At 40.6% G+C, this 69174-nt stretch overlaps 3 protein-coding genes across 3 annotated transcripts; 2 read left to right on the top strand and 1 right to left on the bottom strand.

The window, feature by feature from the left end:
* Nucleotides 1–24894: 24894 nt before the first annotated feature.
* On the top strand, nt 24895–42135 carry shtn2 (shootin 2; the record flags this gene model as incomplete). The annotated part of the gene is made up of 20 exons (XM_083905586.1): nt 24895–24919; nt 26212–26279; nt 26595–26655; nt 26784–26878; nt 26988–27171; nt 27259–27356; nt 27449–27530; nt 28565–28659; nt 31136–31299; nt 31601–31734; nt 32050–32735; nt 35826–35957; nt 36041–36194; nt 40244–40367; nt 40581–40639; nt 40860–40957; nt 41061–41084; nt 41185–41238; nt 41321–41471; nt 41978–42135. 20 exons carry the CDS (start codon nt 24895–24897, stop codon nt 42133–42135), a joined length of 2646 nt encoding a protein of 881 aa, XP_083761712.1.
* Nucleotides 42136–44883: 2748 nt separating this feature from the next.
* Nucleotides 44884–53297, top strand: tex261 (testis expressed 261). The gene is made up of 6 exons (XM_083903692.1): nt 44884–45038; nt 48010–48089; nt 48196–48349; nt 50329–50396; nt 50912–51014; nt 51515–53297. Exons 1-6 carry the CDS (start codon nt 44969–44971, stop codon nt 51628–51630), a joined length of 591 nt encoding a protein of 196 aa, XP_083759818.1. The 5' UTR covers nt 44884–44968; the 3' UTR covers nt 51631–53297.
* Nucleotides 53298–55354: 2057 nt separating this feature from the next.
* On the bottom strand, nt 55355–57901 carry ankrd53 (ankyrin repeat domain 53; the record flags this gene model as incomplete). Its single annotated transcript, XM_083905575.1, has 6 exons — nt 55355–55906; nt 56000–56120; nt 56359–56523; nt 56636–56847; nt 57462–57546; nt 57849–57901. 6 exons carry the CDS (start codon nt 57899–57901, stop codon nt 55355–55357), a joined length of 1188 nt encoding a protein of 395 aa, XP_083761701.1.
* Nucleotides 57902–69174: the final 11273 nt, after the last annotated feature.

The following is a 69174-nucleotide window of genomic DNA, read 5'->3' as shown; positions in this document are numbered from 1 at the left end:
TGAACATTGGATTATTTTCTATAAGCACCATCCATAATTCACAAGTGGTGACATCAAATATTGAGCAGAGAGATGAAGCTGAGAGGTCAGGACGCTTGCTTCTCATGTAAAGCTGATGTACCCTTTCACAAACCCCCCCCCCCCCCTCTTTTACTCTTCTTTACAACAGGCTCCTTTCACTCCTCCCTAAACTGCTTTCCTGCTGTGCCCTCAGCAAAAACCACCTCTTCTCCTGATTTCTTTATACTTAATGAAATATTTAAATTGTTCTTAGTGTTGATCTCAAGTTCATGGGTATTTTAGCTTTGAATTAACAAAAAAAAGAAAGAAGAAGCAAATGTCCAAGTTATTTCTCAGTCAGTGTGACATAAAAGAACAGTTTTTGTGGTTCAGTGGTTGCAAAAAAAAAAAAAAGCAAAGAAGAAGAAAAAAATCCTACTTTTCTTGATTTTCCTCATGTTTCAGCACTCAGCGCTCCATATTCTGTCACTTTATGGTTTTTAATCTAATGTGCACCTGTAGTTACTACCTTTAAAGCAGCTGGATGGACACAAGTCAAAGCCTTGCATCAGTTAAACACAAGCCTTCTGGTTCTTTTTTATTTCATTTAGTTTCCTGCTTTTCTTTACGCTTCTTCTTCTTCTTGCCGCAGAGGCTCGGCTTTTTGTCGTCGTGTGCAATCTGTGACATCTTGCACTTGTTGAGGTGACCTCACCATCTCAGAAATATCTCACGACGGCGTCGCGATGGATGAAGTCCTTTGAGATTGTGTGAAATGTTCCTTTTATTAAAAAAAAAGAAAGAAGAAAAGAAGCAAAAACAGATTCTTATAGGTTTATTTTTTTCTCTTAATGCACAGCCAAGGTCCTTCATGGGCCATAACTACTTTTTTTTTTTCTTTCACCAGCTTCTACTTACGATGACCAAGCTCTACTGTATGTACATAGATATAACTTTATATATAAATATATATATAAATGGGTCTTTGCACAAGTTATCTCCATGTCCGCTCCGTGTGAATTTAACAGGTAAATCAAAACGCGAAAGAAAAAGAAAAAAAAGAAAACAACAACTTTATATGCTTTACAGTTCTTTGTCTCATTAACATTTTTGCACTTATTTAAAGAGGCTTAATTCTGTTTCTGGGCTGACGGAGCTGTTTTCACTCTCGGCCGAGATACTGTACAATTTGTATATGTATTTTTATTCATATGCATATAAATATATGTCTATGTAATTTGCCTCCTGTCTTCTGTTTCCTCCTCTCACCCATTAGGCCTCAAGGCCATTTAAAAAAAACTAAAAAAAAAAAACCCCACAACAATGACATAAAATTTAATCACCAGCTATTCAGTCAATATATGAGCTTCTCTTTGTGTCTCGCTGACATCTGCATATCCAGGCTCTGTCAGTTTTGGGGGGCCTTGCTCACAGCTTTATTAAAAACCTTGACTTCTTTGTCCTCTCCATCAGTGTGGCGTAAACATCAAGGCGGTGGCCGTGTCACCTCTGTCTTTTTGTGCCTTTAAAAAATAAATAAATAAATAAATAAATACTTTGCACTTTGAATTTTTCCGCCTCAGGTTCACACAGTGTTACATACACGTGCAGATAGATTGGATGAAAATGTGAGCGTACACTCCGCCAAATACTGAATGATTCATTTCTGTTTCTTTGAAATAAATCTTATACTTTAAATTATTTTTTTCCCCTCTCTTGAATTAGTGAAAAGAAACCCCACAGGTTGTAATGAAGGAAGCTGGAGTCTGTATTGACCTGAGCAGGCACAAATATAGTTTTAATTAGTACATGTACTGATTAAGTCAAGAGTAAACATTCACACCAAATAGTTCCAAAATGACAAATCTAAGCTTTAATCTGTGGTTTAAAAGTCCCTTTTCATTCAGTCTAAAGATCTGAAAGAGCCATTTCTGCACTGGACACAACATCATTTATCATTTCATGTAGAAATATGTTGGTTGACCTGAAGAGCAGGACTTTCAAACACAACCTTTAGCAAATTATTAAAGTATTATTTGTGTTGTTTGAGGGATTTTTGAAAGAAAGAGACAAGAATTTCACTGGTTAGTTATAATTCCTGGGGCTCAAATCACACTGGATGCTTCAGCTCTGAGGTTTTTACATAAAAAGTAATTGCTGCTGTTGAATAAAAAACTTCTAATTTTGATAAACTCCAAAAAAAACCTTGAATCCACTTTAATGATGTGACATTTCATTACAAATCCTGCACAATTAATTTTTTTTTGTATTTTTTGTTGCAAATACAAAGAAATAATAATAAAAAAGAACAACCCCACAAGCATAAAAGCAGGACACAGACAGGTATTGTGATGCAGCAGGAAGACGAGATAAAGCAAAACACACAACATAATAAAACAGAACAAAACCAGGTTTACTGAGCGAGCAAGGACATTAAACTGAGGAAAAGAAACACAGAAAAGGGGAAATAATGCTCATATTGGGATATGTGCAATTCATTTGTCATTTATTATGTGTTTGTATATACTGTATATATATACTGTATATAGTGTACTTATAGATACATGTCAAATAATGTGCTCTTTGTTGCAGGGGTGAGATAAACACAGCAAAAAAAAAAAAAAAAAATCAGTGTTGTGGAAATGCTACAAAGCCTTTACTAGAACAGCAAATGTATGGCAACATTCAAAATTAGAGACAAAAATGACAAACTCAGGCCTTCAAAGTACAAGTGACAACAATATGTATCATCCAAAGACAGGAAATGACCTACAAGTCCTACAAAAATGTATTTTTGACACATTATGAAGTAGAAAATAGAAATAAATAACGAGGAAAGGCTGTTTGGCATTGGGTTATTTTTTGGAAAGAGTTTTTTATTTATGTATGATTTTATTTCGTTTTTAGACTCATAAATACAAGAAAAAAATAATAAGAAAATCAACTACTAGTATGAGAAGTGAGGGTGTGGTTTAGAAACCTGTATTTAAACCACACTCAGCAAAAGTATAAATAAATAACACATTCAAAAATAATCCAATTCAGTGCATGTATGTCGTATAAATCCTTACTAACTAAACTCCAGTGACACATCACATTTACAATCATCTGCACAAAAGTAGCACACTTCTTGTTTCCTCCTCTGTGCAGACTGCAGCATGGGGCACTTCTCCTGACCGGGGACAATTGATCCACAGGGTGCCAATTACAGTGATTGGCACCTTTATTGGAGCAAAGGAAGAGGCGAGAGGGCGAGTAGAAAGGAGACCAGATGGGTGGCCTGTTTTAAAGATGGGGAGCAGAGCAGGGAGGCGACACACAGGAGCAGCAAACTGAGGTGCTAAACAGCTTCACAGAGGAGCAACAGCACTCAGATAATTGGGTTTTTATTGCTGTTTTTTAACCAATAATCTCCCATTAGCTGCCATATTATACATGCTCCATCAGTGTGATTGTGCTAATAATTATTACAAAGAAAACTTCCGTTTAATTGTCGCAGCAGCAGCACAGCAGCTCAACATAGTATAGGAAAAGTGTGGAACACAATTAATTAAATATAGGGACTAAACTAATTATTATGTAGTGAAAAAAAAATTGTTCAATTGACATATCTAACCCTAACCCAAAGGACACAAAAGGACAAACTTTAATTACTTCAGTGTAAAAAGTTAATTAGTATTTTTTTTTGCAGCAAACAAATGAAAAGATGTAAAATGGCACTGCATAGGCCAAACAAATATTATCATAATGCCATGCATATTGGAGCTATGTCATTGACCTGCATTTTGCGAATGAAAAATTACACAATTGCACAATACAAATACATCGTGCATATAATACAGATAAGGAACAAAGCACGAGGCAGAAATATTCAGGCATATGTTTATTCCATAATTAAAGGAACTGCCTTTTTCTACCTTGAAAAATCAAAACATGATTTGAATCTTTTGCTCTTTGCTTTGAGCGTGGACTCTTTGAGTTCATTAAAATCGCTCATTCACTTCATGTTGACTATACTGTATTACAGTAAATGTATAATTAAAATACATTCACGGCTTATTCTGCTCATAAATGACCTCCTTAAGGCTGTTGAATAACAGCGGGGCGATGATTGTTTGTGCAAAACAAACCCTTGACCTTCCACAAGCAACATTATACAGTATGCACTCCGTTAATTACAATGACTATCGTTAATCACTGCACGGTTTTAAGAATAACCTCATCATTAATCAGTGAACAATAACAACTACTTGACAAAAAAAACAGAAGAGTGAGCGAGGCAGTAAACAAACAAAATAAAAAAAAGAAAGCATGAAATCATCTATGTGATTTGCACCTGATGCTTCCTCACTGTCCTCCTTGTGATGCAAGTGTGTGAGCACAGGATCAATTCCACGTCAACACTCAAACTCTGTTTGTTGTGCATCAACAAATGAGCCCCGGGCTCCATGTTGGCTCTGTTTTCCTTTAACCGCCGCCGTATGTGTTTGTGTGTGTGTTTCTGGAGGCGCACCAGACCTTTAGGAATGCATCGCTGTCCCATCGCACACCCACTTCTCTCCTCCCACGCTCTCCTGCCTCCTCCTGCCTCCTCCTCCTCCTATAAAGCAGCTCAGCGGCCCATCAGGGGGGCCCCTCCACTAATTAGGGTCACTAATTGGGGGTCGGCTGGGGCAGAGACCCCTCCACACCTGCGCAGTCATGTGACATTCAAAGAGGTGCAGAGGGTCAAGGGTTGCGGGGGCGATAGAAGGGAGGGGATTAGTTTGACTGAGCAGATGAGGAGAGGAGGTGTAGCAGGAAAACGTGTGTGTGTAATTTTCACATATAATGACAAATCTGGTACATTTAAACCAGTTCACACAGCACGGCTGTGTTTAGATCTCGCGTCGTCACCTGGTGACATTACCGCACTGTGCACACAGGAAGTGATTCGTCTTATGTCTTCTTATCATGTCAATACAGACAAGAGGCGACAGCAACGTGTACTAAAAGGAACATAATTTAAGAGGTGAAAGATCCTTTTTTGTAAGAAGTAGTGACAAATAACTGTGTGACCGCAGGTTGCAACATAATGGAGTCAAAGAACTACGGTGGCCTTCACATGCCAGAAATGATGCCATTGGCTTTGTAAGCTTCCGCTTCAAAACACACATAAACACACACACACACACACTGGCTGGTTTTTGACCATTCGGGCTCTTGTAGAAATATGTTGGCGCAGAATCCTCCGCATAGCAACACTTTTACCTTAAGTACATATAAAAGGCTTATTCTAAGGCCACAGATACCAAAGTGTATTCAGACATTCGTACAAAGATACTTACAAAATACAAAAAGGAACAGATTCACAGACAGATGGAAAGGAAGTTGAAGACGACAGCGCAAAAGACACGCCAAGAAATCTGCTGCCTGGTCAGAGGTTAATTACCTGGTGACCTTAAGGACTGGACGGCTCAGTGGTGGCCCCAAGCCTGCCTGCCTTTCTCAGCATCTCCCTGCTCCGCTCAGCTCTCGTGGACTAAGTGATGTCTGCCTGTTTTGACACGATTCACACAAGAGTCGGCTTAAACTTGCTGAAAAGACACAGCTGCATTCCTGAGAACCAAACGGACCTAAAAACTGAGGAACAGGGAGAGAGTGGGGGGGAACAGCAGGTTTCAGGGATTGTGTTTTTCTTTAATAACCCTAAGGCAGGATATGAGATGATGAAAGAGCTGCTGGTGCATGTGTTTGGAAGAATTCACTAAATATGGAAAGTTAAAGCAGTGAGTGCACATATTAACAGGCCCCATTTTGACATGTGACAATAATGGAGAGCACAGGTGTGAACAGGAATATAGTAAATAGTAGTACAACGCTGTCCACAATTAATGTTATAATGATATAATTTAGGTCATGTCAATTCACATGGTAATTCAAGCTTTTTAATTGAAACATAGAGTAAAATAACCAGAATTTAAATGGCGTTTTTTTATTGTTGTATTGAAAAATAAATATATAAATATAGGTGATAATAAGTTGAAAGTGATGAGTAAATTAATGAAATGTCCCTGTTTAGACCCAGGTGTTACTATTTACGACAGGACAGTAAACGTAACACAGAAGCGACTGACGTCGCCCCACGATGGAAACCAGATGGTTTGATTACTGTACATTGTTAGCGGTGGTTACAGTTGCACCATAATTAATGAAGAAGCACCGGTGTTCCTAATGGTGAGTGTGAACGTTTATTAAACTCATAAGTGCTGGAGATAAGTCATTTGGTGTTTGTCTTCGTGCGTGTGTCTGTTGTTTTTTTCTACGTCAGAACTCGGAAGTCGGAACTCACCGCGACGGAAATGCAAACGTATCTCGGGCCAGCTAGCCATTGTTAGCCATTGTTAGCAATACCAGTTGATTTGATAGCACACTACATGATATTTTGCGCACACAAACAGCATAATAACATGTCTACGGTTAAAATTGAAAGAGTTCTATGAGTACGACTGATTTATTTTTAAAAATGACAAATTGTGTTAAAGTGCTATCTTGGAGTAAAAATGTATAGTATAATCAGCATGGAGTCTTCTCAACAACATGCTGTCTGTTGTTGAAAAAACAACAGACAGCATGTCTTTGTATTTGACTGCACATTTTGATTTGTTACTGCTGTAATATACATATATTATTCAGAGTACAAGTTTTTATCATCCTAACCAGACCTGACTGAACATGCTGCATCATGTGATGAAGATCATGTGAGATAATAACAAGCTGCAGAACAGCTACTACATAGACCTTGTGCTCTAAGTGTAATCCAATTTGATTGTCAAATATAAATGCTTACATTAATATATACATAAGAATGTATACGATATATATGATAAAGAAAAATTATCTTTATTTTTTGCGTAAAATAAAACGGTGTATAAAGTCTAAAATACGATCCAGTAGGTTATAATACAATCACTTTAGTAATGTTTTCATACTGCAGCTGTGTGTATGTTTTTTTCTAGGTTTATTTTGAAGGTTTGCTGATGAATTGTTGTACAAAGCAAATCATCGTGCTTTTATCGAGGATGAAAATATTTCAAAAGTGTGCGTTTAGTCCCATCTGCAAACTGGACTCAAGGCCTGTAACTCAGGCTGAACATTTGGACAAACAACCATTTAGACCAAAGAATTACAGATGCTCCATCACAGTTGTATTATTGTGGCATTGTGACACGCACACACACACACAAGTTCATGACAACACATTATTGAGCCGTGATTCTGTTTCCAATTTTCATTTTTTTCAGAGTGGTGGATGAATCTTCTCTCTGCGAACAAAGACAGGCAGCTGAACACATAAAAAGTTGAGATTACACAATTTAATCTACCTTTCTACACAATGATTTCTAGCATTGGTGGAGTAGAATGAAATGCCAAATCGTTTTTCTACCTTTTCTCACTCATGTCTATAGGTCTGCTACCTAAATCTTACCTTTCAAGACCCAGAGGCCGTCAATTTACAACTTTAATGCTGTTCCAGGATTCAAGGACACTTCCATCCTCTTTTTGTGAGTACATGCAGTTAAATGTGTCAAGAGGTCACACTTTTGCATCACCTCGTCACCTCATGTCCACTCTGACATGCATTTAGCTTGTATTCATGTAAGACAGACTGTGGTATTATGTGAAACAAATGCCCAGTGCATCAGGAACATTCCAGTGTTGTTTTGCATTGTGGCATGAATCAATGGACAGAGCGGCAGATTGACTTGCCAGATTTGTCCTTGGGTATAAAGCTGCTTTTGTGAGGCAGCCATTCCTGCACTTTTCTCTGCTGATTAGGTCAGTAGATTTTTAGAATTTGATCACACCTCAAGGACACGACACAGCACCTCAGTTTGTCTCCCCGGAACATAATGCACCCGGGCCTTTAAATAAATAATCTTTCTGCATTAACCACGCAAACAATCTTGAAAACCTTTAACTCCTCTTGTGTTAACAGGAAACTTGATAAACTCAGCTTCCATCATAAGGCTTCTTCCACTAATGAATGCAAGGTTTTGTGCAGAAAGCATCTTACATACTTTGTTATCATCACCGCATCCTTGAAGTCTTACTGAACCGGCAAAGCATTCAAGGCAAAAGCAACAATACATATTCAGTAACGCTGAGGAATATGTTATTTAGAGCTGAACAGCACAAGAGTGCACTTTTTGAAATAACAGGTTAGGTGAAGATGAGCCGGTGGTGGAAAATGCAGCATTTAGTCTAAAGAGATATGAAAGAAAAGTCAGTACTTAAGATTTTCTATGAATGAATCTTTACAGACCACTCTTACATGTATAAATGTCAGTCATGTGTTGCCACACTGGAGTCTTAAGTATCTCATTGAAGGCTTCATATGAATCAAGTTTGCTGAGGATATTTGTGTGTTTCTTTAGTTAAATATAGATTGTGGCTTTTCTTTCTTAAGCATTAGGAAATATTTGATTGGTTCCTTTAATTGCAGCCTAACCTATGCCTTTGACTAAGTGTTTACTGTATGAGTCGATGAAATAAAATATGAGGCAAATGCTTAATCATGCACACGTGCCACCGCCTTCATGTGCTCATATCAGCAGCCATGTGGATTCCTTATAAGATAAAAGAAGAAAAAGTAGCACAGGCTATGAAAAGGTTTCAGTCCTGTCATGTTGGTATCCGTTTTCTTCCGTTGTAGCAGTGTTGTGTTCTTGAAATGGCAGGTTATAGGTGGTAGAAATGCATTCAGCACAAATGTGACACACCATGGTATCCATGCATCACAAGTATTTTGATTCATTTTAATGAAATAATGATAATGATGGAAAAGAACAGCAAATTTGCATTATGTAAAGACTTATACATTTCCTAATATTAGTTTATACGCTTTACTGTGAAGCATAGACTGTCACCATAAAAGCTAATTGTATCTTAATGAGAAAACATTTATAATATTTTACTTTACTTTATATACTTTGATTTTTTTATGGTGCAAAATAAAGAAAAGGTTCCAAATTTAATCAAAGCTAGGTTTCGAGAACGTTTCCCTGAATCCATTTCCCATCCATGTAATAATTTTGTGATTCATTCAATATTATCATGAAGCATTTTTTTTTAATTTATAGTGATAGTTGAAACTTTCTACTTTCAAGTCCCCATTTTTTTTTTTAATCTTCATTTCAACCCTTCGCTTGGATCATTCCATCAGGATCAGCGTGACCCTCTGCACCCCTGGGGTCACAGCAGGTTGCCCTCATTAGCACTAGGAGGGCTCCACCTCAGCACAGTCCGTCACCCTAGTTGTGTCCTCCTCAGTGGAGCTAAAATGACCACACATGAACCAAGGTTCCTACCCCGGATCGTAACCTATAACCTCAGGAACTTCACCTCATCCTTTGCCTCCATTCACACACCTCCAGCAATCCGTTTAGTCAATAAAAGGGAAAAGACACACACTCACAAGAGATAATTTCCTTGTCCTTCCCTTTGCTCAAAGCAGGACACACACACACACACACACACACACACACACACACACACACACACACACACACACACACACACACACACACACACACACACACACATATGTCCTCCAGTGCTCACACAGCGCTCTTTTCCGGGCTGCACCAAAAACAGAGGGAGCACGAGAAAGAGGGGAGGGGGCGCTATTGGGGAAGAGAAGTGTGTGGGGGGGGGGGCTCTGCTTTTCAATGTGTGAACAAAAGCCTGGGCAAACTGTCGGACCCGCAGCCTAGGGTGTTTACTGCTTTTGTATCTATAACAAACACACACACACACACACACACACACACACACACACACACACACACACACACACACACACACACACACACACACACACACACACACACACACACACACACACGCACACACACACACGCGCACACACACACACATACACACACACACACACACTAGCACCTCCACCTCCACTGCTGACCAAAGTCTCCCCCTTCTGCCCCGTTTCCCCCTGAACTGCCTGACTTTATTGGGAACAGCAAATTAAGGAACCATCCATCTGGGTGTGATCACCAATTACGGAGGGAAGCTGTCAGCATGCATTAAGGCCTGCAAGGAAGGCGGCCGTGTTAGGGCGGCTTTTATGAAGTGGGAAGGGTGAAAGGGAGGGAGGGAGGCAAGGAGTGAGAAAGTGGCTGGATATGATTAAAAAAATATTTTACAAAATGATATAAAAAATTTAAAACTCATGCTGACCGAACCACAATATCCATTTGTCTCAAAAAATAAAGGCCCCTCATTATTTGCAACTCCAAACAAATGTACATTGTATTGTTAGCAGGGGCAAGTTGCATGTATTAGCGATTTTTTCCCCCAACACCACATAAAACGACCATGTAAGCGATATAAATATGGTAAAAACTCAATGCAGCTTCTGGCCGGCCCCCTTTTTTGTCGCTGCTCACTGGTACAGGCAGTGATTCCCTGCAACACTTCTCCTCCGGCCAGCTTTCTCACAACACAATAGAGCCATCATTAACTTTTTGCTCCGTTGGAATGCTGAAAGACCCGCTCGACCAAATGCCCCCTTCTCCTCCCCTCGCTCCATTACGCATCCCGCTTCTCTCTTCACTCGCTGGTTTTCCAGGGCCCTAATTTATGAAGGCCAGGTGTGAGCATGCCCACTGTAAGGGGAGGGGGTGAGGAAACGGGTGAGAGAGGGGAAGAAGGGGTGAGTGGCTCACAACGGGGTCATGCGAAATAGCAAACTATTTTGCCTCTTTTTCGAGAATATATTCGGTAATAAAAGGACTTTATGGTTGAATTGTTTGATGTTGGACATAAGTGGATACATTTATAGTTGGAAGAGCTGCAGTAAATCAACATACAATTATTGATGTTTGGCATTGTTAGAGAGGTAAATGCCAAGGAACATTGTCATTGGAATCAAACGCCTGAGTAGAATTCCAGTTTTTAATTTATTTAAGTTATGTTATGATTTCCTAGCATATTTTAAAGGCAATATCTGATCACTTACTAATCACCAAGTCAACTGTTTAGTGCCAGTTAGTGGTGAGTTACTGGCATACAACAACATTTTAGAGCTTGTTTGCTAAAAACTACCTCCTGTAGTCATATGATAATATAAGGATGAACTGGTCACAACCCTGTGTTCGTGTCTTAACATATTTTAAAGGGGAAACATTGATAAATTAGATAACTTTAACAATGAACCAGAATAGTAAAATAAAAGTACTTGTAGCATCCGGTGATACATTTTTGTGTGTTTTGTCTCCATTATAGTGAACTTATTCATTGCTAATTGTGTGTTTGCGTACACATTTAGGTGGTGGTTGTGTGCTGTGCTCCTGTATGTGCCAACGTGTTTCTCCTGAATTGGATCTGTGGGAGCTTATGTGCAGAAAGCTGTGCTTTCTGTGTGATGTGTCACTTTGAATATGTGCTCTGGTGGTGCATACGAGTATGAATGTGTGAATGGGTCATTGTGAGTGTGTGTGAGGGTAATTGGAGGACGAAGGGTGGTGGTGGTGGTGGTGGTGGTGGGGGGGTCGGGTCGGGGGGTGAGCTACAAGTTGCTCCAAAGTTGTTCACCAGCTCAGTCTGTCAGGTTGAGCGAGTTGCTCAAAGCTCAGCAGAGACACAGCGGGTGAGTCAGGACAGGGGTGGAGGAGGAGGAGGAGGAGTCAGGGGGAGGACCAGGACTAATTGCCACTAATTGAATTGGATGTGCTGATCAGTTGGGAGGCTGTGGAAGTAATCTGAGTTGTCACAGCAGATAACGCTGGGCCATCCCAGAGTGTCCGCCTCATGTGACAGCCTGTAACATAGCCTGCGAGAGGGCACCATCCCCCTTTGTCACGGCCACAATAGGGGAGAGGAGCAAAGTTGCCAGTTACAGTGAGCAGCAGTGGCCTTACAGGGGTGGCAGGAGGGAGTCATGACACAAAAAAAATCCAGTAAAAGGAGTAAACAGGAGAAAAGGGGGTTGTTTGAGGGGTGACATGAGTTGAAGACATGACACTGGGAGGAGGGACACGGTCAGTCTGTGGTGGGAAAATATGCTTTCAGTGCAGGATTTCATTCATAAACCACAGGAGTTTCTTGTGCCATGTAGATTTAAAGGTTTGAAGCGGAACATGAATTTACGTAGTTCAAATTCTCCAACTGGACAGAAAATCAGAATGTATCGAACAAATGAGTAATTATTACATATTCAAAAATGTATCTTTTTTGGCCCACTTATCACCAACTCAGTGTAGCACTCTCCCTATATACAACCCACAATATGCAGCAATTTGGAAATCATCAAATAATTTTAAGCTGCAGCATAGAGGAACCACTCAAACTGTAACATCTTGATAGGCATCACCCTTATAGCTGTGTGTCGCATTAGTGTCTGACACTGAAGCAAAAGCAATTGCAATATATGGGTTTCATTAAAGTTTGTGTCCTGCAGAAACACATGTTGAGATATAACACACACACAGCTTTCAATGCTGTGCCAGGGTGTCTGCAGAGTCTTAAAAAGTATTTGAAAAATGAAGGCCCTTAAAAAATATTAAAAAGTCTTCCCCGCATTTGTTAAAAACAAAGATGCCCAGGCACACTCGCCCTGCAAGATCGGCTTGGGGCCGTGCATGTACGAGGCGTTACGCATTGAAATAACCCTAAATTGTGCTCTATAGATTTAATTGAAAGCTAAAACTGTGTTACAGCTTGAAGTGGTGATACGGTCTTAAAATATTTTGAGAAGGTCCTAAAAAAGTCATATATTGATATTAACTCCACGATTCCTGCACATAGCCTGTGTGCCTCAGATTTGTAAAATGTTTCTCTGTTTAGTAAGTATTTATGGTTGTCTGTCTATAAAGAAGTTACTCAGTTAACTGACATTTATGGTGCTAAATGGTCAGTTGAATTAGTTTTTTATGATGTTAACTATTGTGGATACATCAGCCAGCCTCTTTACCCCTTCATCCCGCGCTTGTGAAAGCAGGCAACAACTACGACTCTCACTCTTTCAATCTTAACGTCTGCTCGCTGACGCTGTGAATGTTTAAAACGGTTCGCTATTTTGTCTCCGAGCGTAACGTTTGAGTGCACACCTGCACTCACAACTGCTCACTCAGCAGTGTGCTGTGTGACCACCGCTGTTGATTATGGAAGAAAAAAAAGAAAAAAAAGTAGAGAGTTACTGTGGGTCTTGCAGCTTGCAGCAGTCCAATTAAGCAGGATTTCTCCTACTAAATGTCACACGCGCACACACATGCACACATAGGTATGCACACACAGCTATTCTTTTTAATACACTGCACTGACTTCCATTCATTTAACCTTCAGTAACCTTAACCATAATTCACTTTTTAGCCCGAAAACTGAACCAGTTCCTCAGAAATGCAGTTCTGCCTCATTAAGACCAGTGCTTTGATCTCCATGACGACTCCTGGTCCAGGTTTATATCGGAAAAGGTCCTCAAGAGTTGACTGTGAGTTGGTATTTACAGAGGAGTTAAGTCAGCATGATGAAAGCAGGCCTGTGTGTGTGTTTTTTTATGTTGCTATCAGTGTTGGGCAAGTTACCCAGGAGGTATAATCATTTTTTTACTCGAGTAATATAATGAGTGCAATCACAAAGTGATCTGTACAACACAACAGGTTTCTTTTGGACCTGGAGCCTCTTAATTCCAAAAAATTAGCAGTGCAAACATGGCAGCCTCTCAAAGCAAAAAAGTATATGTTTTTGAATATTCCATGTTCCAATGTGACCTACCGTGCAACACAGAGTTAGACAGTTGCTCTGTGTTGGACTGCATGAGCGCTATCAGGCTTATTGTAACCTAATGTGATTTTATGATTTCAGCAAATTGGTTTTGAAATTAAAAAAAGCATTTCTCAGGAATTGTTATTCAAGTCCAGATATCGATGCATGTATAAGTTATAGCCATTAAATTACAAAAAAACTAAGTAACAGTAAATCAGTGTTACTTTGTTTAGTAAACGTTATACTATTATTGTTTCACAAATTGTAATCTCTTACACCAGTGTTTCCCAAACATTATGGGACCGATTGCGACCCAAATCACAATTTATAGTGACAAGCAAATGTGTGCAGAATGTAGCAAGTTATTTGCTAGCATTGTTGTTTATCATATTTTATTCTGTGTTTTTTTTTATTGCTTCTGCTCACTTTATTTGTCTCCAGTCTTTTGTGTATACTATCATTGTTGTTTGTATATCTGATATTTTATCTTGCCGTTTTTATTTTCCATCCAGGGACTGCTTTGTTTGAAGTGTTTCCAAGAGATTTTTAGTAAATTGATTAAAACGGCAAGTTATTTAAAACATATTTACCCAAATCTTGACTTAAATTTTTGGGGAAATTCAGCAAGTTTGATTGCGGATACCAAAAAACCTCTCGCGAGACGACCCACTCTGTCGTCATTACTGCGTAATGTCATGTATTACTGAGTAACGTGGTACTGACCAACACTGATTACTATGTTCACTGTGTCATTCTCTCTCTCTCTGTGTGTGTGTGTGTGTGTGTGTGTGTGTGTGTGTGTGTGTGTAGCAGGCAGATGTGTGAGTGTGTACAACTGAAGCTTTGGCAAAACCCGCTGCGAAGGGTCGCAACCTTTACAGAATCAGTGCCTCTGCATGTCAGGGCTAATGGAAGAGCCTCACCAGCTGCACAGAGAAGAAGAGGAGGAGGAGGAGGAGGAAGACGAGGTGTAGGGAGAAAGAGTGAATGAAGTGTGAGGTAGACAGAAAAAAAGGAAAAGATGGGGAATAGTTTGGAGTTGGAGGGAAACGGTGAAGGAGGTGAAAGGGTAAGGAAGGATCGAAGAAGACGTGAGTGGGAGGGAGGAGGAGGAGGATGAAGTTGTAAAAACTGTTGAAAAGATGCAAAAGGGAAAAGAGGAAAACACAGGGAAAAGGGAATGCCTAAGGTAAGGATGAAACGACTGACAGGTATTTATAGAGACATGGCAAAGAGGAAGGAGTGATGGACGGATAATGAGAGAACAAGAGGAGGAGGGATGGGTGTGGCCTTGATGATGGATACAGATTCATATTTTTTTCTTCTTCTCATCTGTCCTGTGTTGTTTCATCTTTGCTGTCTCACAGCTTCACCTGCGTTAAGTCCAGGAGCTTTAAACCAACCCATTAGGTCCTGATTAATACATCAGGTGATGTTTTAGAGAGCATTTTATGACGATGAACCAGAAAATATTTCAATACAAAAATGTATTTGTAGTTAGAGTTAATATGTCATTATATTACACACCTACAGGATATTCCTGTAGTGCCCGAGAAATGTGCGTTAATGAAATTGTTATAGGCTGCTGTAGTGAAGGATTTAATTATCACAAGAATATGTTTACGAATGAGTAGCTTTATCACGATAAATATCTGGAAATTAAAAACTGAGTTGTGCTACTTAGTGGAAGTTACTGTTAATTGTTATTCTAAAATCATAATAATGAGCAAAAAAAATTGCAATCCCATGTTAAAAAGAAAAACATGACTCAAATCTGATGAAAAACAAGTGTGTTGTTGTATATGAACATCTATTAAGCCTTTATCATAGTCCTATTGAGTGTGTCATGATTCTGTAGTTTAATCATTCATTTATAATTGAATAATTATAAATAATTAGTTGCAAAAGTGTATTTTTTATGCTAATTTATATATATATATACATATATATATATATATGTATATATATATATACATATTTATATAAAAGTCTTTTTAAACCTTTGTCATGTAACAGGTTATAGTCTCATGAAATGCACATTTGAATGAACTTTTAATACAAGGAGATATTTTCTTTATCACTTAATATTATTGTGGTACTTTTATTTTATTTTATTTATTAGCTTTATTTACGCAGCACAATAAGATGAACTATTAGACAAATGTGAATCTTGAATTCGGAGAGCTCTTTCAAAATGAGTAATTCGATTTTTACCATTTCAGAGTCTGCAGGAAGTTGTGTTTTGTATCTTATTTATTAATAATAATAATTTAAAAAAGAAGTAATACGTGGAACAAGTAACCTGATAGCCACTTTTCCTGTGAGAGTCTTAATAATTAATACTTTTTAATAAAGATTTTTAACTGAAATGGAATATTTCTATTTAAATCAAACTGAGAATACTTTTCACAGCAATGTTCTAAAGAAATGAGCGCAATTGGGAAAATGTCTGCCATAAATGCAAAAGTATAAATAATAATAATAATAATAACATATATAATATTATTAATTCATACATAAAATAATACATTTACAATATTTACGGTTAGTTACAAAGAGAGGTAATTCACTCCAAAACTGTTAATGCTATTAAAGGTTTTGCGTACATTACTTATTTGCAATTTTTCTGACAGAATTGTTTTTATATTTATAAGATTAAAAAGTCCAGTTTGTAAGAATTAATGACATCTAATGGTGAGGCTGCAGATTATCCACTCACTGAACTACGGTGGCCTGTGCGTACCTGAAAGGAAAGGTCATTTGAATTTGTTTTAGCTTGCTCTGGCTGGTTTGTCCGTTTGCTCTGCTGTAGAAACACGACCACACAAGATGGTGGCTCGCGTAAAAGCAAGACCCTTGCCTAAAGTCAGGTTTAGCCTCAAGCTACAAGAACAAAATGTTTTATTTAAAAGAAATTATATATGCTTAAATATGTATTTTATTACATTTCTGCCAATAACCACACACTATGACACCAGCAAAATATTTACCCCATCTGGACACAAACATCACCACAATAAAACATAAAATAGAATTATCATGATAAAATGTTAAAGAATGAGGTCTCAAATGGAGGAATGTGAAATTGTGGTTTTAAATGTCTTAAAAAACAGTTAAGGTTTCCCAAATCTAACATTTGTTGTATTATTATTGCGATACGTTTTTACTGAATTATCATTGCTCAGCAGAGATATGAAATGAAATCTATGAAGTCTTTATATGTATGTATTACAGTTTTAATTGTTATAGAACATAAACAAAAACATAAATTACAGCCTCTCCATCCACCCTCACAGGCAGCTGACTGTGTGTCCAGTGTGGACCACTGTGTGTCGTCCCCTGTCCTGACCTGCAGACGGTGATGGTCAGTGTGTGTCACTCAGTGCCGGCTTCAGCAGACGGCCGCGTCCTCGCTGACATCATCGTCACACTCTGCAGTCGAAACACGCAGGTACACTTCTGCTCTTATTTCTTTTTTTTTTTTTTTACTGTGCACCCTCTTTTTTTTGAGACAGCAAATTATGCAAACCTTGACTTTTTCAAATTTCATTTCGTTTATTTGCATATAATTTAGTTTTCCATTCAAAACTCCAAGTCCAAATTGATTCCCTCCTCCTGCAGCTGAGGTATTAGAGCTGAACACTGAGGGAGGTTGTTGAAGGAATGTGACCGAGCAACAGGTGGTGGGCTGCAGAGTTAGAGCGACACCTACAGAGCACTGACTGTAAAAACACTCACACCGGCCCATGAATACTCACACAAAATAATAATGTTTATTTTCATTTCAGCACAGTATTAATGGTGTATTTTTGTATTATAATCTCCCCCATAAAAGCTTTATGTAAGTCACAAGAGCAGTATTTTTATGCAGTTTAGCACCAAGTACTTTTAAGGTGCCACTAAGACAAATGAGGAAGATAAATAATTGTTTTCATGATCACTGTCATAAGGAATCTAGTTATCAATTTGATTTATTCTGTGTTAATTTAAATGTAAATGTTAAAATATTTATTTTATTTGTATGTCCACACATCCCTCTTCCTCAAAACACATTAGGTTGCAAGACTGGTTTGTTTCTGTTGAATGCCATAGCAACACATTTCATTTTTGAGCGATATTGACATTTTTTTTCTTGACCTTTTAATTTTTGACAAAATAAGAGGAAAAGTCTTCAGTGAAACAGGGTTTGCAGTCATGCTTTTGTCCCAACATTAAGCTGCCACTCAAGAATTTGTGATAAACTAAATTCCGTCCCAGATTTCTTTAATTCCTAAAACCAAAATACCAAATATGTTTGAAAAGAAAGTAAAAACTACAAGGGTTCATGGCAGTGACTGATTTCAACACAGTATATCAGGAAAGGCGCTTTTGACGTCCAAAACATTATGAAAAGAATATTTTATATAAATAAATATTATAAATAATATTAAACAAGGGTGAGAATGTCAACCAAGTATTACTAGTATAACAAGCATACTAGTTCTGATACAAAAACATAGCCACATACGAAAGAGATACACAACCCTTTGAGGATCATTTTCTTTGTAGAGAAAATGGCTTTAAATAGAAATAAAAGGTATAAAATAAAATAATAAATACATCCTGTGTAAATTAACTTGATTTCCAATCTTTGAATGCTTCGTTACCCTGTGAGAAGTGATTGATTTTGAAGTGTGTAAAGTTTGGAGCATTGTCAGTTCAGTGGGTCAGAGTGTGACTCCGCCTCTGTTTGTGTGTAATCTGCAGTGAAACTAATCACAGGAGAATATTGTCATTTATTCACTCTAATAGACTAAGGTCATCAACATCATTTGCTCCAAACCAAACGCAGAGATAAATCCCCCGCAGGGAACTAACTCACTGGCTCCTGCTCTGAGCAGCAACACAGTCACTTTCAACTGGATTTACTCATTTACACCTGCAGCCTCCTATAAGACGAGATAACGTAAGATGAGATGAGATGAGATGAGGTAAGGTGAAATAAGATGAGATAACATAAGGTAAGATAAGGTGAGATAACATAAAGTAAGTAAAAACTTATATAATAGAAATACAATATACATGACTATATGCAATGTACATTATCTTTAGACATAAATGTGACACTTAAGTGGACAAGGTGTTTTGCTCATAATTACTAATGGGGAAAAAAAAAACATTCCAGAGGTAAATCTTGTACTCGCTCACTGAATGAAATGTATTTAAAATTGTCACAACACACTCATGTGCAGCAGATGTTTGAAAGAGGCCTTCTCAGCAATTTTGCAGAGATTACAAGTCAAATTGTTGGGGTAGTATTACATATTTTTAACTGAGAATTGATACTAATGGCACAGGACACAAATATATATATGTATATACATGAAATGAAATGAATAAAAATGCCTGGCCAGAGGACAGAAGGACAGGTGCTTGAATGCCACCTGTTTGGGTTCAATCTGTGCACGTCCATGTGCGACCGTTTATGTGCAGGGTGTTTTTTTGTGTGCAAAAAGTAAGTACATTAACATAAAATATAGTAGCATGAATGCACTTTAAAGCTTTGGCCTCATGGTGACATGACAACAAGTGGTAAGCATGGCCCACATATTAAATATCCCATTAAGTGTTTTGAACAAATTCCTGCTGGCTCCTAGCAGATGGTTGAAAATGTAGTTTTGGGTCACGAGGGGGGAACAAATGACATCCTTCTCTTTTGAGGCAAACACACACACACACACACGAACATGCACACAAAATAACATGTTGGTGTCTGTGTGGACAAAATGTAATGGCTTGAGCATGTCTTTTATGATAGGGTGAGGAGAAAGTGTGAGAGAGAAAAAGGAGAATCTCACATTAAAGTGGATTGAGCTGCCAGCAGTAGTGATTGCAGCAGCAGCAGTGCTGTGGGTTTGTGTTTCCTGCGTGCAGTGGTGTCACCAGGAGGCCAGCAGTGTCTGCGAGGCTCTTCTGTCACAACGCATCCACGTCTCCCTCCTTCAAAACACACTCCATCATCCCTAACCCCTCCTATCTCACCGTTTCCCAGCATCCTTGGCTCTAACATTCCCCAGAAACTGAATCTGTCTGTCACCACTCTAGTTAAAAAAAACAACAACAAAAAACCCCAACAACAACACCCTCCTGTTATCACTCATCTCTCAATTCTTTTTTACCCTCTTCCTCCTCTCATGCTGGAGGCCTTGTCGTCTGCAGTTCACGGCCCCGCTGACCTCTTGTTGACCCCAGCTTGACCTCAGCATCTCCATCAGCTGTTGCTAAAAGCCTGGATAATCCAATCAGAGAGTCATTAGCGCTGAGTAGGCCAGAACCACAGCAGGTGAGTGTGTTTGTGTTGTAATCTTTCTCTTTTACTCACATTTGTTTTAACTCATTTCACACACAAACACTGTATCTGATAATCACAACCTTCCTCTCAGTGTCATGTGAACAGACATGTATCAGATCAGTGGCTGTAAAAAACAAAATCTGTCACCTTGGTGCAATTCTGCTCCCCAAGAATTAAACAGATGCCAGATGCTGGTGTTGTTTTCCTCAGATCAGTGTGTTCAGCTTCATTAAACCTCTGACCTGAACCACCAATATGTGTAGATGCTAGATGAGCGAGGTGTTGCCAGGATTAAGGTTTTCAGGGCGGATGGCATGCATGCTCTCTGAGCCTGTCATGGCAGACATGCAAATGAGGCAAGAGACGCCAAACGCTGATTATAAACTTGCCTTTGTGTTTCATGGCTTTTTATTTGTGTGTCTGTTAGCAGCATAACTTCGTGTTATTTGGATTACATCTTGTTGAGAAGTCGGAAACGTGTCTGGGGCGAAACAGTGGATAACAACACTTTACATGGTGTTTTGTGCACACAGACAGTATAGCAGCACGGCTCAAGCTCAACTCGACTCTATGAGCGACAGTACCTGGTGCTTTTTTTTAATACCTGCTCTGGTGAGGTTCCAAACGAGCTGAGCTGATACTTAAATGTGACGTCGACAGACTGCCGGCCCCTGATTGGTCAGAGACTGTTGTCACTGGAAGAGTCATGAGCGCAACGTATGACATAGGGATCAAACTAAACGATACAGAACTGTAGTCAGTTAAAAATCCGGAAAACATCGGTTAATCTCCAATATTTAGCAAGGAAATGTCTAAAATCTCAGAGTCATACATAAAAGTGTATGTAGAACCATATAAGGTTCTTTGGCTTGTCCTCATAGGAGAACCCTTGGTGTTACCAAGAATCCTTTTAAAATCCTTTATTCAGGAAAGGGGTTTTAAAGGGTTCTCTGGATCAAAATGGTTCTTACAGGAACCATTTGTGTTACCAAGAACCCTTGAAAAACCCTTTCTTGCAAATGGTTCCAGGTAGAACCTCAGTCCATGTAGAATTGGACCATTTTGGAACCCTTATTTCTAAGAGTGTAGTTATGTATCATCGTAATGGAAAACCATCACTTTAAATATTTTATCACCTCTTAAACAAAAAAATTATATTTCACTATTAACATATTGGTGGTTCATTTATTTTATCTTATGTAAATGACTAAAAGACTGTTAAAGGCCTACTCATTGCCTTATATATGTTCCCAATAAAAAATAGTTGAAGTGATAGAAGCTTATCTATTTGCCAAATACGTAATACATATTACAAAATACTTGTAAGCAAAAACAAAGATTGTGTTTCAAATTTCAAAAAGACATTTAAAATGGTCAGAGATAAATGTGGTATTTAAAATAAATTACATAAAGTGCCACGAAACATATGAAAATATCTTCCTTATCTGTGTGTGTGTGTGTGTGTGTGTGTGTGTGTGTGTAATTGTGTTTGTGGATTCTTGTTTTAATGAAACATTTTGTATATTTCACTGACTTAATTTGAGCGCTGCAAATCACAGTAATCATCGAGCACAGTAAACACTCTGTAAAGTGTGAAGAATTCAAAGCTCCATATTTACTACAGTTGTGTTTTGACCCCTTTGATATAAATGTCATCTGTTACGCGCGTAGAGTCGAGCTGTGCCAAGCCGTGCTACTACTTTATAGTGGAAAAGTGCCATACGGTGCCACAATCCACCCTTCAGAAGTTGTTTCAGTGACTGTTTTCAGTCAGTCTTTTTTGTTCGAGGCTTGGTGGAGGGTTTTATTTTGAAGACACAATGTTGCCTTCAGAGATAAGGCAACAGTTTCAGCTAAAAATAGGTTCCACATGCTGCATCACAGCGGAGCGAGAGAGAGAGATGTGATTGAGGTTTAGTTTTTCATGTCAAATATGGAACCTGAACTTTTCCAGGTTACTATAGAACCTGAAAACTGTAGAACTAAAGAATATATATGTTTTTCCATGTTTATTTTTGTTCAATAAGCAAGACAATAAATAAATAAATAAATAAAAAGGTACAAAAATCTGTAAACTTGCTGTTTAACTGTGATGCAAACTTATTATGTCTAGGTTAAAACTCATATTATCATTACATCAATTCAATCATTATGCAATTTATAAATGGATAGACGTAGTAGCCCCATGAGGTTTATTATATAGCATATATAATTGTATAATAAAATACTGGTAACACTTTAGATTATGGAACACATATTCACCATTAACTAGGTGCTTACTAACATGCATAAGTAGCGTACTAGCCCTTTATTAGTCAATATTAAGCACATATTAACATCTTATGTGGGAAAAATCTTAATTCATGTTGTAATAGAGGTAGAATAAAGTTATGCAAAATAAGGTGTTAATCTTCTTTAATCAAATCTTCTTAAAGCAGCCAGAGAGACATTTTAAAAACTCATCCTCCAAATGAAACAAAAGCAGTGTTATAAAGGCCAAGGACTCACTGAAACCCAAAAGCCCTGTTCAGCTTTTTCAAAAGTAAACACTGCTGCTTTTCTAATCTGTCTCTGTTCTGCCAGAATTTAAAGAGGACCGAGTTCCTCCAACCATGTCACCCACTGCTACAAACACTAGACAACAGCTAATGTTAAGTGACAATTTCACCTTTGTTAACGTGATGAAGAATCATTAGTAAAGGTCAGGGTGACGGGGCTGCAGCAGGGTCTGGTGCTCAGGTGGTGCCTGTGAAGAGAGCAACACACTGAGAGAGAAAAGACTCATTAAATCACAAGGACATCGCCGCCGTGACTCACAGTGGCGTTCCGTCATTCAGTGGTGCAGGGGCGAGGATGCTTTGAGGATGATTCAAAAGCAGATAAATTGTGTCAAAAACCTTTCCGTGATGTCTTTTGATGATCTATTTTCATCAGGACTCCACAGACATCGTTATTGCCCCGTGTTTGTGTTGCAAATAAAGATATCTTTTGAAATATACTGTAAAAAGCTGTTCCACAAGGCCACCATTATACATACAGACATATATATATATATATATATATAAATGCACTCAACTGCAGAGGTAATTTAGTCTCTTCTGTGACATATTTTGCATCCTCATGTAGCAGCTTTTCGTGCAAGATAAACATATTAAAATTATAGTTGTAGGACATTGCAAATAAAACTGATCTCTTATTCTATTGCATTCAAATGCAGTATATATATATAAATATATATATATATATATATATATATGGTTCATGTGGTCACAAACTCTCATTCCCATTGTTCAGAATATATAACAAAAGCCCATCCCAAACCTGTGTCCTTGACCTCTTTTACACCAGAGCAAACAGTTTTACAGTCACCTGCCACTTTATTAGGTACAGAGGACACATAAACACACATTTCCCCCCTGCATCAACAAGGCATTTTCTCCATGTAAGTCCATGTAAATTGGCTGCCATGCCACATTTAAAGTCACTTAAATTTGTATTTCTCCCTCATTCGGATGCTTGGTTGTATTATATTTGGGTCAACAAGGAGATGAACCGGTATACTGTATAATTAAATGGTCAGGGAATGTACATGGACTTTTTAAACACGAGGGAATCTACTACTAAATTATTTACTTCCAGTAGAGGAGTACCTAACTTTGCCTTACTTTTTTAGTTATTGTTCAAGCAGCACTATGCAGTATTTTTACCTTAATTAAACATCTTCTGAGTCATTGTTAATTGGCTTGTTGCAGGGATACAGGGGAATGTCTACATGTCCCATACCGTCTGTTAGCTGAAACCAGACCCAGAGTCCTCAGGAGGTCTCGTGATGTCTTGTGAAGTTGTCACTGGTGAGTTTTTATGCCAGTGAGGATGAAGTGGAAGACAATGGATGGATGGATGTTTACGTTGGTGTTGAGTACTTTGAAAACTGTAGATGGACAAATGTTCAAGACAAATTGTCTTGAAAGAGAAATTTACATGTGATTGTGCTTGAAGTCACAAATGCTCCATAAAACAAAATTGAAATCAGGTAGAAAAGTTGCAGACTCAGCATCCTGACTGGCAAAATAAAGTACGAAGGTGGAGCTAAACCATGATGGAAAAAGTGCAGAACCCTGTATGAGCTCTGAGTGAACTCCCAGAGATCAAGTCCTAGAAGGCGGGTGAATAAATAAATCAGCAGTGAGGGAGGAGAACGTTTTTACATTATTTTTAGTGAAGGACTGTGTGTGTCGTCAACATTGACGTCACTAAGGTCCATCTGCTAATTTATCTCACAGAATTCAGTGTTTGACATATCAGAGGTTGTGAACTCTGATGCTATTAGAGGAGTAACAGCAGCTTTACCTTTGCCTCAGCTACTTGAGTGACAATGATCTTGCAGTAGAGAGACGGCACAGTCTCATGAGAGAGACACACGAATAGACCGAGCCTACATTCTCTCAGTTTCTTTCACTGCATATAAGAGGTGAAAAGGTCACACACCTCCTCACTCCTAGAATACGCTTGTAACGTATATGATCAATAAAGTAATACAGATAAAAAACACTCTCATCGAGCTACAAATCCATGTTAGATGGCGAGTTCTGAAACTGTCTTTTGGCAAATGTAAAGAATAAGTTCCCTTTTTTTCTAAATCGTCTCAGTGGGGGAGGGTTTAAACACAAATTCCCACTTGCTTCCTTTATAATAAACCATGTGTGACTCGGGGAGAAAACATGTTTCTGTGTGTGCTGCTTAGATGTGGAGCTTAAAAAGTTAATTTATTAAGAAGAGAATAACTTAAAGCAGGTGACATGATGTGGGTCCAAGGTGAAGCAGAAGGTAAGACTTTCTCTATGTAGTTGACTCAAGGTTCAACCAAAGTCAGATAAGTTAAAATTGTTTTTGCTCATAGCTTAAGGTTTGCTGAATATTATGGAGTTGGTGTATGGATAGATTCAATGAGACCATGTTGAGATTTTATAATTTTATAAATGTCAAACAGTCTTCTGGCTTGACTTTATTATTTAAACGCTTTTAAATGTGTTGCATTCAAAGGGGAACGTGATCAAAATCAGTGTACAGAATGCATATGTGAAATTATTTAAAGCTACATAAGTTGCATGATGCAACTGCATATCCTTCACCCTTGTGTTTCAGATAGCATAAGCAACTGATGTTTTGTTTACCCATTGTGGGCTATTGTAAAAACAAGGAGGTCCAAAATGGTGAAAACCTAAATTTTACACACTTGACCTTTGAGTTTTGTCACTTGAGTCAGCACTGGTTTGTTTTATGATGTCAACTTTGTAAAACGTCAACACAGTGCTGGCCAAATTGCGATTCCGGAGGCTGGAGTTCAGATTCTTATGGGTGACGTCACGACCGGTTACCACCTGTTGCCATTGGTTGTTTGATCCAATCTGACCTCTCATCATTAGATATGACCAATTGTTCTACACTGGACCTTTTGATTTGAGTTTAAAGTGTATAAAACAGAATCTACAGCGCCTTAAAACACCATGATTATAGACTCCCAAGTGGCTTGAAGGCTGTTTTTGCTTGGATTGCTTTTTAATCAACAGGAGTGTCTTTTGAGGGTCTGAACATGCATGAAGACACATAAAACTTTGCCCAAAATTCAGAAGATATAAAAACATACATTTAATGGTGGTCAAGCAGGATGCCTTAAAGTCACCCCCTGGAACCTGTTAGTCCTAGAGGTGCCAAAGTTGGTATAGGCAAATGTATCAGGTGAATATGAGCAAAAAGATCTCCTGGAGCTATATTCTTAAGATGCTATTTTGAATTTTGTCAACATGTTTGACTAAAATGTCCTACTAGATTATCATGAGTGGTTTATTGTAAATAAATCACTTTAATTATATCAAGAAAGTGAAGTGTTGGAGCTGGAAACTTTAGTGCTTCTGAAGCCACTGAAAGTGGAACATGTTTATTCGTCATAATCCTGTGATTTCACTTCCTGCCTCTGGTCCTCCTTCAGAGGAGCCTCGTGAAGTTCCTCTTGCAGTCACGCTGACAATAATGTGACGATCTTGGGTTTTCTCTGTGCCATACTGCCTGTTCTCTGTTGTCAGTCTTGTGATGATAAAATGACTCTCTGTTTCTCACAGAGTCTGATGCAGAGAGTGATTTATTCTCCTCCTCCTCCTCCTCCTCCTCAGATGAAGGAGACTTTCAGGTATGAATGATGGTGACAAGCAGTAAATGATTTCTTAATTAATGTCACTATCTAAAGTGCATTAGAAACACCTGTATAAGAAGATGTGCTGTTACTGTGCCAACTGTCAGTGTTTAATCAGAGATGACCTTTGATATTCAATCATATTTAGTGAATAATAAGTGCACAAACTTTCTTATATGAACAAGGACAGATCGTGGTGTCTCAGCTGTCAGTTATAATTGAATAGAATGTGACCAAAATCAAATACATCAGTGTGTTTTATAATTGATCTTGTTTATCTGTTTTGTGTCTATTTTGATGGCTGATTGTTAGTATGAGCTCCTGGAAAAGCAGAGGGATGAAGCCAATCAAAGACTGTCTGAGTTGGAGGAAGGTGAGACGTTTTCTTCACCTTATTCAGCGAGGGAAAACCATGCAGATTGATGATTACACGCTAGAAAAGAAAGGTTGATTGAATCATAATTCAAATCTCTCTTCTCTTCTTATCCTTTTTTTTAACAGTCTCCAATCAGCTTCTGAAAGAGATGAGTGTACTGGAGCTCCAGTTCCAGATAGAGAGGTCATGCAGGGAAAGCGCTGAGGCTCTGGCTGTTAAGGTATCTCCTATAGTCACCTTTCCTTTCCTTATAACCTTTGCCATTTTCATACCAATAAAACAAATAATATCCACCAACAGCACTAATCTTCCCATCCCCTGTTTCCTAGGTGACCAAAGAGTACAAAGTCCTGAAGAGGCAGAGTCAGATGCCCGTCATCCCTGAAGAACTGCCCACTCTGACCTTTTTTGACCCGGGTCTTGACCCAACACTTAACGGTGACGTGGTCGATGCTGGTGAGGACAGTAGTGGTGAGGAGACGTTGCTGCTGGAGAGCCAAGCCAAGATTGCAGGTTTTTATCATTATTACCCCAGAAGAGTAATACAGTTGTGATTATTTGGCTGTAATGACATACTTATCTTCTCTATGTGTGTGTCAGAGCTGCAGGCATCAGTGGATGGACTGCTGGCTGAGAAGATGCAGTTGGAAGAAGAAAAAGAAGATCTGACCAAACAGCTGGATCAGCTTAGGGAGCAAGTATGTGTGTCTGTGCATATGTAAATGTGTTAGTGTGTGTGTGTGTACAGTATAAGTGTGTCTTATCACAGACCTTATTTGTTTTATCACAGCTCACACTGGAGGTAGAAGAGAAAGAGGCCGTACTGCGGAAAATTAACAAACAGAGCAAGACCATTAATAAAATCAAACGAGGTAAGTTTTCCTTACACCAGCTGTGTGACAAATTACATTTACTTAGAAATTCATCAGTAGTAAAAGATGGCCTTTACAAGTACATACCCGATTTTAGAACTAATTGGTTTTTCACACATGCAGAAATGTGAAGCATCAGTGAGTATGAACTGGCCCTAAAGAGAGGAGAAGAGCTTGACTCTTGTAACATGAAATGCCAGTGGGGTCAAATTATTTAAAGGTACAATATGTAGTATTTATGGGTTTATATAACCCAAAATCCACTTTTCTATACATATTATGTGCTCCTGCATTGTCTAGTCGCTGTATAATCGTTTTTGTTTCATTTTCGTAGTGTTTCAAAAAGTCATGTAAAATAACATGACCGCGGACCGCGGTTGCATAGCCACTGTTAGCAGCGAGACGCCATGTTTCTACCGGAGCCTGTAAGGACAAACGCGAGAGAACAAAACAAGCGTCTCTTTACTTGTAGCGGAAGTCCCGCCTCCACTCTCTCTGCGGCGTCTGCTACGGCCGCGGTAGTTCGCCCTCTCCCTCACCTCACGAACCTCATCTGCTGACACGGAGAAAGACGACGAGGACGACATTTGACCAGCTGCGGATACCGTAGCGCTCAGGGAAGGGAGGGGGTGAGCAGAGCAGCAGGTCTTTGTTGTAAATTTCAGCCTCTCCTCTAGATGGCACTATAAACTACTTATTTCCCCTTTAACATACCAATCAGATGAGAATCAGATGATGTCACACAAGAAAGCGGTCTTTAATGCATACTGTGGCCACACGTGTCCTCAAACCATCTGAATGTTGTTTCTGTGTTTGGATCTGAGTGTTGAGAGCCAAACTTAAGGTGATCTGCATGATATCGGATCACTCAGAATGGTTTGAACAGGGTCATACATATCATATAAAGACTCTTTCTGACAGACATAAGCATATAATAATTATCTCATGCATGAAAAATGTCACTCTCTGGCACTTTAGGGGCTGAAACATCTAATATTCCCCCCTCTTTTTTTTGTGTCTGTCTTTGTTTACAGTCTCTCAGCTTGTCACAGAAGAGTTTGCAGAAATGTCTCAGAGACTGGAGTTGGAGGAAGGCCTCCGGCAACATGCTGAAGACTTTGCCCACCAGGTCTGAGTGCATGCCAAATATGTGTGTGTGTGTGTGCGTGTGTGTGTGTGCGTGCGTGTGTTTTCAGTCATGGCATAAAACATTTTGTCGTACATTCACACCTATGTATACTGAGGGTGACAGGTCGTGCCACAGGAAGCGAGCAGGAGTGTTGGCGCTGACCTTAGAGCAGCTATGGTGAACAGACGGACACTTGGACAAGGGGGGGATCAGTGAGAGGTGTGTGTGTGTGTGTGTGTGTGTGTGTGTGTGTGTGTGTGTGTGTGTGTGTGTGTGTGTGTGTGTGGAGTGAGCACACACACACACACACACACACACACACTGCTTCTGTCAGGGAGCAGCTGATGTGGTGGGACAGGAGACGGGGGTCTCCATTCTCTGTTTTCACACTGATGACACTTTAGTCAAAATCCAGGCGTTCCCTCCCTGTGTGTGTGTGTGTGTGTGTGTGGATGCATTCACACTCCCAAGACAAAGGCTGAAACACACTTGTACACATGCAGATAAAACACCGATTCAAATGCATCCTCACATACAAAGTTTTGCTGCCCCCACCTGCTCCTATAATGAAGGCCTTTTCTTTCAAAAAAAACCTTCCATTTAGCCCCTCCCTCCCATAATTAGTGGTCATCACTGCGACGGAGGGAGAATAGTGGTCTTTAAGCACAAACATGTCTTTGCCTGACACCTTTATGTTTTGCGGAGCATATAGCAATTGTTGCCTTTGTGCGCAGTGTCCTCCATTTACTGGACAGACACACAATGGGCTGCCTCACAGGGGTCCTTACCTGTGAAAAGGACCCCCAACTGTTCACACAATTCAGCCCCTTTACTCCCAATTCATGGTAAAAGACCCCCCTCCCCGTGCTGAATGCCTCTTGTATGCACTACTATTTGTCTGTTTTCAGGGTGTTTTGAAAACAGCACCCTTTCACACCTCTTCGCTGTGATGCATGGTGGTATAATGATGCAGGGCCTCAAACAGGAAACAATTTAGAAGTTTTTTTTCCCCTCTGTGTGTATCTTTGTCTCTTTGTGTTGCTGAACTTGTGTGTGTGTTTGTATGTATGAAATAATTGCACTAATTGCTGTGTGAAAATTGGTGCCTTGGAGATTAGAGTGCTGTAATTTGCAGTGTGGAACCTTGCGCTGCATGTTGTGGTGTATCCCTTTTCGATTGGTCAAAAAAACCCAGGTTTAAACTGATTTTTCACCAGTGGGAATGTGCTTCATCGTTTTTTATCGTATTTATCTCCAATCAATGGGAACATAAAACTCTTCTTCATCTACTTCCATCGCCTCCAGTGCAATGCTACAACAAGCATTCATCGACTTTCATTTTAGCATTAATTACTTGGGACAGCACTTAATATAATTTATTTAATCCATACAAAGGTTTCATACAGAGCCACTTTTTAAAGATGGCAAACTATCATGACCCAAATCACAACATTAATTGTGATAAGAGCAAATGTGTGCAGAAAGTACCATTTTTAATTGGGAAATTAATAAGTTCTGAGCGATGTATGGATGTAATGTAAAACATATACACATATATAAAATTCGGCAAATTTGTTTGAGGATCCCGCCAAAATGTTATCCCCACAATCCATAAGTAGGTCTAGCACCAGTGTTTGGGAACCAGAGATGTAAACCATCAACTAAAGAGAGGCCAAAGTAAAAGATGCAAGAAAAATGATTCACCCTAACCTTATCACTAAGGGCTATGGAGTTGTTCTTTGTCTTCCTCCAACTTTTAATGTGTCGATAACATCATTATTGTCAAGATATTTATCTTCAATCAATGGGAACATAAAACTCTTCTTCATCTACTTCCATCGCCTCCAGTGCAATGCTACGACAAGCATTCATCGCGCACTCTCCATACTTTGATTTGCCCGTTCAGTCTGGCCGTTGGACTGGGGGTGATAACCGGAGGTGAGGCTGACGGAAGCGCCCAGAGCCGAGCAGAACGCCTTCCACACCTGTGACGTGAATTGAGGACCCCTGTCCGAAACAATGTCTTTGGGGAACCCATGGAGACGGAACACATGGTCGACCAGTAGATCTCCAGTTTCAGTGGCAGTGGGAAGCTTGGGTAGTGGAATGTAGTGCACAGCCTTAGAGAACCGGTCAACCACTGTCAGGACCGTGGTGTTGAGGCGAGACGGTGGAAGACCAGTGACGAAATCCACTGCGATGTGGGACCATGGGCGACGGGGAACGGAGAGAGGATTCAGGAGGCCGGCTGGAGGGCGATTGGACGTCTTCCCTCGGGTGCAGATGGGACAGGCTTGAATGAAGGTTGACGTGTCTTCCAGCATGGAGGGCCACCAGAACCGTTGTCGAAGGAAGTGAAGGGTGCGGTTGTTACCTGGATGGCAGGTAAGTATGGATCGGTGAGCCCATTGTAGAACCTCCGAACGTGCGGAGCTGGGCACGAAGAGCCGGTTAGGCGGACCGTTTCCCGGGTCAGGTTCCTCAAGCTGGGCCCGTCGAACCACCTCCTCCACCGGCCAGGATGCAGCCCCAACGATGCAGGAGGGAGCCACGATTGGATAGGGAGATGAGGAAGGTGGATCAGGTGAGAATTGTCTTGACAGTGCTTCAGGTTTCACATTACGAGAGCCTGGTCGGAAGGTGAGGGTGAAAGAGAAGTGACCCAGGAAGAGGGCCCAGCGTGCCTGTCTGGAATTAAGTCTCTTGGCATCTCGTAAATAAGACAGGTTTTTGTGATCAGTCCAGACTATAAAAGGAAGGGACGCTCCCTCCAGCCAGTGCCTCCACTCCTGTAGTGCCATGACGACAGCCAGCAGTTCTCGATTCCCCACGTCGTAGTTGACTTCAGCTGGGGATAGGCGGCAACTGAAGAAGGCGCAGGGATGTAGCTTCTGGTCTGAAGTCGAGCTTTGAGAAAGGACTGCACCAACCCCTGTGTCAGAAGCGTCCACCTCCACGATGAACTGGAGGGAGGGATCAGGGTGGGAGAGAATGGGAGCAGAAGTGAAGAGCTCCTTGAGGTGGTTGAAGGCGGTGTCAGCGTCGCTGGACCAGGAGAAAGCTCGTTGTGGCGAAGTCAGTCAAGTGAGGGGTTCCACCACCTTGCTGTAGTTTCTGATGAATCGCCTGTAGAAGTTGGCGAACCCCAGAAAACGCTGCAGCTGCTTTCGTGTGGAGGGAGTGGGCCAGTCTTTCACAGCGCTGATCTTTGCAGGATCTGGTGATAGCTTCCCCTGGTCCACGATAAACCCCAGGAAAGGAACAGACGAGGCGTGGAACGAACATTTCTCTGCTTTGGCGTATAGTTTGTTTTCCAACAGTCTTTGTAGTACGATTCGAACATGCTGGACGTCATGTACATGCTGGACGTGTTCCTCTTCTGTTTCTGAGAAAATCAGTATATCGTCGAGGTAAACGAACAGGAATTTGTCCAGCATATCTCGCAGCACGTCGTTCACCAGATGTTGGAAAACAGCTGGGGCGTTGGTCAGACCGAAGGGCATCACCAGATATTCGAAGTGACCAATCGGGGTGTTGAAGGCCGTCTTCCATTCATCGCCCTCCCGAATACGAACCAGATGGTAGGCGTTGCGGAGATCAAGCTTGGTAAAGATCCTAGCCTTGCAGAGTGGGCTAAATGCAGCGTCCATAAGGGGAAGAGCGTACTTGTTGTGAATGGTGATGTCATTAAGTCCGCGGTAGTCGATGCAGGGTCTCAGAGTTCCATCTTTCTTCCGGACGAAGAAAAACCCTGCACCGACTGGAGAAGAGGACGGACGTATGAGTCCCGCGGCCAACGACTGATTAATATAGTCCTCCATGCTGCTGCGTTCGGTCTGGGACAGATTGTACATTCGACTGGATGGCAGCATAGCACCAGGGAGGAGGACGATCCCACAGTCGTACGGGCGGTGAGGAGGAAGGGAGAGAGCCAGTTCTTTGGAGAAGACCTCACCGAGGTCGTGGTAGGCCTTGGGGATCGAAGACAGGTCTGGGACTCTTGGCGTCGTGGCAGGAACCATGGCGGAAGACGGCATGGCGGAGTGGAGACACTGGGAGTGACAGGGAACGCTCCAGTCGGAAAGTTGCCCCGTTGCCCAGTCGAATCGGGGGTTGTGAAGAGCCAACCAGGGAAGACCCAAAACGACCGGTGCCGACGAGGACGGAATCAGGAACAGCTGTAAAAGTTTGTGGTGGTTGCCGGAGAGGACGAGGGTGATGGGTTGCGTGCGATGAGTCACAGTTGCCAAGATTCTGCCGTCCAAGTCGAGGATCTTCTTGGGTTCCTGGAGAGGCACCGTGGGGATCCCAGCCTGGTTAGCGGTCTGCAGTTCGATGAAGCAATCGTCGGCCCCGGAATCGACCAAGCAGGACAGGGATTTTGACTGCTGTGCCCACCGAATCTTGCCAGGGAGAGATACACGTTTGTGGTTGGAACAGGAAACAGCTCCGCCCGCCAACACTCCTGCGTGTGTTGACAGGCTTAGTCTTTTGGCCGTATGGGGCAGGAGCTACGCCGATGTTCCAGCGCCCCACAGTACAAGCACGCTCCACTCTTAAGCCTCACCGTCCGCTCTGCGGAAGTGAGCCGAGTCCGACCCAGCTGCATGGGTTCGGGAGGATCAGAGAGAGGTAGAGGGAGAGAAAGAGGAGCGTGTGAGGAAGTAGGTGACCTATTCGGGGTTGACGGTGATGAGCTAGCTACTCGACGTGAACTAGTGATTCTTTCATGACGTCTCTCCCGGATGCGGTTATCTAGCTGGATCGATAAAGCGTTAAGTGAGTCAAAGTCAGAAGAATCGTTTCGAGTGGCTAATTCATCCCGTATCTCCCCATTAAGGTTTTCAATAAACATAGCACGAAGCGCTGAATCATTCCAGCCGCTTTCCGCGGCATGGATACGGAATTGGATCGAGAAGTCAGCGACGGAAGAGTTACCCTGGTTTGTATTGATTAATCGCGTAGCGATATCTGACTCTTGAAGTGAATGATCAAAAACTTTTCAGAGATCGGTTGTGAATGAACTATAGCTAACGGAAGCCGGAGCGGCGCTACAAAGTGTGGCTGTTGCCCACTGAGCAGCTCGTCCCGACAACAGGTTAACCACAAAAGCAATCTTCGTGCAATCATTAGGGTAAGTGAGGGGTTGTAGATTAAAGACCAGTGAACATTGAAATAAAAAACTGGAACATTTCCCAATTTCACCGGAGAAACGCTCGGGGATAGGCACGAATGGTTCCCGTGGTGCAGTAGCAGAAGCGGCTAACCCGAAGCTACCCGGAACAGCGTTCCTCTCTGAGTTAGCGGAGGAGGAAGTGTCTGCAACTGCAGGAGGACTAGCAGTTCTAGCGGAGCTAGCCATTAGCTCCCGAAGCGAGTTAGTTATCTCGCTGAGCATCTGACTGTGACGGCCGATCAACGTACCCTGTGCAGAAAGTGCCTGTCTCAGCGCGTCAACGTCCGCCAGGTCCATGTTTGGTCAGATCGTGATGTCATGATTAACTTAGGAGGTGGACCCGGAAGCAGACGGAGACGGTAAGTATGTTCAAAACAAAAGTAATATTTATTTACAAAAAAGGATAACAAAAAGCGACTTCCAAAACTAGTGGAAGTGAGTGAGTGAACGAGAGACAGACAGAGAGAAATGAGAGTGCAATTGCTACAGGATCGGCTCAGCAGAATGGCGGCGTTCCAGCACGGAACAAACTCACTGGTTTGGGAGTTTACTGAGGAGATTCCCAGGAGCGTAGGGAAACAGGAAACAACCAGTAGTTTCACGGAGGTGCAGGAGACGTGGCGACCTGGAGCGAGGAGAGGCGAGTGAGTATCCACAGCAGGTAAGTTTAAGCAACAGAAGAACAGCATGTCTTTACCAACTGAAGGTGAAAAACGATCTGACGCCGGTGAAGAGGAACAGCTCCGCTTATAAGTCCTCCTGATTGCTCATCAGGAGCAGGTGAGGCGGAGCCGCGCAGGTGTAGACAATCACCGGCGTCTGAGAGAATGTAGGTCAGCCACGCCCCCTGCAGAGTGAGAAGGAAGGAAAGGAAAGCAGCAGCAGTACACAAACACAAATAATAGACAATATAATGAAAATAAAGAGGAATGTGCAGGTGAGATCGTGACAATTATTCACACATTGGTGACACTTAAAATGCTTTAAAAATCTCAGGTATATCTCAGGTATATTCCTGTTGATTTTAGTCAATTCGTTTACAGAGAGCTGGCCAGATCTGCAGCTTTGGTTTGTTCTGAGAATGCAGAAATGAAAACCACTTTTTCCCTCACACTTTCTTGTCTCTGAGGAAGTACCCTGTTACACAAGATGGGTTTCCATTGGTTTAAACAGCGATTTTTGATTTGGGCTCAAAGAGGAAACACAGAAGATTAAAAAAAACTCTAGAAAATGCCAGATGGGAGGTGGAAAAGTTAAAAATATTGATAAAAGATGAATGCAAATAAGTGCAATGGAAACAGGTTTAGTGAATAAAGGATGGTGTTTAGAAATCACATGACTATCAACCAATATTTGCTTGGTATTGCTTGCCCTACATCAGCTGAGATTGGCACAGCAACTCCTGCGATCCTCATGTGGACGATAAAGCTGTTGAAGATGGATGGATATCTTTTATTGGCATTGCTTCTGATTTGCTTCACTCTTGTCTTTTTTTATTAACTATAGAAACACACAAAGCAAACTATAGTTCCTCCACTCTCCTCTTATTGTCCAACAATCATATTTTACCTCAGTATATACATCAGTGAAGCTCATGCCCGTCATTTAAGAGCACATTACAGCAAATATGATTTCTTTCACACCAGGGAAGAAAAAACACAACTATCAAGGCAAAACCTGACGTCTTTCATTTTCCGTCATAAAGCCACATACAATAATGCAGGCAAAACGCTTTGTCTCACAGCTTTATCATCCTGTTTGCATTGTTGTTTCCTTTCAGTGAGGATTCCAAGTCATTGATTAGCAAAACAGTGGTTTGAAAACACTTTCTCTGCATTGTGACAACCACATGTGGAGCAGAAAATTAACACACTGAGATCTTGCTTTATTTTTCTTCTAATTGTGTTTTATTGTTATTTTCTTGGTAAGCTGTTAAATATTGTAGCATGTAAGAAGGTAACGCTGGGTTTGGTTTGTGTGGTTTCTCCAGGTGATGGAACAGCAGATGGTGGAAAACACGCCCAGTGTGGTGCAGAGTTCAGACACCGGCCTGCAGCTGCAGCAGATGCTGGAGCAGATCGGCGCAGTCCTGAGTGACATACAACACCACTATCAGGACCAGGTGTGTGTAGTAGGAGGAAGAGGAGTGTTGAAATGTCCCTCAGTCTCAAGTGATTTTTCTTCATGATATCTTGTTCCACTCAGGTAAAACAGAGTCAGAGCTCAGTGGAAGACAGCAGTGTCCTCTCTGAGCTGCAGAGCCTGAAGGAGCAGGTGGAGATGAGTGAGAAGGAGAGAAATGCCCTGGAAACTCAGCTGTCCGAGGCTAACGGCACCGTCACACAGCTGCAGGAGGAAGGTACTTGTGAGCTTTCCCATTCACTGCGGTTCAGGAAGGACGCAGGATGGATTTCAGTGAGCACAGTCCGGTTTATTGTAAAAGAAATAATCAAGCAAACAAAGGAAGACAGCTGTGGTCTCTGCGCTCTCTCGCCGTGACTCTTTCTTCACCGTACTGTAGCTCACCTCCCGCTGAGCTAGCTTCCGGCTGATGTACAGTACGGGGAGGTCGACCCCCTCCACCTACTGGGACAAAACAGCCCCCAGCCGGCTGTTCGAGGCGTCGGTCTGCAGGATGAAAGGGAGAGAAAAGTTAGGTGTATATAAAAGTGGCTCCCCACAGAGGGCTTGCTTTACCCTCTCAAACGCCAGCTGACACGGCTCCGTCCACTGGACCGGATCTGAGGAACCTTTTCGGGTCATGTCGGTTAGGGGGCTGGTCAGCTCCGAGAAGGCCGGGATGAACCTCCTATAGTAACCCGCCAGCGCCAGAAACCTCCTAACCTCTTTTTTGGTCTTGGGTCTTGGGCAGGCTGCAACCGCTGCGGTCTTTTGTATCTGTGGCCGCACCTGCCCTCCCCCCAAGTGGTACCCCAAATACCGTACCTCCCTCCGTCCAACTGCCCACTTCCCTGGATTGGCCGTGAGCCCCGCCTTCCTCAGGGACTCCAGCACCGCTCCCACCTGCTGCATATGCTGCTCCCAGGTCTCACTATGAATGATGACATCATCCAAGTAGGCCACAGCATATGCAGAGTGAGGCCGCAGCACCCGGTCCATGAGGCGCTGGAACGTAGCTGGGGCTCCGAACAATCCAAACAGAAGCGTGACAAATTGGTACAAACCATACGGAGTGGAGAAGGCCGTTTTCTCCCTGGACTCTGACGACAACGGAATCTGCCAGTAGCCCTTAGTCAAATCCAGTGTCGTAAAAAAGCGAGCCGTGCCCAGCCGATCCAGGAGTTCGTCGACCCGGGGCATTGGATAGGCATCGAATTTGGACACCTCGTTGACTCTACGGTAGTCCACACAGAACCTTATTGACCCATCGGACTTGCGAACCAGTACAATGGGGCAACACCAGTCACTGTTGGACTCTTCTATTACCCCCATCTCTAACATGGCCTGAAGTTCTGCCTGAACAGTTTTCCTCTTGTGTTCTGGCAGCCGATAGGGTCGTGAACGTACTGTCACACCCGGGGAAGTTTCTATGTGGTGGTGTATGAGGTTTGTGCGCCCTGGCAGGGAAGAGAACACGTCGGCAAACTGCCGCTATAACGAGGCCACGTCTGCTCTCTGGCCCGGCGAGAGATGGTCGTCAACGGGGACCGGCGCCAACCTGTTCGATCTAGTCACCTCCGGTCCCAGCTCATCGCTCTCAATCACCGTGGTGGCCAGAGAAACAGACGCCACCTCCCTCCAGGCTTTGAGGAGGTTGAGGTGGTAAATCTGTGTTGCTCCACCCCTGTCAGAACGCACAACCTCATAGTCAACATCCATCTCGCCGTGTGACCACAAAGGGCCCTTGCCACTTGGCGAGTAATTTGGAGCTAGACGATGGTAGCAATAGAAGCACTTTATCTCCCGGTGAAAACTGTCTAAGTTTAGCCCCTCTGTTGTACAGCCGCTGTTGACGTTCCTGGGCCTGGAGCAAATTCTCCCGATAACTGACCCAGTGAATGGAGCTTTGCTCGCAGGTCCAGGACGTGCTGTACCTCATTTTTACTGGTGCTTGGACCCACCTCCCAGTTTTCCTTAACCAGGTCCAAGACACCCCGAGGTTTTCTGCCGAACAGAAGTTCAAAGGGCGAAAAACCCGTGGAGGCCTGGGGCACCTCCCGCACTGCAAACAACAGAGGGTCCAACCATTTATCCCAATTACGACTATCCTCGTTAACGAACTTACGAATCATGTTCTTTAGTGTTTTGTTAAACCCCTCCACCAGGCCGTCAGTCTGGGGATGGTACACACTAGTCCGAATTGAGCGGACGCCCAGTAATTCGTATAGCTCGCATAGTGTACGTGACATAAATGATGTGCCCTGGTCAGTCAGGATCTCTTTCGGGATCCCAACTCGGGAGATGACCTGAAACTGTGCCTGTGCAACACTCTTCGCCGAGATGCTGCGCAGGGGTACTGCCTCGGGATAGCGCGTTGCATAGTCCACTAGAACTAATACAAAGCGATATCCCCGTGCGCTCCGGTCTAATGGCCTGATGAGGTCCATGGCAAGTCTATCAAAAGGGACCTCCATTAATGGTAATGGGCGCGATGGCGCTTTTGGAGTGGCTGGAGGGTTGACTAATTGGCATTCGCGGCAGGATGCACACCACCGACTCACATCTGCCCGAATGCCCGGCCAGTAAAATCGGGCCATGATCCGGTTCAGTGTTTTATCATATCCTAGGTGACCCGCCATGGGGTTGTGGTGAGCCGCCTGGAAAATTGTTTCTCGGTGGCTTTTTGGGACTAACAACTGGGAGAGCTCTTCCCCTGTTTGAGCGTCACGACTCACTCTGTATAAACGGTCTTTAATGACCACAAAGTAGGGGTGAGTGAGTGCTGCGTTAGGGTGAACCGGACAACCATCAATTTCCATCACTTGGTCAAAGGCGTGGCAGAGGGTCTCATCCCGAGACTGCGCGAGTGGAAAATCTTCCATGGGGGCTATTTGTGGCCCCCCCCCAGCAGCGTCGGTATGCGGCACCTCCGCCTCACCACTAAGGACAGCACATAACTCACATTTCCCTGACTTACGTGACCGCACCCTCATGGTTTCCCCCGCTAAGCTCGTAAACCCCGGCCAATTTGTTCCCAAAATTAGAGGGTGCGTGAGGCGAGTACTAACTCCAGCCTTTACTCTATGTTTTTTCCCTTTAAAATAAATTTCCAGAGCCACCACAGGATAATCGTGAGTATCCCCATGCACACACCTCACCCTCACCCACGATGCCTCTAACAATGCCCCCGGTCGAACCAAGCGCTGATGGATCATGGTCTGTTCACAACCAGAATCCAGCAGAGCTTGGTGTGTACCCCCTTGTATACATACCGGTATATGGTACGTCCCTTCCGAACCGGGGGCCGGCGGCCCAGCAACCCGAACCACTTGCCCCACTTCCATGAGTGGGCACTCCGCCCTGATGTGGCCGGGCGGCCCACACCGCCAGCACACCTGCCCTGGCGTCTGAGGAGCCCCCCAGGGTGCCAGGTGATCAGACACGTAGGCTGGGCCCTGTGGAAAAGACGGCAGAGAGTAATTAGTGGACCGGAGCGATGCATGCTCCGGCTGTTGTGTGTGTGTGTGTGTGTGTGTGGGTGTGGTGCAGGAGCCAATGCCGCTGCCGCTGGAAACCTCCTCCTCGGGGCTGGGGTAGGACGGCCTGCAGGGGTCGTCACTGGCCTGGCCTCCTCCCTCATGCTCCGCCGGGGAAGAGAGAGATGGTCCTCCGCGAGGACGATCGCTGCCTCGATGTTGGCGGGGCGGTGGCACTGGACCCAATTGGCCGTAGATGATGGTAATCCCGCGATGAACTGCTCCAGTGCCACCTGTCCAACGACTTCCTTGGCGGAGTGGGTCCCCGGCTGGAGCCAGCGCACCGCTGCGTCCAGGAGCTGCTGCGCATATGCAAAGGGGCGCCCGGCTTCTTCAAACGAGAATCTTCAATCTTCAATCTTCGGGTTCGAGATCATAAGTCCCTCCCACTAATTTAGCACAGACAGACACATTAGCGTCATACAGGACAGACTACCCAAAAACCTTTATATTGTACTCCCTGAAGGAGTTCTCTCTTTATTTTTATAAAGCTCCAGTGTGTAACTTCTTTTGCCAAAACACTGCTACATCGCTCATGTTTCAGAGACCCAGGGTTAATTCCTTAACCTTAACGCTTTTTCCAGCGTAGCTGTTACAGTCTTCCACCTTAAAACACATCGCCCTGTGTCTCCAGAGACACAAAAACAAAACACGGCTATACTTACATCGTGTGCAGCGGATAGACTGAACATTTGTTAAAAAGTTACACACTACAGCTTTAATTGCAGTGTTTATTTGTCTTCCTTTGTAGTGAAACAGTTACAGGAAACACAGACGAGGGAGCAGACACCTGATGAAGTAGTGGAGAAATCCCCTCCTCCTCCTCCACCTCCTCCACCTCCACCACCTCCACTACCTTCCACTCCTGTCATCAAGTACATGCTTCCTCTACCATTGAACTGATGCAGAGTTTCAGTGACTGGTCTCAGTTCCACCTGGTTGTTAAATTTTGGTTTCAGAGGCTTTTTACTCCCTGACAGAAACATGAATGATTTAAAAATAATTATAATAAATTTATGCAAGCAGTAAAATAGGAATGTGATGAATAATGATTAATTGATACCTGTGACTTCTCTCACTCTGTTTAGTGCACTTGATTTCCTGAGGAGCAGGAGGAAAGATGGAGCCAGTAAAAATGTGTCAAACAGTGAGTCTGTGTTCAGTATTTAGAATTATATGTTTCCTGTTATTTCAAGAAACAATTTGCATTGTAGATATTTCCTTTGCTTTTCACTCAACTTTGGAAAAAGTTACATGAGAAAAATATGATTTTGATTTTAAAGAAATGACCAAAATGTGAACACAGAGCGGAAACACCAGTAATTGATTGATGATATGTTTATGTTTATTCCATAATAATCTTTAAGAACCAGCATCTGAGTTGGATCCGAGGGCAAAAGCAGTAGACGAGATGATGGACAGAATAAAAAAAGGAATAATCCTGAGGCCCGTCAAGAAAGTACAGGTATATAAACTGTATTGACAAACACTTGCTATGTTGTTTGAATGTATGTTTGCATTTTAAGCATGCATATGACTTACTTTTTCACCATCCATCCACCTTTCAGGAGGAAGATGACAGTTCATGGACGGTCAGTAAACTCTATCTATGCCTTTGTTCCTTTTTGTTTTCACTTTCAGGAAGTCGTTAATTTAATTGATTAATTTCATTAATTTCAAATCTTGTTCCAGGATCAGAGGAGTAAAAACAGAAAATCCGCCATAATGGAGTTAAAAGGAATGCTGGTAAAAAAAAATTAATAGACAATAAATAAATAAATAAATATAACACCAATTGGCTGCATTTTGAAACTGTCTCACGCACCAGGGCAACATGAAATGTCAGCACCTACGCAGAGCGTTGTCCAGGAGAGGGACCGGCCGAAAAGTTGGGGAGACTGAGCTCCTTCTGGTGCTGCAGAGGAGAAGGAGAGCGATTGGGGAGAACCAGGACACATCGTCCACGAACCAAAATAACGGTAACGGTCCCCCATCTCAAATCTATGTTACCCATGATGTTACGATGTCTTTAAGATCCTGTTCAGACCATGATTGACATTTCTACGGTTGTGATTATGCGTGCAGCTGCTGGTGATCAGTGAAGTCTTTCACTGTTTTGAATTCAACATTAAATCTCATTAAAATGTGGTTTATGATTATGTGTAATGAAACTCCATAGATAATAATGATGTGTTTCAAACCAGCTTTTTTTCTAAGACTTTTTATCTAATTACATTATTGATATTTTCCACAAGCATTTTCTTACTGAACTACAAAAATTTATTAAAAAGTTAAAAAAAGAAATAAGCATGAGATCACTTCCAGGGTTCACCTCCTTTGATCTGCATGCTAAGAGCTTGTAGCCTCTGTAATATTTATAGCACAGAACAGAGTGCTATATTATATCAGTGCAGTCAGCTGTTGTTACCCATGCTCTGCTTCTCATATTTTGGATGTGTGCCTAATGTGATAATCTCACTGTCAGACCTCCAGCCAGGAGCACTGTGCATCCCAGCAGCAGGAGATGCTCCCTGGGCAGGCGAGAGCAGCGGCGCTCCCGTGCTCCGCAGACTGAAGCAGAACAGGGAGAAGAGAGACTCGCGCATCAGAGCGTCGGCGCTGATCATCAACCAAGATAACTGAGGCGACAACACACACACCTTTAATGCAGTTTACAATGATGATTAAGTGCACATGCAGGTTTTTTGTCAAAACAGAATATCAGTCTCTTAACAAAAGCCTCACCAAATAAAATTATGCCTGCTTCAGATTATGAAAATTACTCCAATATAATGTGATTTCATGTATAATTGAACACCTATGAAAATAAATAAGTAACAGAAAAATGACTTATCATAGTTCGTAGTAATTACTTTTATCCTGCTGTAATTAAAAAGCAATTGAGTTACTTGAAATTAGTAGCTGTGATTAGTTACTTTTTGTTCGTATGTCTGTTGCTTTTTCTCACCATAGACTGCCTTTTCCAGCGGGAAACTGGTGTTTGAACCTCTCACTCTTCTGCACCAAAGTCCATAGAGAAAAAACAGTGTTTTTAGCTCACAGAGAAACAGAAGTTGCGGGTCTACTGCTGCCTCGTTTGGTAAGTCTGTGTCTCTGGTCAATTCAAATTAAGGATTTCAAGCACCGAAGTCACAAGATAACAAATAAGATATTTCTGATTAAGGCAGCAGTGGATCAAACACTCACACTGTATGATGGGATGTAAAATCTCAGATTTTTTTGTGGACTTTGGTGGAGTGTGAGGTTAACACTCACTGCGGTTCAGGAAGGACGCAGAGTTTCCAGCCTAAAAAGGTTGTCTAATGGAGAGAAAAAGCAAGGGATACATACAAGTATTGCAGACTTAACCCAGCATAGATTTTATTAGATGAGAGTTTTGATAAGTGGCAAAAATCTGCCTTTTCTCTTCTTTCTTTACTGTTAGCCATTTCACCCATGAGAGAATAATACGGAGGTCAATGGAAGCAGTGGCACGCTTGGTGATTGCAGTGTTTATTATGTCAGTGTGAATATTTCAACATGAAATTCTTGCTTCTTTGACCTCATACAAAGAACTAAAGGTTTAAATAAAGACTTACTATACTCGGATCAGATACAGTGAGAAAATGCCTTTGAATACTTGTTTTCTTGTCTCAGAACAATCAGATCAGATCAGATGATCAGCAGACATCAAATCTGTCATTCATAACCAAACAATAACAAAGAAAAGCATTTATTTCAAATTCCATTCCACCTTATTCTGCACCTAAAAGCTGCTACTTGTCAGACGATATAGCGCCACGTTATCCATGTTTAATGGCCGACATCATGCTTTTTGGGTGCTTGGGTTTTTAGTTTATTTAAGTGCAAGTTACAGGATTTCGGATATGGAGGAAAGAAACACCTTTAAATATGAATTCACACACTTATCTCGTGAAGTGTCTGTCTCTTAAAACGCCATCCAGCAGAGGGATGGCCACCGCCACCATTTATTTAAGCACATTAAAGCTCTTGCACCAAGAGCCCTGAGGTGTTGTTGAGCTAAGAGCCTCAGGTGATCGCGCCCCCCCCCCCCCCCCCCCCCCCCCCCCCCCAAAGTATTTCTAAATGCAGCAGGTCGCCTTTTGTTTTCTCACCTCCACACAGAGACGGTATGCATGTGTGCATGCATGCATGAATGAATATACACACAGCATCACACCTTTGTTAAAAGCATTTGAAAAGGGGATGAAATTACTTTCACCTTTGACTCCAACACCATTTTAGTGTCTTCTTCACACTGTTTCACGTTATATATTAACTTTATTTAGCTCTTTTTAATGGAAGCTCTGCCTTTTCACTCCCCACCATGCATTTTTAATTGTTTCTCTCCATGGTCTCAAAGGTGTTGGCTTTTCAGAAAGAGTGAAGTGCGATGCCTTCTTTAGGTTATTGAGTTCAAACATATTAAAACATGTATCTGTTGTCCTGTGTGTGTGTGTGTGTGTGTGTGTGTGTGTGTGTGTGTGTGTGTGTGTGTGTGTGTTTTGGGGGGTTGAGAGTGAGAGAGAAGGATAATGGAAAGACTAAAAAAGTGAAGAAATCGATCCTCTGTTACTTAGAAACTATTATTTTAAGTTATAGGTCCATTAATTCCTCAGTTGTCCTTACCTCAGTAGAACATGTCAATGTTAAACCATGCGTTTTTGCATTATTATTATACCACTTTATTAGGTACACCCCCTTCAACTGCTTGTAAACACAAATATAGCACCAAATGAGATGCTGAAGTTTGAAGTTCAGAGTTTCTCTCATGGGATAACTATTTTCTGTTTTGTTGAGAAAATGCCTTGTTGATGCCAGAGGTCAGAGGAGAATTAACGGAGTGATTTGAGCCTCAGTTTCTCAAATCCACACTTGTTACAATCAAAATGTAAAGAAGATCATCTGCCTTGAAGCAGATGATCTACACCAGCAGAAGACCACACTGGGTGCCATTTTATTAGGTGTCCTGTGTACCTAATAAAGTGGCTGTTGCATATACATCCCATCTGTATTTGTATAAACCTATGTAAACCATCTGATCAATAATCATTTGCAGCAACATTTTTTTCCATAGTTCATATTGTAAAAATATTATGAATATCAAAATATTTTGATAATAAAATGTTACAAATATGTGTATCTTACTTTATTACTTCTACTACTTATTATTATTATTATTATTATTATTATTATTATTATTTCATAAATATTCTGAATTTGATGGGAAGCACATAATGTTCTAGCTCTGCTCCTGCACTTGTCCAAACTGAGGTGGCGCTGTAACTACGGTATCGTGTCCTCTTTAAGGACCAGGACCTTCTTTGGTTTCCTTGGCATGTACTGAAAACATATAGGCAGGAACTTTGACCACTGCTAGTTAGCAGTCAGCTAGTAGTTTTTTCTGTATTATTTTCCACGTTTTTGTGCGTGTATTTTTTTTATATGCAGAGAGATGTGGTTTATTTATTTACTCAGCTGGCTGTCGTTGGTGGTCCAAATATGTTTCGTCACTCTAGCAATAGGTAAGTGCCAGCTCACAGTCTTCACCAGTGCTCTCGTACCAGCTAACGTATGCTGATGCTAGCGGATCAGACGAGCAGGTGAAGCTGCTTCGGTAAACGGTTTATGAGACCCCGTTTAAGAAAGAGGTAGCAACATTAGCACTGACCATTGTGTCATTATTTACACCGTCATTACATAACGCATGTAACGATGCAGTCATTGAACAGAAACGCTTGTAGCTGTTAGCTTAGCTAGCTAGCTCTTCACTACAGGGAGGCTAAGCTTTGCAAACAAATATTATGTTTTACGTGTACTGTAGTCAGATTCTGATCGTTTTCGTTTCATAATTGTTAATACATGACACGTAGGTCTGAAACTAATGAATATTTTCATGATTATTTATTTTATCGATTAACCAAGTAATCGGTTGTCCCATACAAATGTCAGAAAGTGTTAAAACAAGGTTAATCAAACTTTCAAACTTGGAATTGATGATGTTCTCAAATGTGTTTAGTCTACAAACCAAAAATTATTTATTAGTTATATAGAGCATATAAACCAGAAAATATTTACATTTAACAAGCTAAAAAATGCCATTTGAATCGGATATGTTTGCTATACTTTGCGTTGATTGACAACATTAAACAGTGTGAGATTAAATATACCAGTAAAACAAGTTAAATCACAAATAACTAGATAAAAGCAAGCCAGCGGTTACATTGGGACATAGTAAAAACTAAATATTTATTAAGACGATATTGAAATTACAGCCTTTAGGTTTTAAATGGAAGATATTGTCTACGATACGTGATGCATGGTCCACGATGCCAGTAATATCATGATACAACAGTTCTGTAATAATCAACATATTGCAAGACAATCGTATAGAGATACATCACGATATCTGTCTAACTGAAGAAAACAACATTTCTGAAAACTTAAAAGCGAAGGATTTCTTTGTTTATTCGCAACATGGAGAAAAAAGTGCATAAAGTCTATGTATTGAACATGGATGGAGCATCTCTTAACATGGCTTTCTCCGCCCATATCCCGCTGTAAACGCCCTCTTCTTCTGCCAAATGTCTTGCCATAGTTTACAGGTGTGTGTGCATACGTCCAAGGGGGTCACAGAAAGAGCATCTCAAATCAATATCAGGTTTGAATTTCACAAAGAGAGACATAACTGGGTAGCAATGGTGGATCATTTTACCTTTTAACCTTATTGACCAAAATAAAAAACATTTTTGCTGCAGAGTCCAAACAAAGCACAGATCATACGGCTGTTACGACCAGTTGTTGAAGCAGGTTTCACAAACAGATGAGTCATAGCGTTGTCTTCCTCGCTGTTGACACGTTACAGAGTTATTAATCTGATGTGCAAGCAATGTGTTATCATGTGGCCTAACTTGCACTGAAGACGGTTAAATTGTAGCATAGTGGTAGTGTTTGCATTAAACCTTGAAATCTTGCTGATGTTACATGTTTTTTTTTTATTATGTGTTTACATTGATTCATAAGGTAGCAAATTATCAAAGTTTGAGAACCATTGCTCTACATGAAGAACAGATAAATAACCACTCAATCAAACAGGCATAAAGTAAAGAGGTTTTTTTTCTTCATTTTATAAGTTTAGCCTCTTAAATGTAAATATTTCCTGCTCCTATAACAGAAAACAGAATATTGTTGCTTCTCGAGGAGATCGTTCTTTTGAGTTTTGGGAAACACCAGTTGACATGGACACCCTTTTCAGACATTTTATGGATGAAACAACCATAAAGAACTGTTAATTGATTGATAATCTGTATATCATTCTACAAGGAAAATAATCATTAATTGCACAGCAGATGCTTAAAAAAAAAAAAACTTGGCGTAGAGCTCGTCTATCCAGGTAGCAGTGAGGTGTGGCTCCTGACTGTCAAAGCTGCTAAGTGCACATAGCCACTTTCACTCTCCACAGACTTGTTGGTTCTGTCTGTTTTCTTTAGCCGCTTATTCTCAGCTTTGACATTGCCAGTGGCAGAACTGACTGTTGTTATTATTTGTATTATTGGGTACGTACGTACAAAGAGTTAAGTGTTTACTGTTTGCTTGCTGATTCATGCTCTAAGGACAAAACACATTAGGCAAATGACAGGAAAAGCATTAAATGTTGACAGTTAAAATTGTAAGATATGTAATTTTCTGTGCTTAAAAGCATTTATTAATGCTATAATATAGGTCAGTTATGGTTCTTGGTATGGTTTCTTATGGACTTTGCACTTACATAACATCTATATGTGGGCTGCAAAGCATCTGCGTAATCAGCTTGTTAACATTTATTATTGACAATAAAATATCATCACTAACGGAAATATTCAACAAAATGGAGTTTTTGAGAACCCGCTAATTTATTGCCACTTAAAATTCCTGACATACATTAAGAGATAATTTAAGTTATTATAGATGTAAAACTGTTTGAATGAGGAGAAACAGAATGTGTTGTCCTTGTGCGTTCAGACAAAAACAACAACACAGTGTTGCTTTTATCTCATCTCAGCTTTTCACTTAGCAGAAAGCACATATTGAATTTGGATAATTAAGCACAAAGTCTTCCATGAGCCTTTGCTCTTGTTTTGATCAATAGTGTTTTCTTTGAGCATCGAGCATCAAGGAAGGAAAACTATTACATTTTTCGGTGTATGCTAAAACTGTTGACATGCTGACAGAAATGTCCTGGTAATAAACTAAATAATTAAACCCACAATATACTCAAAACATGTGAAATTTGTCAACTAAACTATAATCATTGATTTTGGAATTATAAAGGATGGTTGAATTCCAGCATGATATGTGAATTGAGTGAATTCTGTACATTTAGCAGCCTCAGTAAATCTATACTTTGTACAAAGCATGTTTGACCTGTGTTTTGTGCGGAAATTCCAAGCCACACTGATAAAGCTGCTGATTCTTTTTAACGTTTGTGTTTCCTGCTCATCCCCTGTCTTTACACAGCTGCTGGCCTCTACTATTTGGCAGAACTAATAGAAGAATACACAGTAGCCACCAGCCGTATAATAAAATATATGATACTGGTGAGTAAGGAGAACCGTTTTTGCAGAAATGTCATTTAAGGCAACAACAACAACCAACTGCTGTGGAGTCAAACTGCTGTTTCACCTTTTATGTGGCTGTGTCCAGTTCTCGACAGGAGTCCTGGCAGGTCTCTACGTCTTTGAAGGCTTCCCAGTGTTGATGGTGGGGGTTGGCCTTTTCACCAACCTTGTGTACTTCGGCCTGTTGCGGACCTTCCCTTACATTCTGCTGAGCTCCCCCAACTTCATCCTCTCCTGTGGTCAGTATGACTGACTTTAGCTTTTTAAGTCTTTGTATCTACCAAAAAAAGAAGCTGCAAATAACATCAGCTCAGAGTAGGGCTGAACGATTATGGAAAATAATCTAATTGCGATTTTTCGTGCCAATATTGCGATTGCGATGCGATTATTTTTTAAAGGTCTTAATCTTCTGTATTATTAAACAAAGACAAGCAATACATCATAAGTATGGCTAATACTATATTACATTAAAAATAAACTGTTCTTTCCTGGAAGACAGACCTCTGTTATGATGACATGAGGTGATGCATGAATAGATGATTTTTATTTAACTACTTCAATCACAATAGCATATTTGGAACTTACAAACATCTAAACATAAAGTGCTGAGAAGGAACCCTGGTGTTAAAATGAAAGTCAGTCACAAGTCAAACAAAGTGCAGATTGCATATATATATGTATATATATGTGTATATATATGTATATATATACATATATATATATATATACATATATATATATATATATATATATATATATATATATATATATATATATATATATATATATATATATACATACATATATATACATACATACATATATATGTATATGTATGTGTATATATGTATGTGTATATATGTATATATATGTGTGTATATGTATATATATATATATGTGTATATATATATATGTATGTATATATATATATATATATATATATATATATATATATATATGTATGTATATATATATATATATATATATATATATATATATATACACACATATATATGTATGTATATATATATATATACACACATATATATGTATGTATATATATATATACACACATATATATGTATGTATATATATATATATATATATATATATGTATATGTATATATATATATATATATACACACATATATATGTATGTATATATATATATATATATACATATATACATATATATACATATATATATATATAAAAATATGTGGCTTTACCACACTCAGTTTTTTGACATCTGTGAACTGCTAGACAGTCATTAAATATAATAATAATATTAATAATAAATAAATTAAATATATACACAACCCGTTTTGAAGTGCGATCATATGGCGTAACTAGGGATGGGAATTTCAGACATTTTTTTTATTTTTTTTTAACAGCAGCAACCACAGCAATGCGGGGGTGGAAACTAACTATTATACACTGTACTACGTCGTTTTAGGCACAAAAACGGTCCATTATTGAACATCAAAACAGCGATAATAAAAATGAGGGTCAAAAAAAAAGCGGAGCAGAGAGAAACTCTCTCGCTGGCACAGGTGTGTCTCACAGGTGTGTCTCACAGGTGTGTCTCCAGACGGCTCAGGTTTTTGAACCTGCGCTTGTTGTGTCCACCAGAGTGCAGGATCTTGACTGGGTGAGATGCCGTCTTCAATCGTGTAGACGGCTTATTGTTGTGTCCAACCCCGTTCTTAACATTAGCGCAAGCTCTTTCGCACTACACACGCGCACACACACACGCTTGGACACGCACAGTCACTGAACAGCTGTTCGGACAGCGGCCGAAGCTCCGTAGTCACCTTACCGACCCGCCCTCACCTATTCCATTCACAAAAACGGGCCGTGACTCGTTCTCCGCAACGCGCGCATGTGAGAGCGCAGGGAGCCTGCATGTGACCAGAGTGCAGCGTCTGTGGTTAGACGATCTCGTTCATTATATTTATATCACATGTTTTACACGCGCATGTCACGTGAACAGCGTATAATCGCAGCCTTTGCGGTTAGAAAATTGCACTTGATCATATCGCGATATTATCGCAAATGCGATATATCGTTCAGCCCTAGCTCAGAGTGAACAGTAAAGATACATAATCTTTGGCAGTTGCCTCTCCAATTTACATCAAAATGTGTCTGAGAAAGAGAGATGTTGTAATTCTTATCCTTTTTTCATTGTCCTAACCTTTTTGCCGTTGTTTTTCTGCAGTGTTAGTGGTGGTGAACCATTATATGGCCTTTCAGTACTTTGCACAAGAGTATTACCCATTCTCAGAGGTAAGTATCTCTGGAGAGGGTGGCCTACCTAAGACAATACATCTCAGGTTTATGATTTGTAGACTAGTGTTTCCCTTACATTCATCCGGCAGTTTTATGTTATTAATATCAATGTTACTACTAATGATTGTTTCTCATTATTTCAGCACCAAAAAGTGCAAAATGAAGATACGTAAATGAACACTTAAAATTAATAATTATATTGATTATTTGGCCATGTAATTAAAAATTAAACTAGTAAGTGCCTGTTTTTTATGGGGCAGTTTCTGCGGTATTGGTAGAAATGCAATAGGTATAACATCTGTCACATTTCTAACAATATCGCTTGCATTTCTTATCCAAACCGTTCAATCGACTTGAATGAATATGGGTTGTTGTCCTCAGCAGAGCAGCACCACTGCTGATAAGGATTGTGGAGGAAACACTGCGTACAGTATTTGGAGTATTTTGTATGATTTTTTTTTATGAATTGTTAAATCATGTTGCTCTGTTTTCCTATCTCATTTAAACCTCAGGTGCTGGCCTACTTCACCGTCTGCCTGTGGGTGATCCCCTTCGCTTTCTTTGTGTCATTGTCAGCTGGTGAAAATGTGCTGCCATCCACCATACAACAAGGAGGTGAGGGCTTTAAAAGGACACGTATTTAAATGCCTCTGCAGGTGACAGGAAAAATGGTTTCAGATTGTCTGTGAACACAACATCGCGACTATTATTTTTATCATCATGTCACATTAGTTTATTTCTTTTTTTTCTCCCTCTATCACCCGTGTGTGCCTGTGAGGATTTGATAATATTCCTACATGAAGTCATAGAAATATTGACTTTTATACTAGGATGAGAACTGAAAGATATAAATTGTGTCCCAACATTTACTCAATATTAATTTATGCAGTTTTTTATGTGACCTGTTTCCCAAACCACAAAATGACGACATTGACTTGAAATGTTTTGTCAACAGAGAACCAAAGAAACCAGGACATATTTACATTTAGGATGCTGAAATTGCAGAACTGCCTTTTATTTCATAAAAAAAGACAATGATACAATAAAATTATTAGTAGTAGTTAAGTAGAGCAACTAATTGCTAATAGTTTCCTCTCTTGTTTTTTCCTTTTTAGATGACGTGGTGTCTAATTACTTCACCAAGGGGAAGAGGGGGAAGAGGTCAGGGATCCTGCTCGTCTTCTCTTTCCTCAAGGAGGCAGTGCTGCCGAGTCGGCAGAAAATGTACTGAGGAGCTCAAGCTCGGGGTGTAGGGTTGGGGTTGGAGGTGCCTGTGTGTGTGTATGTGTGCGTGTGTGAAGGAGATTAAGGGGAAGCAGGAAAGACTGTGGACTTAAAACGAAGCAGAGGCCAAAAAAAGGGGCAGGAGAACGGACCAATGAGCAGAGCTGTTTCCTGCCGGATGAGTTTACACAGGCCACATTTTGTCTGTCGGGTTCTGTCTATACTGACTGCCAACATCAACTGCTATAGAGACGTTGCTGAGGTGGATCTCGTCCATAGCGCAATGCTTCCTCATTGCGACGCCCATGTTTTTAAGCTTTGGTATCAAAATGTGTACGTGCAGGGTTTAACAGCCACCGATTTACCTGTATCTGTCGTCTCGAGATAAATAAGTATGAGTTTTCTTCTCGACACATCATCGTCATCCTACTGTGATTTCTGTGTTGTATGTGTTGGTACACATAAAGTAGCATATACAACTGTTAAAAACGCATCTTTTTAGTTTAGAAAGGGTGGGACAGAGATGAGTAAGAGGCCGTTCACATGCAGATCTTTCAATGGCGACGTGTGTTTGTGACGCACACCAAGATAAAAGTATCTCAACTTTTTTGGAACGTAACAAGGACTTTTGACGCGTCTTTTGATTCTCAGGCCAAAGTTCTAAGGTCTAAGTTTTTTTTTTGTCGAGCTGCCATCATCCACAAAGGCTGTGAATCAGATGATGAAGGAGACGATGTGCCAGACGTTCTTCTTTTTCTTTCATTGTCCTCCACACATATTGAACAGTAAAGCTGGAGTGAGGGAAGAGTAGCACTGGTAATACATTTTCTGTTTTCTTTTCTTAGTTGAATGCGTTCAGTGAAGCAACTTCCGTCACCTCAGCAGCTCCCAGGTTTCTGTTGCTTTGTCATGTCAGATGTAGTGACTCGGTTCTCACTTCTTTCACATACACTACCGTTCAAAAGTTTGTGGTCATCAAGGGTTTCCAATAGTCTTCTAACACGATTAACAAACACAATGTACCATTAGAACACTGGAAATGGGCCTCTATACACCTATGTATATATTCCATTAAAAACCAGACGTTTGCAGCTAGAATAGTCATTTACCACATTGACAATGTACAGAGTGTATTTCTGATTCATTTAATGTTATATTCATTGAAAAAATAGTGTTTTTCCTTCAAAAAATAAGGACATTTCTAGGTGACCGCAAACTTTTGAACGGTATTTTAGTTTTCAAACATTATCAGATGCTGCATGTGAACAGCCACTAAGATAAGTTTATGGTACATTACTTGGACTTAATGCTTAAGTCTGTGCCTTGAGGTATAAATGTATCCACGTGCACGTACCTAAGGTTACTTAAAATGACAAAGGGCAGTCTGGTTGAGTTGTGGGGGAATCTTCCTTTTCACCCTTAATGTTGGCCATGGATATGATGCGCTGTGTGAGACTTACACAGTCATTACTGACCAGAGCTGTTACCTGCAACCCTCCAACCTTTTTATGTGGACTATTTTTTAACAACAGTTGCAACAAACTGATTTTTTTTTTTTTTTTCTATACATTCATCATCAAAGACGGATGAAAACACATCTGAAGATCAAACCTGTTGCAGTGACTCCTTGAAACTTCCCGGGTGTTGGGGACAAAAAAGCTGTGAAAAATGGCGGCGATGAAAGTCTTAACTTAAGAGGCAAACGTTCTTTCTAACAATTTCCGAGTGAGAATCATTGTAGTTGGTATATACACACACAATTGTTGATAAAATAAAACATGTTTAGTTGAAATAAGATGAAGATGTAATTGTGATTTTTCTTCCCATGAGCACACAATGCTGTTCTTTGTTCATATATTTATATTTGGAGGGTTTTAACCAGATTTGTAGGCAGAATGGTGGTTAAAATGTTTATTTCTGTGTACAAATGTGTTTTTACACAGTTTAAAAGGATGCAGTTTTGAACCTTCAGGCCAATGATTCCTTTCTATATGGGGAGCCACTTCAAATCGCAACCTACTTCGGGAAGAAAGCAAATTTGTGCATAATATAGTGACTAACTTGCATCTACATCTGTACACTGTTAGAAATTTTCCTGTAAAAAAAACAGTAAAGAACTGGCTTCTTGGTTGCCTTCATACTGTAAAATTAACATCTTTTTACTGTCAATAAAATTTACAGTTTTGTACTGTACATGAAAAATACAGTGTAAACTGATATTTAAAATTACTTTCACTGTATTTTACAATTAAATTACTATTTAGTTTGTATTATTTATGCATTTCAATAATCTATTAAAAAAAAATATGATTGCACACAGTTAAAGGCACTCTTGTTAAGAAAAACATGTTACATGTCATTGACTTTAGGTTTCACAAAATCTTTGTTTGAACTTGGCCACAAGCACGGAAGGCAAACCATAATAAAAATGAACCTACTGATTTTTCAATCCTGTAATTAAAAAGTAAGAGAAAAAACAGCTTCTTATTGCACTTTGCTTTTATTTGAATGTAAAGATGACATGTAAAAACTTCACATGCTGAACAAATTATTTAAAAACAGTATTACGAACATACATATATTACATATATTAACAGTATTAGGAATATATACAGTACTGTTAGTGTGGAAGTCCAAGAACATCGGCAGGAGAGTTACGGCTCACTCAAAGACACCAGGTTTCTCTATCCAGCCTGTAAACAGCAGTGGTGAAAACATCTACTGCATCTGCAATATCAGAGAAATGTGTGAAAAAATCAATCCAAATACAAATGAACAGGCAATTGCACAATGCAAGATGGAAAAGAATCAAAGTTACAGCAAGCTAGCTAGCTGCTAACCAAAATCATTCTAGCATGTGCATATGCTGTAATCATCAATGCAAACAAAACTACAAAACTAATCAAATCAAACAATAATATAAAGTGTAATATAAAACAATCAAATAACGTTGCTACTCACCAAATAATTAATAAGATGGAGCTGGATCAGGAATGGCAGGTAAATAGCTTCACATGTGCAGCTCAGGCAATGCTCTTCTCAAAAATACTGCATGATACTGTTATCTAATACACTTTAATGGTAAAGTGCTGTGAAATAGGAATACATTAGAGTTCCGTTAAAAAAACCAGTAAATGAGCTGTAATTTCACCGATTTTCACTAACCCTCTGTAATATTAACAGTAAATCACTGTTTATTAAAAAACACCTTAATACTGTTGAAATTCTGCTGTAAATTTACAGAAATTATTTACAGTGTAACACCTACTATCAAAAGGCAAACAAATCACAGTACAGCTTCATTTTGTACATGTTATAAATATTAAGTAAAAGGTTAAAAAACTAATTTGTTTGGGGACCCCATAAACATCTCTTGCGACCCCTCGTTGGGTCCCGACCCAGTCTTTTCACGCGGTCTTGGCTCTGATTTAGAGAGCGTAACATCGGCTTTGTTAACTGTTGGTTATTGCACCCGTTTAACTATCTACAATGTCCGTTTCCTATTAAATATTTAAAACATCCTTAAAAGTATTTTATCTCATCTACTCCTGTGTTTTTGACCACCAGGCAAGTTTGACTGAGACCCGTGTGACTCCTGGATCCTGACTCTTCATCTCAACCCTTGACTCGCGCTGCTTTCTCCGGGTTTGTGGCATTTCAAATTCTGTCATTTAGACATTTAACTTCACAGAAAAAGCATTGTGTGAACCTATTTGACAACGAATTGTTACTTAGAAGTGTCCAGGCTCCAGCACCTCAGCCATGTGCATGGCCACCTCTGTCCAGGGGGAGGAGCTCTGCCCCTTGGGGCACACTTTGTGTGGGACCTCCTCGATGTTCTGTGGCTGGAAGTGCTGAGGCGAGAAGATCCTGGAGGGGAACGCTCTGGGGAACAACACCTTGTTAAGGACGTCCAAAGGCAGGTCAGGGGCAGTGTGAGGGACACTGTCCCACTCTGTGGTGTAGTGAGGGAGGCTGCTGCTGCTGTCCCTCCACACTGTCACACGGCCCCGGAGGTCCAGCTCTGAGGAGGCTGTCCTTTGGTGGAGGTCGATGATATCAGCCTCTGTGGTTGGAGGGGACTTTGAGAAAGCGATCTCCTGTTGCACTTTTTTTCTCTGGTTCTTCCTTAGGCCCTTGGTAGCTTCTCGATCAGAGCCGTCCTGATCAGATGAGAGGCACTGCATGTGATACTGACTCAATGAGACTTTAGGAGAATAGTCCTTTAGGTGAGGAAAACCCTTCTTTTTGGCCCATTCTGCCATCTTCTCATCTATGAGTGTCTAAAAACACAGGGAGAAGAAGCAGAAAAATCTTGAATTTGAATACATTTGTATATGAAAATTTCAATTAAGTGGTTTCCACGTCATACAAACCCCTTTATGGCCATCATTCACTTTAGCAGAGGCAACAAGTTGTCTGTATAAAGCTTGAGCCAGCTTCCTCTCCTTCATTTCGTTCTTCTTTTCCACCTCCCACATGCAGCTCTTTAGATACCTACACACAAATGTACACAGCTTTTGCCTCAAAGGAGTAGATCAAGTTATTGAGAACTGACATTTAATCAACACTTAACTATCCTGAATCGAGCCCCGGTTAAAACAAGGGCCTTTCTGCATGGAGTTTGCATGTTCTCTCTTTGTGTGCATGGGTTTTCCCTGGGATTTTGGCTTCCTCCCACAGTCCAAAAACATGCAATATGGGGATTAGGTAAATTCATTATTTTGCTTGTTACCGTGCGACCTCTCTGTGGCACCAGATGCGAGCCAAATCCAGAGGTGTGTGTCCCATGCTGTCCTGAGACATCACATCAGCACCAGCCTGCACCAGGGTCTGTGTGCAGTCCAGGAGGCCTTCAGAGGCAGCCATGTGCAGCGGAGTCTGCCCACAGTCTGTGGCGCTGGTGATAATGATTTAAAAAAAGAGGAGACACAAACACAACTGTTGTCAAAGCTTCTTTTATGTGTCTGTCTGTGTGTGTGTGAGGGATTTTTCAAAATAAGACTCCCTACACGTTGACATCAGCCCCATGCTGCAGCAGGCAGCTGAGACAGGCGGAGGTGTTGGGCGAGCTTCTTGAGGACATGACCATGTGAACGGGCCGACGACCCTGAGGATCGCTGCCGTTGATCTGCTCCTGCAACGACGACGTCGACGAGGCCATGAGGCTCTGAAGAGCATCCACCTGACCATGAAGACAGGACAGGTGCAGTGCTGACAGACCCTGCAGGACAACACACACACACACACACCTGATATCAGTGTTCAAACAAGAGGCAAAAAAAGACCACTATCCTCACAGAAAACATTTTGTGGAAAATGTCAGTCTCTGGTTTCTTTAAACGCGCACTATGTAATTTAGTCTTTCAGTCAACAACAATAAGAAAAGAGGAGAGAGCATCAGCAGCAGAACACGCAGAAAAAACAGCAATAAATAGTCACAATGCATTAGTGATAAATAGACACAATAAAACAAAACACACTGTGGTTTCAAAGAGGGTCTGACCCAGAAGTTATAGCAGAGGCAAAGATGTTAAAAGAGATTAGATTTCAAAAGTGTTATTAGTGTACATAAAAAAAAAATCTTGTTGTTTTTAGATATTTTATTACAGAAATGTTACATATACTGTATGTTAAATCGATCATCTATCTTTTTTTTTTGCAAAATATCCTGTTTCCTGCATTCAGTTTGTATCCATAGCATATTCATAGTGTAAAACCTTTGTTTATATTTTAATTATATTTTTATCTCATTAAACATGAACTCCTCTGCTTTAAATTTTAAAATATGTGTATGTTTTCCTCAGTGCTTTTACTCTGAAAGAGCCTCCCTCTTACCTGTGAGTTCACGCTGACGTCCAGCATCTCCTCATCAACAGCAGGGGGCGCATGTCTGTCCGGTAAATCACTGCAGTGAAGTTTCCTGCCGCGACAAAAAACAAAAACACTTTGAACACAAAGCTTATTATTACCTACGTGTTGTGTTAATGCTAATGATTTTAATGTTTTTTATTATTATTATTTATTTTCTGTCACAACTTTTTGAGTGGTGGTGATTTATTTATTTATTTTTCCTCCAGTGGATGAGTACATGGAAGTTGAATACAAAGTCAAATAAGACAAACTACAGTGTTTTAAAACAACTTAACTTGGGTCAAGTATATTCAGGCGACAGCATTATATATCAACATTTACACCAGTTTGAATAAAAAAAGTCAAATTTACCGGGTTTTGCGTTTCCCACGTCTCCTTTCCCTGGCTTTGTTGTCAGTTTCCATGGTTGCTATGGAAACATGCAGTCAGAGGCGGAAGTAGATGCTTTACTAAAGTTATAGTAGTAGTGTAGTAGTCCACAAGTAAAAAAAACCCAAAAAAACTTGTTTTTAAATGCAGTAGTAGAATTGTGTATAATGAATTAATTGTTTTAGGCACTTTTATTTAATAACAATAAATAAAATTTAACAAAACGTTTTCAGTAGAGTGTATAAATACAATTAAATAGGAATCTAATATAAACTTTATTATACAAAATTGCTCAAAACCCTTGTGGAAAGCAGAATAAGAATAAGTAAAAATGGATAAAATAAAAGAATATTATCAAAATGTTAAAAGAGAAGATAAAATAAAAAGTGAATGTATACATAAATACATAAGGAATTGTAAGAAACATAGTATTTGTTTAATATATTATTTTCATAATATTCAGAATATCAGAGAGTGTGTTGTTGTCATTTGTATCTCTGCACAGTTGCATTATGGGAAAGCACATTCACTCCTGTTCATTTATCTTCTTTTTTTTTTTTTTAAAGTGAAGTAAATAAAAAAATAAAATTTACTAACCAAGTTAAGTTTGTTTATTTTTTAAACTTCTAAAAATGTTATATATTCTATATTCCCATACACATGTTCATATACAGTATAACAGCTTGTGACAGTGGACACAGTCGCTCTGTGCTCTGTGTTGTATTGATGTTGCATTAGCTTTGGCTGCTCACACTTGGTCAGAGTGAAGCCGATCAATCCACGTCAGAGCTGTGGATTCCCTCTGAGTGATGTTGTTGTGTTTTTTGTTTGTTTGTTTGTTTGTTTGTTCCCAGCTCACCCAGGACCTGCTGCTGCTGCTGCTGCTGCCATATGCATGAGGTCGATGTGAGGTAATATTCTCTGTGTCTCTGTGGAGCTGCAGGGGCTGATGGGCTCATCACCGGTCACAGCTATTGACCATTTTGCCCCCTGACTGAACTGAGTGTGATGGACTGTTAGTGAGAGAACACATAATGTACATATATATATATATATATATATATATAACGGTATGTTCCATTTGTAGGTCATAAGGTGAGGTCATAATAAAGAGGCTTGTACAAACCAACAATGACTTGTGTTTTAAGCTTAGTTTATAATACATGAGATGCTATGCAGTTGTTTCTGTAACTCCATTCACCTTATTGTTAAGTGGTTGCAAATTCAATTAAAAAACGAATCAAAAGACGGTGGATAAGTTGTAGATCGAGTCGTCTTTCTACTGGAAGGTTGAAGGGTTTGATTAGTGGACGTGCCCATTTGTTCCTGGACGACACACTTGACCCCAAGTTGCTCCTGACGGCTGTGTGTGAGTGGAGTGAGTATAAAAGATGATTAGATGGTCACTACGGCGACAAAAGCTCGATATAAATACAGACTTATTTGCCGTGTTTGTGACTGAGTCTCGCCGTTTTCCTCGCAGTTGAATTGTCATGTTTTGAATGCCTGTCCTCATTGTGTGACGCTCCCTTTAAGTCTCTGTCCATCAGGATCCAGTGAAAGGTCAAGGACGGGTCACAGATCCTGGGCTTTCTGCTCCGAGTTAAGACCCTCCAGTGACTCACATTTGTGTGTGTATATAAATATGTTAATGTGTATATAGTACTCTAGTAGTGTGTGTGTGTGTGTGTGTGTTTGTGTGTGTGTGCGTGTGTGTGTAAGGGTCAATAGCAGGCGAGGGGGCGTGGCCCCCGCTGCAGCCTCGGTGGCTTCCTTGGACCTCAGTCACATGTCAGGGAGGTTGAGCCGAGCCTTTGCTGTAGAGCTCTTTCATGTTTGATTCTCAGCACAAGTCCCATTAGGCCGACCTCCGACATGACCTCTTTCTTCTGACAGTCGAGTGTGTGGTTGTGTGTGTGGTTGTCCATGTACTGTCAAATACAGTCAGTGTGTGATTGTGTACTCTTTAAAAGCTTTCTGACGTTTGTTGGTCTCAGTTTGCAGGAAGAAAAATCCAAAAATACCACTGACTGTGTATTGGATGCACAGAGATAGAGATGCGTGTTGACTTATTGTATCTTTGATTCCGTCTAATGCACATTAGGATACACTCAGATTAGCGATGGCTCGACGCCGATACCACAGCCTTGAGTATCTACTGATACTGATGTCAGTCTAATATGGTCTTTGACCTCCTTTTAACAACTTTGCTGATGCATTTTTGAAACCAGAAGTTCACAAATGTCACCTGTAATCAGGCAACTATTGGACGATATTATCCTTTTTCCTCTTTGGAACATGATTTTCAAATCTGACATCATGTTGTATGGTAGAAGAGCTGAAACTAGAGATTAAGACCATGAACTACTTAGATTCATTTTCCTCTTTTTGCTTTTCAAAACACACATTAAATACGGTCTATGGACGTACGTTTACTGATTGCAATGCTAAAAGGAAAAGGACTGGTTCTTAAGTCCATAATTTTAATTTGAAGTGGTTTGGCCAAGATGGAGAGAACAAAAACACCAGGCAAAACAAAAACAAACCACAAAAAATGAAAAGGAATAATTGAGATTGAAATTAAAACCTTGGCTCCTGGCAACAATGGGGTGCCACAATTAGATAAACAGAGGCTCCTCCCACTCGGGGAAATAGCAATTAAGTCATCTATTAATAAATAGCAGTTTATTAATGAACAAATATACAGTTTAAATATTTAAACTGTTAACATATGCTCTTTAATTACAGAAAATTCAACATAACATCACCCAACTCCCCCTTTTTCCCCCCTTCGTATGACACATGGCACGTTCCTTCAGGAACCAGCCCATAAAAGGACTTCTCATGGGCGGACAGTGCTTTGGCACTTCCTGGTTACAGTGAAGATCATCATGGAAGGAGAGGTAAGAAGCAAAGACAGTTTCAGAAATAAGCACATTATTTTCATAGATATAGTTGTGACATTTATCGTGTCAACACGCTCCAGACCTGCACACCTGTCGGCTAAATTCAATGTTTGATAAACACTATGGTCAACCCAAAGTAAACTTTCCATGTGAATGATGTGTGTTTGTTCTGTTCTATATTCTGTGTGTAAATGTTTTTTGTGACTGCTTTCATGCATAATGGTCACTACAGTATTCAATAGCTATTTTCTTATATATGTGGGTGTTGATGGTAGAATTAATGGCACACTCTCCACCACATTGGACCTTTGCGCATCCCTCCTCATACACTGCCACCCACTGGCCAGGTAGTGCAACAAAACAAAACAATTCTCAAAATCAAGATGGCCGAAGGAGGGAGAGGAAAGTATCTCAGGAAGGGGTCGTACCTATGTTCCCCGGGTCCTATGTTCCCCGTTTTTTCACAAAAAAGGTCCACTTTGTATGTGACAGGGGAACATAGGACCCTTTTTTTAAAAAAGGGTAGGGTTAGGATTAGGGATAGAGAAAGGGTCCTATGTTACATACAAATCGGGGAACATAGGACCCGGGGGAACATAGGACCCGGGGAACATAGATACGGTCCCCTCAGAAATATCCTGTCAATCCTTCTATGATAGAAGACTCTTGCCGTTAAAAATGTTTTTGGTAACATCTAAGCAGTAATATAATTGTTAAATTTTTTAAGGGTAAACATGAAAAATACATGTTTAAAATACATAATTCATGCATGAAAGGGTTAAAGGATTGAAGTTTCTGAAGTGGCTCTAAAATATAATCTGGTAATCTGCTTTTAAATGGATAATGATATCCACAGGGCCACATGGGACATTAGAAAATTCTAATTTGAAAATTGAGAATGGATGATTTCTGTTTGCAATCATGAAAAGAAGTCAAAATGTGATTCACTTTGACCTATTTTTAACGTAGTATTTAGGACCTTTTCTGGCATAAACACTGGAGACCCAAACCTTGTCCTAATGAGGACTACTGGTTATGGTTAGAACTAAGATTTGAATTGTGGTTAGTTAGGGGTTAGACATCAACTGGTTTGTGGTTAATGTTAAGGATAAGGCTTTGTTTTGGCTGTTCAAATCAATGGAAATCAGTTATTGGGAGTGTTTGTACTTGTATTTATACGTTTGTGAGGACATTCTGTCTGGGCCCCACAGGACTGTTTTAAGGGTTAAGACCTGATTTTGGCACCTAGTTTTTGAAGTTTCCCTGCTGCAACACACGTGATGGGTCGTTATCAGGCTTCTGCAGAGCCTGGTGATGAGCTGAAGATTTGACTCAGGCGTGTTGGAGCAGGGAAACGTCTAAAACATGCAGGACAGTGGCTCCCTGAGGACCACGATTGAGAGACACTGCATTATGTCTATGGTGTGTTCCAGGTATAACTCATGTTGTGGGGACACAGTCACATTATGGGAACATAAAGCAAGTCCACATAATGTCAAGTATTTGGTGAAGCTAGAGTAAATCTCCAGGAAGTGATAGGAAATATAAGTCAATGTAATGTCCTCTAAAGTCAAGGAAACCAGACTCTGTGTGTGCGTTTGTGTGTGTGTGCGTGCGTGTGTGTGTGTGTGTGCGTGCGTGTGTCTGTGTGTGTATTCACACTTTAGCTGCAGCACATCAAGTTGGTGCTGGGCAGATTAGCATCAGCCATGAGCAGAGCTGTCTAAACCTGCTTAGGGCGAGGATGAAAATGAGATCATGTCCCGAGCATCGTCCTCTGCCATTGGTCCATGACATCATCCAATCACGCCCCATCTGTTTTCACTCGGTGGCACAGCAGTCGCTTCTGCTCCATGGCACCTGACCAAAAGTTCTGTGACATGGGGACCAATTCATACTCTGTGTGTTTATTTTACTACATTTAAATCATACATTTTTGGTATTTCTGCTTCAGAACAGATGGTTTAACACCAAACCTCTATAAATGCACTAACATTATATCATATTATATCATTTTCACTTGTCATCCTGTTATTGTTGACTGTCAGTCTTCTTTTAATGAAGATATCTTACATTTTAATAATGTTTTGATGAGTTAAAACTCTAGATTTTCTAGTCAAGTTCCACCATTATATAAATCACAGATCTTTTTCAAAAGCAAAGTTTATATATTGTGCAATTATTTGCAATTGCTTTAGCAGTTCTATATTTGTATGGCAGACACATCGTGACATTAGTCAGCGTGGTTGTTTGTCAGAATTTAGACATCTCTTTCATTTCTCTTTAATTTTCTGCAAGTTTAGGACACACTCAGTGTTTACGCTGTGTGACATACGCCACTTTATTAGGTACATGTTACCTTCTGCTGCTGTCGCTCATCTGCTTCAAGCTTTGATGATCACAGATGATCTTCTTTATCCCCGAGTTGCAACGAGTTCTTCTTTGAGTCACTGCTGCTGCACTTCACTGGATATTTCCTCTTTTTTGAGGGCCATTCTCTGTGAACAGTAGAGATGGTTGTGTGCATGAAGTAGATCAGCAGAAATCCCCCAAATCACGTTTGGCCTACATGACTAAATGCATTGAATTGCTGCCGTGTGATATTTGTGTAAAAATTACACTGACTGTGGGTGTTTGAGATGTCTTTTTTCTCTCTGATTACCAAATAAATGAGCCAACTTTATCTTCCAGCCCATATTTATGTGTGTAGATTTGGATAGTGGCAGAAATTGGCAGTGGAAATAGTCTGAAACATTACGTTTTGTCATGTCACAGTTTCTATTTTGGATTCTCAGTAGTTTGCTGTCTTTAAAAAGTTTTTGGAAGTTAGATTATAATTTTGGTAATGAGTAATCCTTATTTGAAAAAATGAGACGAGTATATAGAGAAGATGAGATACAAGAACACACAGCCTCGGTGTTCCTTCATATTTGATGGTACATCTTACAACGACTCGTGAGCCCCTGAGGCTTCTGACCTCTGCTTATCTGTAAGTGTGCTGATGTCCTCTCTTTCCTCCTCCTCCTCCTCTCTTCTCCTCCTACCTTTCCCCCCCTCGTTCCTTTGCTCCTCCTTCCATCTCTTTATGTTTATTCCCTCCTCCCCTCACTCTCTGATGCTCAGCCAGGCGGCAGCGCGCTAATGCACCATGGCACATTCTGCAGCTCCAAGTCACAATGCGACCAGGCTTTGCTCAGTGACCGCACGGCGACCTCCCTCAGCATCGCTGCACACGGGCTCTGCGCTGCAGCAGGGCTGCTGTGAGGAGAGGATGGAGTAAATGGTCAGTCTTTGGGGTAGTTAAGGTCAGGAGAGGAGAGGAGACAGGTGTGATCAGATCTATTAACAGTGAGTTAATTTAATTCCAAAGTACGAAAGGCTGAAGTTGTGATGCGTCTTTCTACGAGGCACTTTGTACCTCGTGTGAGTTATTATTGAAGTGTCACATCAGAGTGTGTACAGTATGTGGCTCAAAGACCATGCATGAAATCAATCACACGTGTCACATGTTCTTCCAATATTTCACACCTGTTGATGATGGAGCAGCTGAGCCACCGCACAACCTGAGGACTTTCTGGTTCCTTAAGAGGTTGCGTAAAGGTTCACTGTGTGTGTTAAGATGTTAAGATGTAGTGACATCTAATAATGAGACTGCAGATTGATTGTATTGTTAAGTTTTGCTTCAAACCTACACTATGCAAGATGGCGGCCTCCTTAACACAAGATCCTTGCTGAAAATCATTATATAAAAGACGGGGAAAGATGGACAAGTTTGAATATTTCACTTCATGCATCAAAGTCATGTGATGCTATTGTTGCAGTAACCAATCAGCAGTGAGATTTCCCCCGACCTAACTGGTGTGTCCTCCTGACATTATGACAGAGCAGAAGGACAAAGTATACACTGTAGTTGTTGGTATGTTGTCGCTCGCAGCTCTGTGACACTTCTGCTCACGATCAGATTAACTTCAGCCACAGTCGATGGTTAAAAGAAAAAGAAAATTAGCTGGTCCTCGTGTCTTCTCTTTGGGGAAAAATCATCACGTCACGTGCGCAGCAGAGGCCGTAGATGCTTATTACACAAGATTATTACTGCATCATGTTCAGTTTGAACACACAGTAAAGCCACAAAAAGTGATTATATACATGTATATTCAGTTCATGTTACCCTCTGTATATTTTGTAATGAAGAAAAGGAGGAAAAGTGGTTTATTCATCGCTCCAGTTCAGTCTTGAGCTCAAGATAATAATAATTTTGAGGGAAAATGTTGAAATCATCTGATTCATGTGTGTTAGGGGTAAGTGTGCACATTACAATAATATATATTTCTAATAAAAATCTATATAATATAAATAAAAATAACACTTTCCAGGACATCAGGGGCTCTGTAGATTTTCCCTTTCCCTCTTTCAACCCCTGCGTCTCCATCCCTGAGGTCCTGACCGAAATCCCACCCTCATACCCTTACCACGATCCCGAAAATTTGTTCTCCATCCCTCAAACACGTTTCCTCTTTATTCTCACAGTTGAGCAGAAATGACCAGAGGGAAGGAAGGAGGAGATAAAAGGACTGAGATGGTGAGAAAAGGAAGCGTGGACACCTTAAAGGTCAGTGTGACGAGGGCAGAGAAGGAGAGGAAAAGAGTGTGTGTGTGTGTGTGTGTGTGTGTGTGTGTGTGTGTGTGTGTGTGTGTGTGTGTGTGTGTGTGTGTGTGTGTGTGTGTGTGTGTGTGTGTGTGTGTGTGACTTGATGGTTTAAAGCTTAGATTCGTCCAAGCACACCCGTCCTATTCTATTTATCTGTAAATGGAGATTATTCTCATCACAGCAGTACATCTTTCATCCATCCTGAGGGTGACTCTGTCCATCTGTTCTCAAATCTTTACAGCCCGTCCTGCCATAGGCTGCACTGCAGAGAAACTCCAGCTCCACTCGGATTTAAATCGTCCTCTCATCTTTTAACTGTTGTTGCGACCAAGCAGATGCTTTGGGTCAAATGTTGCGGGAGTTACTCTGAGTACAAGTGAAGGCCAGTGTGTGTGGTGAAAGTTACATGATTAGGAGGTCGAGGTGAGGAAGAATCCACATTTTTTTTAGTGCTTCATGCAAAAATCAGAATGTCATTTATTATAGAATTCTTTAACAAAATCCTGAAGTGGTTTAAAGATCCAGTTTGTTTTAGATGTATTTAATCTTTCCTTATAGTCGCCCTGGCTTCATTCTGTCTCTTTCTGTGATACACTATATACATTGCTATGAACACTACCGTTGAAAAGTTTGGGGTCACTTAGAAATGTCCTTATTTTTGAAGGAAAAGCTTTTTTCAATGAATATAACATTAAATGAATCAGAAATACACTCTATACATTGTTAATGTGGTAAACGACTATTCTAGCTGCAAACGCCATACATACACAGGTGTATAGAGGCCCATTTCCAGTGTTCTAATGGTACATTGTGTCTGCTAATCGTGATTTTGATGAATAAAAGTGTGACTTTTAATGGAAAACACACAAAAAAATTGTATAGGTGACCCCAAACCTTTGAACGATCGTGTATACAACTTTGTCTTTATTCATGCTGAAAATGTTTCCATAGCATTGAGCGCAGCTCCTCTTTCCGCCTCCCACGTGAACCTCTCGTATAGGAGACCTCGGAATTTCCGGCCGCTGCATGAACTCACTCTGCTTGCGTGTTAAAGATCCAACCTCTGTGCGGCAAACTCCATCTACAAGGTCAGATTTGCATGTTCTTCATGCGCTCAGAGGAGTTCTTTCCTCTGTCGGGAGATTACGCTTGTGATCGCTTTGCTTTTTGCACTATTAACCTGCACATGAGCGTAGAGCCCTGAAACGCAACCACGCTATAGTTAGCCTGCATGCGTGTGTGCATGTGTGTGTACATGTATGTGTTACCTCTTTAGGACCTTTTCTGGCATAAACACTGTCGCATACTTGTCAGGACCAGTAGTCCTCACAGAGACCAAAACCTGGGCCTAGATTTGAATGATGGTTAGGGTTAGGGATTTGTTAAATGAATGGAAGTGTGTGTGCGTGCGTCAAAAGCTGCATGTGTGTTGTCACTGACACTGTTGACCCCCCCCCCCCTCTGATATGATGGTTTCTCCTCTTGGATCCAGGTCACAGAGCATGAGTTCAGCCCGGTTCATCAGCAGGGCAACAACGAAACGCTCCACGAAACACATTGTCCTTAAAAAACATGCAGCCGGATTATAGTCAAGTAAAATATGGCGGCGTTTCGGTACAGTGATGACACCACCGCTGTAAAAATGCAAATGACATTTAGAGATGACACGACCAGAGCATGTCTGTGCGGTGTCAGAGCAATAGTGATGCGGCAGGGAGGGAAAAGAGCGTTGTGTTTTTATATGTATTCAATTAAAGTGCTTATATTTGACTCACTGTACGACGCTGTGGAGCTGGAATTAGGCCAAAATAAATGGTGGGGGGAGATTTGTCTAAATAGAAAGTTGATCTCATGACTTAACTCCCCTCCCGCCCTCCCTGGAAAAAAAAACACCTAATATTATTCTGACGGTTACTTTGCCCTCTGCAGTAGCCACAATCACCTAATTACCGCCTTCAATAATTCAGCAGTTTGGCAGCAGCAACATGCAGAGACACTGAAATCCATTTGGAGCGACAGGACTAAAAGGATTGGGCCTCGTACTCTGTGTGTACAACATGTTGATCGCTCTATTATTGATGCCTCATGCCAGCATTTTATTAAGCTTGACTGAAACTGGAATAGACCTAAACTTGACCCTGAAGGTTTCACAGCTTCTGTTGCACATGTGTATTCTTTGCTCTTATTTCAACTGTTCGTTGACAGTAAATGACTGGATAATTATTGCATTACTTTCACCACAAATGACTTTAAATGTATTATAATTACCATCCTCATGATTCTACTTTCACAGTATCTGTTGACTGTTTAATGACTGTATCATTAAATAACTGTAAGTTGACATGTTTATTGTAACTTGACAGTGGGGACCGGCATGATACCACTATGGGCTGATTTTGGCTTTAAATGTGTTATCACATATCGGCAAACACAGCTAATTTCTCGATATAAGTATTGACTAAAACAGTTTGGCTGAATAGACCTAACATTTATGCTTAATATTTATTCAATTTATAGTTGAGTATATCTATATCCTAAGTTAATACATCTTGAGTTAATTTCAGAGGCTCAAGGACCTCTGCAGTTTGGTACAGGGAAATACTTATACATATATATATATAGTAAATCGGTGTTGCACAGCTATAATTTCACAATTAAATAACAGAAATATGGTGTTACATTGTGAAATATCACAGTCAAATCCTATATCCTAGATTTCTTCAGTTTGACAGCTGAGCATTTGTGACATTATTGGGTTGATTATGAAACAGGAGTTCATGAGGTTGAAGAAATCAGCTAGGAATCCCCCTCTCAGCAGATGTAAACCAGTGATAATGCTGCAAGGAGACAAAGTTCAAACAAAGTTGAGGGAAAAAAAACCCCTGTATTTTATAAACTAACATAGTGGATGGAAAGAAGCTTTACCTCTTCTTAACTGAAAGTGACAAAGCTGTTTTGATGTAGAGCTGAAACTGTTTCTCAGATCAATTTCCATCTAAAACAACTCATGAGGGACATAATAAATGTCTTATTCTAACTTGTAAAGTGGGTCATGTGTCCCTTAACACATTAAATAAGTCACAATTTATCAGCTAAAAACCATAGTTATTCTTTATTTATGCTCCTTGTGATCCTGCAACAACCACGTTAACGGTCACAAGGAACATGAATAAAAGGTAACAAATGCTTCATCATGGATAAGTAATGATTATTCTGTACTCTCGTACATTGATGAAGTCATAGTTAAGGGAAGCAATGTTCTACACTTTACAATAAGTTTCACTCTGAGCATTAATGAAGATAAAGTAACGATTATTTATCCAGATTTTGGTGAATGTGGACAGAAAAGGCACTTATTTAAAGTTAAGTTGAATAATATATCCATTAATAACTGAATAACATTAACATCATTTTTTTAGTCAAAACATTAATTATTTCTTGGTAAATGCTTATAACGGCATCAAGTAGTAATGTTAATTAATGTAAAGTCTTTGTAAAAGTGTTTACATTTTTGTCATTATGTTTTGCACTTACCAGCCACCGTAGATTAGTGTAAACATGCTGTTAACTGTAGTGTGTCAGAGGACACAAGCTTAGGAGGCGGTTCCTAATAAGTACAGATTTTGTGATCAGATCTGAGGACAAATTGACACATTCAGTCTTAGTATTTCGTGTGTGTGTGTGTGTGTGTGTGTGTGTGTGTGTGTGTGTGTGTGTGTGTGTGTGTGTGTGTGTGTGTGTGTGTGTGTGTGTG

Source organism: Microchirus variegatus, assembly GCF_963457635.1.
Source record: "Microchirus variegatus genome assembly, chromosome: 2".
Lineage (NCBI taxonomy): Eukaryota > Metazoa > Chordata > Actinopteri > Pleuronectiformes > Soleidae > Microchirus > Microchirus variegatus.
Note: the sequence above shows the minus strand (reverse complement) of the source record. Positions and strands in the feature narration are given on the sequence as shown.

Coding starts and splice junctions, on each gene's coding strand:
- tex261 (XM_083903692.1), top strand. CDS start 44,969: ATGTGGTTTATTTATTTACTCAGCTGGCTGTCGTTGGTGGTCCAAATA. Junction 50,397..50,911: donor AGTATTACCCATTCTCAGAG/GTAAGTATCTCT, acceptor TTTAAACCTCAG/GTGCTGGCCTACTTCACCGT. Junction 51,015..51,514: donor ATCCACCATACAACAAGGAG/GTGAGGGCTTTA, acceptor TTTCCTTTTTAG/ATGACGTGGTGTCTAATTAC.